At 44.4% G+C, this 62,045-nt stretch overlaps 1 protein-coding gene across 1 annotated transcript; it reads right to left on the bottom strand.

Moving 5' to 3' along the window:
* Window positions 1-12,778: 12,778 nt before the first annotated feature.
* Window positions 12,779-56,760, bottom strand: LOC120036917 (the record flags this gene model as incomplete). Its single annotated transcript, XM_038983209.1, has 5 exons — window positions 12,779-13,635; window positions 16,042-16,143; window positions 25,797-25,943; window positions 56,086-56,193; window positions 56,689-56,760. Coding segments are annotated over 5 exons (975 nt in total), but the record flags the coding sequence as incomplete, so codon positions are not given.
* Between the last annotated feature and the right edge of the window lie 5,285 nt (window positions 56,761-62,045).

Consider the following 62,045-nt stretch of genomic DNA (forward strand, 5'->3'; position numbering starts at 1 on the left):
CTCAGTGTTGTTATACTCTCTCTGTACCTCAGTGTACTATACTCTGTCTGTACCTCAGTGTTACTATACTCTCTCTCTCTGTACCTCAGTGTTACTATACTCTCTCTCTGTACCTCAGTGTTGTTATACTCTCTCTGTACCTCAGTGTTGTTATACTCTCTCTCTGTACCTCAGTGTTGCTCTACTCTCTCTGTACCTCAGTGTTGTTATACTCTCTCTGTACCTCAGTGTTGCTATACTCTCTCTGTACCTCAGTGTTGCTATTACTCTCTCTCTGTACCTCAGTGTTGCTACTCTCTCTGTACCTCAGTGTTGCTATACTCTCTCTGTACCTCAGTGTTGCTATACTCTCTCTGTACCTCAGTGTTGCTAATACTCTCTCTGTACCTCAGTGTTGTTATACTCTCTCTCTGTACCTCAGTGTTACTATACTCTCTCTGTACCTCAGTGTTACTATTCTCTCTCTGTACCTCAGTGTTGCTATACTCTCTCTCTACCTCAGTGTTACTATTCTCTCTCTGTACCTCAGTGTTGCTATACTCTCTCTTTACCTCAGTGTTACTATTCTCTCTCTGTACCTCAGTGTTACTATTCTCTCTCTGTACCTCAGTGTTGCTATACTCTCTCTCTACCTCAGTGTTACTATTCTCTCTCTCTGTACCTCAGTGTTGTTATACTCTCTCTCTTTACCTCAGTGTTGTTATACTCTCTCTCTTTACCTCAGTGTTACTATTCTCTCTCTGTACCTCAGTGTTACTATTCTCTCTCTGTACCTCAGTGTTGCTATACTCTCTCTCTACCTCAGTGTTACTATTCTCTCTCTCTGTACCTCAGTGTTGTTATACTCTCTCTTTACCTCAGTGTTGTTATACTCTCTCTCTGTACCTCAGTGTTGTTATACTCTCTCTCTGTACCTCAGTGTTGTTATACTCTCTCTGTACCTCAGTGGTGTTATACTCTCTCTCTGTACCTCAGTGTTGTTATACTCTCTCTCTGTACCTCAGTGTTGCTATTCTCTCTCTGTACCTCAGTGTTGCTATACTCTCTCTCTACCTCAGTGTTACTATTCTCTCTCTGTACCTCAGTGTTGCTATACTCTCTCTCTACCTCAGTGTTGCTCTACTCTCTCTCTGTACCTCAGTGTTGTTATACTCTCTCTGTTCCTCAGTGTTGCTATACTCTCTCTCTGTACCTCAGTGTTGCTATACTCACTCTGTACCTCAGTGTTGCTATACTCTCTCTCTGTACCTCAGTGTTGTTATTCTCTCTCTGTACCTCAGTGTTGCTATACTCTCTCTCTGTACCTCAGTGTTGTTATTCTCTCTCTGTACCTCAGTGTTGCTATACTCTCTCTCTGTACCTCAGTGTTGTTATACTCTCTCTGTACCTCAGTGTTGCTATACTCTCTCTCTGTACCTCAGTGTTGCTATACTCTCTCTCTGTACCTCAGTGTTGTTATACTCTCTCTGTACCTCAGTGTTGCTATACTCTCTCTCTGTACCTCAGTGTTGTTATTCTCTCTCTGTACCTCAGTGTTGCTATACTCTCTCTCTACCTCAGTGTTGCTCTACTCTCTCTCTGTACCTCAGTGTTGTTATACTCTCTCTGTACCTCAGTGTTGCTATACTCTCTCTCTGTACCTCAGTGTTGTTATACTCTCTCTCTGTACCTCAGTGTTACTATTCTCTCTCTGTACCTCAGTGTTGCTATACTCTCTCTCTACCTCAGTGTTGCTCTACTCTCTCTCTGTACCTCAGTGTTACTATACTCTCTCTCTGTACCTCAGTGTTGCTATACTCTCTCTCTGTACCTCAGTGTTGTTATACTCTCTCTCTGTACCTCAGTGTTGTTATACTCTCTCTCTGTACCTCAGTGTTGTTATACTCTCTCTCTGTACCTCAGTGTTGTTATACTCTCTCTCTGTACCTCAGTGTTGCTACTCTCTCTGTACCTCAGTGTTGTTATACTCTCTCTGTACCTCAGTGTTGTTATACTCTCTCTGTACCTCAGTGTTACTATACTCTCTCTGTACCTCAGTGTTACTATACTCTCTCTCTACCTCAGTGTTGTTATACTCTCTCTGTACCTCAGTGTTGTTATACTCTCTCTGTACCTCAGTGTTGTTATACTCTCTCTCTGTACCTCAGTGTTACTATACTCTCTCTGTACCTCAGTGTTGCTGTACTCTCTCTGTACCTCAGTGTTGTTATACTCTCTCTGTACCTCAGTGTTGCTATACTCTCTCTCTGTACCTCAGTGATGTTATACTCTCTCTCTGTACCTCAGTGTTGTTATACTCTCTCTGTACCTCAGTGATGTTATACTCTCTCTCTGTACCTCAGTGTTGTTATACTCTCTCTGTACCTCAGTGATGTTATACTCTCTCTCTGTACCTCAGTGTTGTTATACTCTCTCTGTACCTCAGTGTTACTATACTCTCTCTGTACCTCAGTGTTACTATACTCTCTCTCTGTACCTCAGTGTTACTATACTCTCTCTCTGTACCTCAGTGTTACTATACTCTCTCTCTGTACCTCAGTGTTACTATACTCTCTCTCTGTACCTCAGTGTTGTTATACTCTCTCTGTACCTCAGTGTTACTATACTCTCTCTGTACCTCAGTGTTACTATACTCTCTCTCTCTGTACCTCAGTGTTACTATACTCTCTCTCTGTACCTCAGTGTTGTTATACTCTCTCTGTACCTCAGTGTTACTATACTCTCTCTGTACCTCAGTGTTACTATACTCTCTCTCTCTGTACCTCAGTGTTACTATACTCTCTCTCTGTACCTCAGTGTTGTTATACTCTCTCTGTACCTCAGTGTTGTTATACTCTCTCTCTGTACCTCAGTGTTGCTATACTCTCTCTGTACCTCAGTGTTGCTCTACTCTCTCTCTGTACCGCAGTGTTGTTATACTCTCTCTGTACCTCAGTGTTGTTATACTCTCTCTCTGTACCTCAGTGTTGTTATACTCTCTCTGTACCTCAGTGATGTTATACTCTCTCTCTGTACCTCAGTGTTGCTATACTCTCTCTCTGTACCTCAGTGTTGTTATACTCTCTCTGTACCTCAGTGTTACTATACTCTCTCTGTACCTCAGTGTTGTTATACTCTCTCTCTACCTCAGTGTTGTTATACTCTCTCTCTACCTCAGTGTTGCTATACTCTCTCTCTGTACCTCAGTGTTGTTATACTCTCTCTGTACCTCAGTGTTACTATACTCTCTCTGTACCTCAGTGTTGTTATACTCTCTCTCTACCTCAGTGTTGCTATACTCTCTCTGTACCTCAGTGTTGTTATACTCTCTCTGTACCTCAGTGTTGTTATATTCTCTCTGTACTTCAGTGTTGCTATACTCTCTCTCTGTACCTCAGTGTTGTTATACTCTCTCTGTACCTCAGTGTTGTTATACTCTCTCTGTACCTCAGTGTTGCTATACTCTCTCTGTACCTCAGTGTTGTTATTCTCTCTCTGTACCTCAGTGTTGCTATACTCTCTCTCTGTACCTCAGTGTTACTATACTCTCTCTCTGTACCTCAGTGTTGCTATACTCTCTCTGTACCTCAGTGTTGTTATTCTCTCTCTGTACCTCAGTGTTGCTATACTCTCTCTCTGTACCTCAGTGTTGCTATACTCTCTCTGTACCTCAGTGTTGTTATTCTCTCTCTGTACCTCAGTGTTGCTATATTCTCTCTCTGTACCTCAGTGTTGCTATACTCTCTCTCTGTACCTCAGTGTTACTATACTCTCTCTGTACCTCAGTGTTGATGTACTCTCTCTCTACCTCAGTGTTGTTATACTCTCTCTCTGTACCTCAGTGTTGTTATACTCTCTCTGTACCTCAGTGTTGCTATACTCTCTCTGTACCTCAGTGTTGTTATTCTCTCTCTGTACCTCAGTGTTGCTATACTCTCTCTCTGTACCTCAGTGTTACTATACTCTCTCTCTACCTCAGTGTTGTTATACTCTCTCTCTGTACCTCAGTGTTACTATACTCTCTCTGTACCTCAGTGTTGTTATACTCTCTCTCTCTGTACCTCAGTGTTGTTATACTCTCTCTCTGTACCTCAGTGTTACTATACTCTCTCTCTGTACCTCAGTGTTACTATACTCTCTCTCTACCTCAGTGTTGTTATACTCTCTCTGTACCTCAGTGTTGTTATACTCTCTCTCTGTACCTCAGTGTTGTTATACTATCTCACCTCAGTGTTATACTCTCTCTCTGTACCTCAGTGTTGTTATTCTCTCTCTGTACCTCAGTGTTGCTATATTCTCTCTCTGTACCTCAGTGTTGCTATACTCTCTCTCTGTACCTCAGTGTTACTATACTCTCTCTGTACCTCAGTGTTGCTGTACTCTCTCTCTACCTCAGTGTTGTTATACTCTCTCTCTGTACCTCAGTGTTGTTATACTCTCTCTGTACCTCAGTGTTGCTATATTCTCTCTCTGTACCTCAGTGTTGTTATACTCTCTCTCTACCTCAGTGTTGCTATACTCTCTCTCTCTACCTCAGTGTTGCTATACTCTCTCTCTACCTTAGTGTTGTTATACTCTCTCTCTCTGTACCTCAGTGTTGCTATACTCTCTCTCTACCTCAGTGTTACTATACTCTCTCTCTACCTCAGTGTTGTTATACTCTCTCTGTACCTCAGTGTTGTTATACTCTCTCTGTACCTCAGTGTTGTTATACTCTCTCTCTGTACCTCAGTGTTACTATACTCTCTCTGTACCTCAGTGTTGCTGTACTCTCTCTGTACCTCAGTGTTGTTATACTCTCTCTGTACCTCAGTGTTGCTATACTCTCTCTCTGTACCTCAGTGATGTTATACTCTCTCCGTCTGTACCTCAGTGTTGTTATACTCTCTCTGTACCTCAGTGATGTTATACTCTCTCTCTGTACCTCAGTGTTGTTATACTCTCTCTGTACCTCAGTGATGTTATACTCTCTCTCTGTACCTCAGTGTTGTTATACTCTCTCTGTACCTCAGTGTTACTATACTCTCTCTGTACCTCAGTGTTACTATACTCTCTCTCTGTACCTCAGTGTTACTATACTCTCTCTCTGTACCTCAGTGTTACTATACTCTCTCTCTGTACCTCAGTGTTACTATACTCTCTCTCTGTACCTCAGTGTTGTTATACTCTCTCTGTACCTCAGTGTTACTATACTCTCTCTGTACCTCAGTGTTACTATACTCTCTCTCTCTGTACCTCAGTGTTACTATACTCTCTCTCTGTACCTCAGTGTTGTTATACTCTCTCTGTACCTCAGTGTTGTTATACTCTCTCTCTGTACCTCAGTGTTGCTCTACTCTCTCTGTACCTCAGTGTTGTTATACTCTCTCTGTACCTCAGTGTTGCTATACTCTCTCTGTACCTCAGTGTTGCTATACTCTCTCTCTGTACCTCAGTGTTGCTACTCTCTCTGTACCTCAGTGTTGCTATACTCTCTCTGTACCTCAGTGTTGCTATACTCTCTCTGTACCTCAGTGTTGCTAATACTCTCTCTGTACCTCAGTGTTGTTATACTCTCTCTGTACCTCAGTGTTACTATACTCTCTCTGTACCTCAGTGTTACTATTCTCTCTCTGTACCTCAGTGTTGCTATACTCTCTCTCTACCTCAGTGTTACTATTCTCTCTCTGTACCTCAGTGTTGCTATACTCTCTCTTTACCTCAGTGTTACTATTCTCTCTCTGTACCTCAGTGTTACTATTCTCTCTCTGTACCTCAGTGTTGCTATACTCTCTCTCTACCTCAGTGTTACTATTCTCTCTCTCTGTACCTCAGTGTTGTTATACTCTCTCTTTACCTCAGTGTTGTTATACTCTCTCTCTGTACCTCAGTGTTGTTATACTCTCTCTCTGTACCTCAGTGTTGTTATACTCTCTCTGTACCTCAGTGGTGTTATACTCTCTCTCTGTACCTCAGTGTTGTTATACTCTCTCTCTGTACCTCAGTGTTGCTATTCTCTCTCTGTACCTCAGTGTTGCTATACTCTCTCTCTACCTCAGTGTTACAATTCTCTCTCTGTACCTCAGTGTTGCTATACTCTCTCTCTACCTCAGTGTTGCTCTACTCTCTCTCTGTACCTCAGTGTTGTTATACTCTCTCTGTACCTCAGTGTTGCTATACTCTCTCTCTGTACCTCAGTGTTGCTATACTCTCTCTGTACCTCAGTGTTGCTATACTCTCTCTCTGTACCTCAGTGTTGTTATTCTCTCTCTGTACCTCAGTGTTGCTATACTCTCTCTCTGTACCTCAGTGTTGTTATTCTCTCTCTGTACCTCAGTGTTGCTATACTCTCTCTCTGTACCTCAGTGTTGTTATACTCTCTCTCTACCTCAGTGTTGCTATACTCTCTCTCTGTACCTCAGTGTTGCTATACTCTCTCTCTGTACCTCAGTGTTGTTATACTCTCTCTGTACCTCAGTGTTGCTATACTCTCTCTCTGTACCTCAGTGTTGTTATTCTCTCTCTGTACCTCAGTGTTGCTATACTCTCTCTCTACCTCAGTGTTGCTCTACTCTCTCTCTGTACCTCAGTGTTGTTATACTCTCTCTGTACCTCAGTGTTGCTATACTCTCTCTCTGTACCTCAGTGTTGTTATACTCTCTCTCTGTACCTCAGTGTTACTATTCTCTCTTTGTACCTCAGTGTTGCTATACTCTCTCTCTACCTCAGTGTTGCTCTACTCTCTCTCTGTACCTCAGTGTTATTATACTCTCTCTCTGTACCTCAGTGTTGCTATACTCTCTCTCTGTACCTCAGTGTTGTTATACTCTCTCTCTGTACCTCAGTGTTGTTATACTCTCTCTCTGTACCTCAGTGTTGTTATACTCTCTCTCTGTACCTCAGTGTTGTTATACTCTCTCTCTGTACCTCAGTGTTGCTACTCTCTCTGTACCTCAGTGTTGTTATACTCTCTCTGTACCTCAGTGTTGTTATACTCTCTCTGTACCTCAGTGTTACTATACTCTCTCTGTACCTCAGTGTTACTATACTCTCTCTCTACCTCAGTGTTGTTATACTCTCTCTGTACCTCAGTGTTGTTATACTCTCTCTGTACCTCAGTGTTGTTATACTCTCTCTCTGTACCTCAGTGTTACTATACTCTCTCTGTACCTCAGTGTTGCTGTACTCTCTCTGTACCTCAGTGTTGTTATACTCTCTCTGTACCTCAGTGTTGCTATACTCTCTCTCTGTACCTCAGTGATGTTATACTCTCTCTCTGTACCTCAGTGTTGTTATACTCTCTCTGTACCTCAGTGATGTTATACTCTCTCTCTGTACCTCAGTGTTGTTATACTCTCTCTGTACCTCAGTGATGTTATACTCTCTCTCTGTACCTCAGTGTTGTTATACTCTCTCTGTACCTCAGTGTTACTATACTCTCTCTGTACCTCAGTGTTACTATACTCTCTCTCTGTACCTCAGTGTTACTATACTCTCTCTCTGTACCTCAGTGTTACTATACTCTCTCTCTGTACCTCAGTGTTACTATACTCTCTCTCTGTACCTCAGTGTTGTTATACTCTCTCTGTACCTCAGTGTTACTATACTCTCTCTGTACATCAGTGTTACTATACTCTCTCTCTCTGTACCTCAGTGTTACTATACTCTCTCTGTACCTCAGTGTTGTTATACTCTCTCTGTACCTCAGTGTTACTATACTCTCTCTGTACCTCAGTGTTACTATACTCTCTCTCTCTGTACCTCAGTGTTACTATACTCTCTCTCTGTACCTCAGTGTTGTTATACTCTCTCTGTACCTCAGTGTTGTTATACTCTCTCTCTGTACCTCAGTGTTGCTATACTCTCTCTGTACCTCAGTGTTGCTCTACTCTCTCTCTGTACCGCAGTGTTGTTATACTCTCTCTGTACCTCAGTGTTGTTATACTCTCTCTCTGTACCTCAGTGTTGTTATACTCTCTCTGTACCTCAGTGATGTTATACTCTCTCTCTGTACCTCAGTGTTGCTATACTCTCTCTCTGTACCTCAGTGTTGTTATACTCTCTCTGTACCTCAGTGTTACTATACTCTCTCTGTACCTCAGTGTTGTTATACTCTCTCTCTACCTCAGTGTTGTTATACTCTCTCTCTACCTCAGTGTTGCTATACTCTCTCTCTGTACCTCAGTGTTGTTATACTCTCTCTGTACCTCAGTGTTACTATACTCTCTCTGTACCTCAGTGTTGTTATACTCTCTCTCTACCTCAGTGTTGCTATACTCTCTCTGTACCTCAGTGTTGTTATACTCTCTCTGTACCTCAGTGTTGTTATATTCTCTCTGTACTTCAGTGTTGCTATACTCTCTCTCTGTACCTCAGTGTTGTTATACTCTCTCTGTACCTCAGTGTTGTTATACTCTCTCTGTACCTCAGTGTTGCTATACTCTCTCTGTACCTCAGTGTTGTTATTCTCTCTCTGTACCTCAGTGTTGCTATACTCTCTCTCTGTACCTCAGTGTTACTATACTCTCTCTCTGTACCTCAGTGTTGCTATACTCTCTCTGTACCTCAGTGTTGTTATTCTCTCTCTGTACCTCAGTGTTGCTATACTCTCTCTCTGTACCTCAGTGTTGCTATACTCTCTCTGTACCTCAGTGTTGTTATTCTCTCTCTGTACCTCAGTGTTGCTATATTCTCTCTCTGTACCTCAGTGTTGCTATACTCTCTCTCTGTACCTCAGTGTTACTATACTCTCTCTGTACCTCAGTGTTGCTGTACTCTCTCTCTACCTCAGTGTTGTTATACTCTCTCTCTGTACCTCAGTGTTGTTATACTCTCTCTGTACCTCAGTGTTGCTATACTCTCTCTGTACCTCAGTGTTGTTATTCTCTCTCTGTACCTCAGTGTTGCTATACTCTCTCTCTGTACCTCAGTGTTACTATACTCTCTCTCTACCTCAGTGTTGTTATACTCTCTCTCTGTACCTCAGTGTTACTATACTCTCTCTGTACCTCAGTGTTGTTATACTCTCTCTCTCTGTACCTCAGTGTTGTTATACTCTCTCTCTGTACCTCAGTGTTACTATACTCTCTCTCTGTACCTCAGTGTTACTATACTCTCTCTCTACCTCAGTGTTGTTATACTCTCTCTGTACCTCAGTGTTGTTATACTCTCTCTCTGTACCTCAGTGTTGTTATACTCTCTCTCTGTACCTCAGTGTTGTTATTCTCTCTCTGTACCTCAGTGTTGCTATATTCTCTCTCTGTACCTCAGTGTTGCTATACTCTCTCTCTGTACCTCAGTGTTACTATACTCTCTCTGTACCTCAGTGTTGCTGTACTCTCTCTCTACCTCAGTGTTGTTATACTCTCTCTCTGTACCTCAGTGTTGTTATACTCTCTCTGTACCTCAGTGTTGCTATATTCTCTCTCTGTACCTCAGTGTTGTTATACTCTCTCTCTACCTCAGTGTTGCTATACTCTCTCTCTCTACCTCAGTGTTGCTATACTCTCTCTCTACCTTAGTGTTGTTATACTCTCTCTCTCTGTACCTCAGTGTTGCTATACTCTCTCTCTCTACCTCAGTGTTGTTATACTCTCTCTCTACCTCAGTGTTGCTATACTCTCTCTCTCTACCTCAGTGTTGCTATACTCTCTCTCTACCTCAGTGTTGCTATACTCTCTCTCTACCTTAGTGTTGTTATACTCTCTCTCTCTGTACCTCAGTGTTGCTATACTCTCTCTCTGTACCTCAGTGTTTCTATACTCTCTCTGTACCTCAATGTTACTATACTCTCTCTGTACCTCAGTGTTTTCAGCGACTGTAATTCCATCTCTCCTGTAGCTAATGGTATGTTGCTATAGGCAACATGGCTGTCGTACTGTTAATCCATCTCCCCTGTAGCTAGTGGTATGTTGCTATAGGCAACATGGCTGTCGTGCTGTTAATCCATCTCCCCTGTAGCTAGTGGTATGTTGCTATAGGCAACATGGCTGTCATACTGTTATTCCATCTCCCCTGTAGCTAGTGGTACGTTGCTATAGGCAACATGGCTGTCATACTGTTAAGCCATCTCTCCTGTAGATACAGTGAGCACCATAATTCTTTGGACAGTGACCATTTCTTTGTTATTTTGGTTCTGCACTCTAGCACTTTGAGTTTGAAAGGATACAATGACAATGAGGGTGAAGTGCAGACTGTCAGCTTTAATTTGAGGGTATTTTCATACATATCGGATGAACCGTTTAGAAATTATAGAAGCTTTTGTACATATTCCCCCCCCATTTTAAGGTACTACAAGTATTTGTTGAATTGGCTTCACAGATGTGTGTCGTTAGGCAGGTGTATTCATTTGTTTCGTTAGTGAATGCAGGAGAGCTGTTGATGAATAGTATTGATTCTAGACTTTGCTATTGCCTTTGGAGGTTGTTGTTGGGGTGTGACAACATGAGGAAGACAGCAGTGTCGATGCAAATGAAGCTGAAAATCAATCAATCAGGAACATTGCGAAAAACCCTGGGCATGCCCAAGTCAACAGTTTGGTTCGTCATTAACAAGACAAAAACAACCGGTGAACTCAATTATGTCAAAAGACCCAGTAGACTGAGGAAGACCACTGTAATGGATGACCGGGGAATACTCTCTATGGTGAAGAAAACCCCCCTGACAACAGTCCAACAGATCAAAAACACTCTCCTGAATGCAGGTGTAGATGTGTCAAAGTCTACCATACGTAGAAGACTACACCAGCAGGACGACAGAGGGTACGCTACAAGATGCAAACCACGGATAAGCCTGAAGAACAGAAAGGCGAGATTTCAGTTTGCTAAAAGAGCTCCAAGAGGTCTGGAAAAAAGTATTTTGGACAGATGAGACAAAGATGAACATGTACGGGAGTGATGGAAAGAGGAAAGTGTGGAGGAAAAAAAGGCATGCCCATGATCCAGGGCATACCACCTCATCCGTGAAAGATGGTGGAGGGGGTGTTATGGCTTGGACCTGTATGGCTGCCAGTGGAACAGGCTCACTTGTCTTCATCGATGATGTGACTGCAGACAGAAGTAGAACAATGAATTCTGAAGAAATACAGACATATTTTATCTGCTCAGATAAAACCAAATGCCTCCAAATTCATTGGACGGCACTTCATCATGCAACAAGACAATGACCCTAAACATACTGCTAGAGCAACTAAGGGGTTTTTGATGGCCAAAAAGTGGAAAATCCTTGACTGGCCGAGTCAATCACCGGATCTGAATCCAATTGAACATACATTTTACATGCTGAAGAGGAGACTGAAGGCAATAAGTCCCCGAAACAAGCAGGAACTGAAGATGGCTGCAGTACAGGCCTGGCAGAGCATCACCAGGGAAGATACCTAGCGTCTGGTGATGTTACAGGCCTGGCAGAGCATCACCAGGGAAGATACCCAGCGTCTGGTGATGTTACAGGCCTAGCAGAGCATCACCAGGGAAGATACCCAGCGTCTGGTGATGTTACAGGCCTAGCAGAGCATCACCAGGGAAGATACCCAGCGTCTGGTGATGTTACAGGCCTGGCAGAGCATCACCAGGGAAGATACCCAGCGTCTGGTGATGTTACAGGCCTGGCAGAGCATCACCAGGGAAGATACCCAGCGTCTGGTGATGTCGATGCATCGCAGACTTCAAGCAGTCATTCCATGCAATGGAGTCATTGTGACCAAATATTAACAATGATTACTTTACTCTACATCATGTTAAACTGTCCAATGTTTTTTGATGCCCGAAAAATGGGGGGGGGGGGACTATGTACAAAAGCTTCTGTCATTTCTAAACGGTTCATCTGATATGTATGAAAACACCCTCAAATTAAAGCTGACAGTCTGTTCTTCACCCTCGTCATCATGGTATCCTTTCAAACTCAAAGTGCAGAACCAAAATAACAAAAAAATTGGTCACTGTCCAATGAATGATGGTGCTCACTGTATATGTATGTTGCTATAGGCAACATGACTGTCATACTGTTCATTATCTATAAACTGTTCTTGGGAATCATTTTCTATTCTAGTATATACTTTTCTATTCTAGTATATACTTTTCTATTCTAGTATAAAATGTTCTATTCTAGTATATAATTTTCTATTCTAGTATATAATTTTCTATTCTAGTATATAATTTTCTATTCTAGTATATCATGTTCTATTCTAGTATATCATTTTCTATTCTAGTATATAATGTTCTATTCTAGTATATCATTTTCTATTCTAGTATATAATGTTCTATTCTAGTATATCATTTTCTATTCTAGTATAAAATGTTCTATTCTAGTATTATTCTAGTAATTTTCTATTTTTTGTCTCATATGGTGTGACTAGTCTAAATATACAATGGCACATTATCCCAGCAGGTTGTAGAAGCCTGTTTGTCTGGCGTATTTACTTCACACTAAAGTCGCCGTTGAATTCAAAAGGCACACGTGACCCGGACGCTAACTAAACACTGTTTTAATAAGCCCTATAGAAAACCCCCAGACTTTATAGCCTGTAAAATAACGTGTGCCTTTTTTGGTAGCCACCACTGTTGACAGTCCTATGCATAATTCACTACGTTTTCTGACACAGACATGAAGTCGGTTAACAATTCATAGAGACACGAGGGAAAAGTCTTTGTTATTATCCTGTTCCACTGAAACCCCCCAAACAATCCTGACTCCTGTCTCACATGAAAATTCTTTACTTTATTCTGTATTTCACAGGTGGCATTATCAAAGCACGTCTCTCGCTTACGCTTGTCAAAATACAGCTATAACACCCCCCCCCTCCCATCCCCCCCCCCCCCCTCGCTTCTCTGCGCTGTCCCCTATTGCTGCTCATATGACAGCTTCGGGTATAGAATATGTGATCAACAAACAGTATGAGAGGAGATATGGATATTTTTTTACAACAGAGTTTGTTCCACGGTAAGATACGTTGGTATTTAAACTACTTCCTCGCTTCATCTCCCCGTTTATTCATAAGCTGATCTGCTGTCTGTAGAATCATCAACTAGATGCTGACAAATATAGGAGATTTCTTGTAATTTATTGAAGGATATTATCTAGCAAGCTTAGCAACTTTGGTCACTTGACTTTTGTTTGACTGCTGTTACAAAGAGGCTAATAGTCTATACTCCGGCTGCGCTCTGTGGGTCCTGGACACGCTCCGTGGGTCCTGGACACGCTCCGTGGGTCCTGGACACGCTCCGTGGGTCCTGGACACGCTCCGTGGGTCCTGGACACGCTCCGTGGGTCCTGGACACGCTCCGTGGGTCCTGGACACGCTCCGTGGGTCCTGGACACGCTCCGTGTGTCCTGGACACGCTCCGTGGGTCCTGAACACGCTCCGTGGGTCCTGGACACGCTCCGTGGGTCCTGAACACGCTCCGTGGGTCCTGGACACGCTCCGTGGGTCCTGGACACGCTCCGTGGGTCCTGGACACGCTCCGTGGGTCCTGGACACGCTCCGTGGGTCCTGGACACGCTCCGTGGGTCCTGGACACGCTCCGTGGGTCCTGGACACGCTCCGTGGGTCCTGAACACGCTCCGTGGGTCCTGAACACGCTCCGTGGGTCCTGGACACGCTCCGTGGGTCCTGGACACGCTCCGTGGGTCCTGGACACGCTCCGTGGGTCCTGAACACGCTCCGTGGGTCCTGAACACGCTCTGTGTCGAGATAGCCTTACGTCTGAAATGCGCTGAATTAATTGAGGAACATACAGTGGGGCAAAAACCATAATTTGCAAATAAATTCATTAAAAATCCTACAATGTGATTTTCTGGATTTTTTTTCTCATTTTGTCTGTCATAGTTGAAGTTTACTATGATGAAAATTACAGGCCTCTCTCATATTTTTAAGTGGGTGAATTTGCACAATTGGTGGCTGACTAAATACTTTTTTGCCCCACTGTAATAACGCTCTGAATTTATGAAAAGCCTGTTTCGCAAATGACAACAATGTAACTGCCGATCAAAGATAGTTACTCTATACTCACTAAATATCAGTTTAATCTGAAGTCTTTCCATAGTGGCGCAGCCAAGCCGACTCGGGCATTAAAACCATATCATATCCACTTCTTGCCACTAGGGGGGTGCCATTTCGACATAGCACAAAATCGTACCCAATTTAAACGGCCTCGTACTCAATTCTTGCTCGTACAATATGCATATTATTCTTACTATTGGATAGAAAACACTCTCTAGTTTCTAAAACCGTTTGAATTATGTCTGTGGGTGAAACAGAACTCTTTCTGCAGCGAAATCCATGACAGGAACTGCGAAGGTCTGAAAACTAGGCTCTGCTCTCAGATCAGTTTAAAGCTCTGTATGTATCCTATGGGTCGACATGAACTGCACCCGCCTTCCCCTGGATGTCAGTAACCAATGAGAAGTGGAATGGACTTTCTACGTAGTTCTCAGAGTTTATAAAAGGCCAAGGAACGAGGGGACCTCTCTTTTCAACGCTCGCCATTACGCAAAGCAAGACCTCAGGATGGCATTTTGAAACGCTCAGTTATCGACCTTAGATATATCCGTCTGTAATTTAATTCGATATAGGTGTTAGAAACATCATAACGAAGTTATTTTAAACCGAGTTATATCAGTTTATGCGAGTATATTGCTATTTTCGGAATTTCCTTAGTATTGAGTTTGAGGATTTGGGCATGCTGTGGCCGCATAGCTACTGTTAGCTGCTACTTCCGAAGTTGAACACGACGTTTTACAACCAAGCAACAATTCTTTTGGACAAAGGACCACTTGGCCAAGATTCTGATGGAAGCTCGTCCAAAAGTAAAAGCTATTTATGATGTTATTCCGTATTTATGTGGAAAAATGTAAACGGATTTGTCCGCCATTATTGCGGCACTAGTCTGGCTGTAACGTACACTGTATGTCTAGTAACGTTAATTTTAAAAATCTAACTCAGCGGTTGCATTAATAACTAATGCATCTTTCATTTGATGTCCAACCTGTATTTTTTAGTCAAGTTTACGATTATTTATTGATTAGACTAGGTGCCTTTCCAAGATGGCGCCGGCCAGAATGCATGACCTGTTGCTTCTAATCACATTGTATAACAACGATTTGTGCTGCTAAATATGCACATTTTCGAGCAAAACCTATATGGATTGTGTAATATGATGTTACAGGACTGTCATCTGAAGAATTCTGAGAAGGTTAGTGGAAAATTATTTTATTTTGGTGGTGAATACGTTATCGCTATGTTTGGCTGGAATCAATGCTGTTGTCTGGTTTGCTATTGTGGTAAGCTAATATAACGATATATTGTGTTTTCGCTGTAAAACACTTAGAAAATCTGAAATATTGTCTTGATTCACAAGATCTGTGTCTTTCATCTGCTGCACGCTGTGTATTTTTAAGAAATGTTTTATGATGAGTAATTAGCTAATACACGATGGTCTCTGTAGTTATTCTAGTCATTTTAGTGAGAGTTGTGATGGGGGCTGCAATTGTAAACTATGATTTATACCTGAAATATGCACATTTTTCTAACAAAACCTATGCTATACAATAAATATGTTATCAGACTGTCATCTGATGAGGTTGTTTCTTGGTTAGTGGCTATTTATATCTTTATTTGGTCGAATTTGTGATAGCTACTGATGCAGTAAGAAAATGGTGGAGTTTGGGAGTGGTGTCTTTTGCTAACGTGGTTAGCTAATAGATTTACATATTTTGTCTTCCCTGTAAAACATTTTAAAAATCAGAAATGATGGCTTTATTCACAAGATCTGTATCTTTCATTTGGTGTCTTGGACTTGTGATTTCATGAACATTTTATTATATGATATCCCTGTGGCTTTAGGCTAGGCTATGCTAGTCAGCTTTTTTGATGGGGGGGATCCCGGATCCGGGTTTGTGAGGCGTTAGAGGTTAAACACCTTAAATGGGTGCTTCTGATTTTTGTGGTATTTCCTGGGACTCTCAGGATAAATGTGAATTATTAATTCACATTATTATACACTACAATACACCTCAAACTGCTCAGCTGAAACAAAAAGAGGACTGTACCAAAGATGCTTAAAAAGAAACCAAGATATTACCACCAACCTGAAACTCCTCTGCTATCTTGGGCCCGTCCAGGAAGAGTCGTGTGCTGAGGCAGTCGACGGGACCGAAGCTCCCTGTGAACTCCTTGTACTCCTCGAACACCTGAGAGAGAGCGAGAGAGCGAGAGAGAGAGAAGGACAGAGATAAAGAGAAAGAGCGTGAGAGAGAAAGGGAAAGGACAGAGAGAAAGAGAAGCGGGAATCACAGAGGACAGAGAGAGAGGACAGAGAGAAAAAATATGGGGGGACAGAGAGAAAGGGAGAAGACACAGAGAGAGGACAGAGAGAAGGACAGAGAGAAAGGGAGAAGACACAGAGAGAGGACAGAGAGAAGGACAGAGAGAAGACACAGAGAGAGGACAGAGAGAAAAGAGAGAAGGACAGAGAAAGAAGAGAGAAGAACAGTGAGAAAGAAGAGAGAAGGACAGAGAGAAAGAAGAGAGAAGGACAGAGAAAAAGAGAGAAGGACAGAGAGAAAGAAGAGAGAAGGGGAGAGGACACAGATAGAGGACAGAGAGAGGACAGAGAGAGAGAACAGAGAAAATGGGAGAGGACAGAGAGAAAGGGAGAGGACACAGAGAGAGGACACAGAGAGGGGACAGAGAGAAAGGGAGATGACACAGGGAGAGGACACAGAGAGAGGACAGAGAGAGAGGACAGAGAGAAAGGGAGATGACACAGAGAGAGGACAGAGAGAAAGGACAGAGAGAAAGGGAGATGACACAGGGAGAGGACACAGAGAGAGAGGACAGAGAGAAAGGGAGATGACAGAGAGAAAGGGAGAGGACAGAGAGAAAGGGAGAGGACACAGAGAGAGGACAGAGAGAAAGGGAGATGACACAGGGAGAAGACACAGAGAGAGGACAGAGAGAGAGGACAGAGAGAAAGGGAGATGACACAGGGAGAAGACACAGAGAGAGGACACAGAGAGAGGACAGAGATAAAGGTAGAGGACACAGGGAGAGGACACAGAGAGAGGACAGAGAGAGAGGTAGAGGAAGAAAGACATAGGATAACATGAGCATCTATTCTCACTATCATCCGTACCTGATTCAACAAATCAACAGTGTGTGTGTGTCTAATCAAATCAAATTGTATTGGTCACATACACATGGTTAGCAGATGTTAATGCGAGTGTAGCGAAATGCTTGTGCTTCTAGTTCCGACCATGCAGTAATATCTAACAAGTAATCTAACAATTCCCCAACAACTACCTAATACACACAAATGTAAAGGAATGAATAAGAATATGTACATATACATATATGAATGAGCAACGGCATAGGCAAGATGCATTAGATGGTATAGAGTACAGTATATACATATGAGATGAGTAATGTAGGGTATGTAAACATCATATAAAGTGTCATCGTTTAAAGTGGCTAGTGAAACATTTATTACATCCAATTTTTAATTATTAAAGTGGCTAGAGATTGAGTCAGTATGTTGGCAGCAGCCACTCAATGTTAGTGGTGGCTGTTTAACAGTCGGATGGCCTTGAGATAGAAGCTGTTTTTCAGTCTCTCGGTCCCAGCTTTGATGCACCTGTACTGACCTCGCCTTCTGGATGGTAGCGGGGTGAACAGGCAGTGGTTCGGGTGATTGTTGTCCTTGATGATCTTTATGGCCTTCCTGTGACATCGGGTGGTGTAGGTGTCCTGGAGGGCAGGTAGTTTGCCCCCGGTGATGCGTTGTGCAGACCTCACTATCCTCAGGAGAGCCTTGCGGTTGTGGGCGGAGCAGTTGCCGTACCAGGCGGTGATACAGCCCGACAGGATGCTCTCGATTGTGCATCTGTAAAAGTTTGAGTGTTTTCGGTAACAAGCCACATTTCTTCAGCCTACTGAGGTTGAAGAGGTGCTGTTGAGCCTTCTTCACCACACTGTCTGTGTGGGTGGACCATTTCAGTTTGTCTGTGATGTGTACGGCGAGGAACTTGAAACTTTCCACCTTCTCCACTGCTGTCCCTTCAATGTGAATAGGGGGCTGCTCCCTCTGCTGTTTCCTGAAGTCCACGATCATCTCCTTTGTTTTGTTGACATTGAGTGTGAGGTTATTTTCCTGACACCACACTCCGAGGGCCCATCACCTCCTCCCTGTAGGCCGTCTCGTCGTTGTTGGTAATCAAGCCTACCACTGTAGTGTCGTCTGCAAACTTGATGATAAAGTTGGAGGAATGCATGGCCACGCAGTCATGGGTGAACAGGGAGTACAGGAAAGGGCTGAGCACACACCCTTGTGGGGCCTCAGTGTTGAGGATCAGCGGGGTGGAGATGTTGTTTCCTACCTTCAAAACCTGGGGGGCGGCCCGTCAAAAAGTCCAGGACCCAGTTGCACAGGGAGGGGTTGAGACCCAGGGTCTCCAGCTTGATGATGAGCTTGGAGGGTACTATGGTGTTAAATACTGAGCTGTAGTCAATGAACTGCATTCTTACATAGGTATTCCTCTTGTCCAGATGGGATAGAGCTGTGTGCAGTGTGATGGCGATTGCGTCGTTTGTGGACCTATTGGGGCGGTAAGCAAATTGGAGTGGGTCCAGGGTGTCAGGTAGGGTGGAGGTGATATGGTCCTTGACTAGTCTCTCAAAGCACTTCATGATGACGGAAGTGAGTGCTACGGGGCGGTAGTCGTTTAGCTCAGTTACCTTAGCTTTCTCTGGAACAATTGTGGCCCTCTTGAAGCATGTAGGAACAGCAGACTGGGATAGGGATTGATTGAATATGTCCGTAAACACACCAGCCAGCTGGTCCGCGCATGCTCTGAGGACGCGGCTGGGAATGCCGTCTGGGCCTGCAGCCTTGCGAGGGTTAACACGTTTAAATGTTTTACTCACCTCGGCTGCAGTGAAGGAGAGCCCGCAGGTTTTGGTAGCGGGCCGTGTCAGTGGCACTGTATTGTCCTCAAAGCGAGCAAAAAAGTTATTTAGTCTGTCTGGGAGCAAGACATCCTGGTCCGCGACGGGGCTGGTTTTCTTTTTGTAATTGGTGATTGACTGTAGACCCTGCCACATACCTCTTGTGTCTGAGCTGTTGAATTGCGACTCTACTTTGTCTCTATACTGGGACTTAGCTTGTTTGATTGCTGTCTGAGGACGTGGCTAGGGATGCTGTGGTTAGGGATGCTGTCTGAGGACGTGGTTAGGGATGCTGTCTGAGGACGGGGTTAGGGATGCTGTCCGAGGACGTGGTCAGGGATGCTGTCTGAGGACGTGCTTAGGGATGCTGTCTGAGGACGGGGTTAGGGATGCTGTCTGAGGACGTGGTTAGGGATGCTGTCTGAGGACGGGGTTAGGGATGATGTGGTTAGGGATGCTGTCTGAGGACACGGTTAGGGATGCTGTCTGACGGGGTTAGGGATGCTGTCTGAGGACGTGGTTAGGGATGCTGTCTGAGGACGCGGTTGGGGATGCTGCCTGAGGACGCGGTTAGGGATGCTGTCTGACGGGGTTAGGGATGCTGTCTGAGGACGGGGTTAGGGATGCTGTCTGAGGACGTGGTTAGGGATGCTGTCTGAGGACGTGGTTAGGGATGCTGTCCGAGGGCGTGGTTAGGGATGCTGTCCGAGGACGTGGTTAGGGATGCTGTCTGAGGACGCGGTTAGGGATGCTGTCTGAGGACGCGGTTAGGGATGCTGTCTGAGGACGCGGTTAGGGATGCTGCCTGAGGACGGGGTTAGGGATGCTGTCTGAGGACGCGGTTAGGGATGCTGCCTGAGGACGCGGTTAGGGATGCTGCCTGAGGACGCGGTTAGGGATGCTGCCTGAGGACGCGGTTAGGGATGCTGTCTGAGGACGGGGTTAGGGATGCTGTCTGAGGACGGGGTTAGGGATGCTGTCTGAGGACGTGGTTAGGGATGCTGTCTGAGGACGTGGTTAGGGATGCTGTCCGAGGACGTGGTTAGGGATGCTGTCCGAGGACGCGGTTAGGGATGCTGTCTGAGGACGCGGTTAGGGATGCTGTCTGAGGACGCGGTTAGGGATGCTGTCTGATGACGCGGTTAGGGATGCTGCCTGAGGACGGGGTTAGGGATGCTGTCTGAGGACGTGGTTAGGGATGCTGCCTGAGGACGCGGTTAGGGATGCTGCCTGAGGACGCGGTTAGGGATGCTGTCTGACGGGGTTAGGGATGCTGTCTGAGGACGGGGTTAGGGATGCTGTCTGAGGACGTGGTTAGGGATGCTGTCTGAGGACGTGGTTAGGGATGCTGTCCGAGGGCGTGGTTAGGGATGCTGTCTGAGGACGTGGTTAGGGATGCTGTCTGAGGACGCGGTTAGGGATGCTGTCTGAGGACGCGGTTAGGGATGCTGTCTGAGGACGCGGTTAGGGATGCTGTCTGAGGACGCGGTTAGGGATGCTGCCTGAGGACGTGGTTAGGGATGCTGTCTGAGGACGTGGTTAGGGATGCTGGCTGAGGACGTGGTTAGGGATGCTGTCTGAGGACGTGGTTAGGGATGCTGTCTGAGGACGCGGTTAGGGATGCTGTCTGAGGACGCGGTTAGGGATGATGTCTGAGGACGCGGTTAGGGATGCTGTCTGAGGACGCGGTTAGGGATGCTGTCTGAGGACGCGGTTAGGGATGCTGTCTGAGGACGCGGTTAGGGATGCTGTCTGAAAGACGTGGTTAGGGATGCTGCCTGAGGACGTGGTTAGGGATGCTGTCTGAGGACGTGGTTAGGGATGCCGTGGTTAGGGATGCTGTCTGAGGACGTGGTTAGGGATGCTGTCTGAGGACGTGGTTAGGGATGCTGTCTGAGGACGTGGTTAGGGATGCTGTCTGAGGACGGGGTTAGGGATGCTGTCTGAGGACGTGGTTAGGGATGCTGTCCGAGGGCGTGGTTAGGGATGCTGTCTGAGGACGTGGTTAGGGATGCTGCCTGAGGACGTGGTTAGGGATGCTGTCCGAGGGCGTGGTTAGGGATGCTGTCTGAGGACGTGGTTAGGGATGCTGCCTGAGGACGTGGTTAGGGATGCTGTCTGAGGACGTGGTTAGGGATGCCGTGGTTAGGGATGCTGTCTGAGGACGTGGTTAGGGATGCTGTCTGAGGACGTGGTTAGGGATGCTGTCTGAGGACGTGGTTAGGGATGCTGTCTGAGGACGTGGTTAGGGATGCTGTCTGAGGACGTGGTTAGGGATGCTGACTGAGGACGGGGTTAGGGATGCTGCCTGAGGACGTGGTTAGGGACGCTGTCTGAGGACGTGGTTAGGGACGCTGTCTGAGGACGTGGTTAGGGATGCTGTCTGAGGACGTGGTTAGGGATGCTGTCTGAGGACGTGGTTAGGGATGCTGTCTGAGGACGTGGTTAGGGATGCTGTCTGAGGACGCGGTTAGGGATGCTGTCTGAGGACGTGGTTAGGGATGCCGTGGTTAGGGATGCTGTCTGAGGACGTGGTTAGGGATGCTGTCTGAGGACGGGGTTAGGGATGCTGTCTGAGGACGTGGTTAGGGATGCTGTCTGAGGACGTGGTTAGGGATGCTGTCTGAGGACGGGGTTAGAGATGCTGTCTGAGGACGTGGTTAGGGATGCTGTCTGGGGACGTGGTTAGGGATGCTGTCTGAGGACGGGGTTAGGGATGCTGTCTGAGGACGTGGTTAGGGATGCTGTCTGAGGACGTGGTTAGGGATGCTGTCTGAGGACGTGGTTAGGGATGCTGCCTGAGGACGTGGTTAGGGACGCTGTCTGAGGACGTGGTTAGGGATGCTGACTGAGGACGGGGTTAGGGATGCTGCCTGAGGACGTGGTTAGGGACGCTGTCTGAGGACGTGGTTAGGGACGCTGTCTGAGGACGTGGTTAGGGATGCTGTCTGAGGACATGGTTAGGGATGCTGTCTGAGGACGTGGTTAGGGATGCTGTCTGAGGACGTAGTTAGGGATGCTGCCTGAGGACGTGGTTAGGGATGCTGTCTGAGGACGTGGTTAGGGATGCTGCCTGAGGACGTGGTTAGGGATGCTGTCTGAGGACGTGGTTAGGGATGCTGTCTGAGGACGTGGTTAGGGATGCTGTCTGAGGACGTGGTTAGGGATGCCGTGGTTAGGGATGCTGTCTGAGGACGTGGTTAGGGATGCTGTCTGAGGACGTGGTTAGGGATGCTGTCTGAGGACGTGGTTAGGGATGCTGTCTGAGGACGTGGTTAGGGATGCTGACTGAGGACGGGGTTAGGGATGCTGCCTGAGGACGTGGTTAGGGACGCTGTCTGAGGACGTGGTTAGGGACGCTGTCTGAGGACGTGGTTAGGGATGCTGTCTGAGGACGTGGTTAGGGATGCTGTCTGAGGACGTGGTTAGGGATGCTGCCTGAGGACGCGGTTAGGGATGCTGCCTGAGGACGCGGTTAGGGATGCTGTCTGACGGGGTTAGGGATGCTGTCTGAGGACGGGGTTAGGGATGCTGTCTGAGGACGTGGTTAGGGATGCTGTCTGAGGACGTGGTTAGGGATGCTGTCCGAGGGCGTGGTTAGGGATGCTGTCTGAGGACGTGGTTAGGGATGCTGTCTGAGGACGCGGTTAGGGATGCTGTCTGAGGACGCGGTTAGGGATGCTGTCTGAGGACGCGGTTAGGGATGCTGTCTGAGGACGCGGTTAGGGATGCTGCCTGAGGACGTGGTTAGGGATGCTGTCTGAGGACGTGGTTAGGGATGCTGGCTGAGGACGTGGTTAGGGATGCTGTCTGAGGACGTGGTTAGGGATGCTGTCTGAGGACGCGGTTAGGGATGCTGTCTGAGGACGCGGTTAGGGATGATGTCTGAGGACGCGGTTAGGGATGCTGTCTGAGGACGCGGTTAGGGATGCTGTCTGAGGACGCGGTTAGGGATGCTGTCTGAGGACGCGGTTAGGGATGCTGTCTGAAAGACGTGGTTAGGGATGCTGCCTGAGGACGTGGTTAGGGATGCTGTCTGAGGACGTGGTTAGGGATGCCGTGGTTAGGGATGCTGTCTGAGGACGTGGTTAGGGATGCTGTCTGAGGACGTGGTTAGGGATGCTGTCTGAGGACGTGGTTAGGGATGCTGTCTGAGGACGGGGTTAGGGATGCTGTCTGAGGACGTGGTTAGGGATGCTGTCCGAGGGCGTGGTTAGGGATGCTGTCTGAGGACGTGGTTAGGGATGCTGCCTGAGGACGTGGTTAGGGATGCTGTCCGAGGGCGTGGTTAGGGATGCTGTCTGAGGACGTGGTTAGGGATGCTGCCTGAGGACGTGGTTAGGGATGCTGTCTGAGGACGTGGTTAGGGATGCCGTGGTTAGGGATGCTGTCTGAGGACGTGGTTAGGGATGCTGTCTGAGGACGTGGTTAGGGATGCTGTCTGAGGACGTGGTTAGGGATGCTGTCTGAGGACGTGGTTAGGGATGCTGTCTGAGGACGTGGTTAGGGATGCTGACTGAGGACGGGGTTAGGGATGCTGCCTGAGGACGTGGTTAGGGACGCTGTCTGAGGACGTGGTTAGGGACGCTGTCTGAGGACGTGGTTAGGGATGCTGTCTGAGGACGTGGTTAGGGATGCTGTCTGAGGACGTGGTTAGGGATGCTGTCTGAGGACGTGGTTAGGGATGCTGTCTGAGGACGCGGTTAGGGATGCTGTCTGAGGACGTGGTTAGGGATGCCGTGGTTAGGGATGCTGTCTGAGGACGTGGTTAGGGATGCTGTCTGAGGACGGGGTTAGGGATGCTGTCTGAGGACGTGGTTAGGGATGCTGTCTGAGGACGTGGTTAGGGATGCTGTCTGAGGACGGGGTTAGAGATGCTGTCTGAGGACGTGGTTAGGGATGCTGTCTGGGGACGTGGTTAGGGATGCTGTCTGAGGACGGGGTTAGGGATGCTGTCTGAGGACGTGGTTAGGGATGCTGTCTGAGGACATGGTTAGGGATGCTGTCTGAGGACGTGGTTAGGGATGCTGCCTGAGGACGTGGTTAGGGACGCTGTCTGAGGACGTGGTTAGGGATGCTGACTGAGGACGGGGTTAGGGATGCTGCCTGAGGACGTGGTTAGGGACGCTGTCTGAGGACGTGGTTAGGGACGCTGTCTGAGGACGTGGTTAGGGATGCTGTCTGAGGACATGGTTAGGGATGCTGTCTGAGGACGTGGTTAGGGATGCTGTCTGAGGACGTAGTTAGGGATGCTGCCTGAGGACGTGGTTAGGGATGCTGTCTGAGGACGTGGTTAGGGATGCTGCCTGAGGACGTGGTTAGGGATGCTGTCTGAGGACGTGGTTAGGGATGCTGTCTGAGGACGTGGTTAGGGATGCTGTCTGAGGACGTGGTTAGGGATGCCGTGGTTAGGGATGCTGTCTGAGGACGTGGTTAGGGATGCTGTCTGAGGACGTGGTTAGGGATGCTGTCTGAGGACGTGGTTAGGGATGCTGTCTGAGGACGTGGTTAGGGATGCTGACTGAGGACGGGGTTAGGGATGCTGCCTGAGGACGTGGTTAGGGACGCTGTCTGAGGACGTGGTTAGGGACGCTGTCTGAGGACGTGGTTAGGGATGCTGTCTGAGGACGTGGTTAGGGATGCTGTCTGAGGACGTGGTTAGGGATGCTGTCTGAGGGCGTGGTTAGGGATGCTGTCTGAGGGCGTGGTTAGGGATGCTGTCTGAGGACGTGGTTAGGGATGCTGTCTGAGGACGGGGTTAGGGATGCTGTCTGAGGACGTGGTTAGGGATGCTGTCTGAGGACGGGGTTAGGGATGCTGTCTGAGGACGGGGTTAGGGATGCTGTCCGAGGACGTGGTTAGGGATGCTGTCTGAGGACGCGGTTAGGGATGCTGCCTGAGGACGCGGTTAGGGATGCTGTCTGAGGACGTGGTTAGGGATGCCGTGGTTAGGGATGCTGTCTGAGGACGTGGTTAGGGATGCTGTCTGAGGACGGGGTTAGGGATGCTGTCTGAGGACGTGGTTAGGGATGCTGTCTGAGGACGTGGTTAGGGATGCTGTCTGAGGACGGGGTTAGGGATGCTGTCTGAGGACGTGGTTAGGGATGCTGTCTGAGGACGTGGTTAGGGATGCTGTCTGAGGACGGGGTTAGGGATGCTGTCTGAGGACGTGGTTAGGGATGCTGTCTGAGGACGTGGTTAGGGATGCTGTCTGAGGACGGGGTTAGGGATGCTGTCTGAGGACGTGGTTAGGGATGCTGTCTGAGGACGTGGTTAGGGATGCTGTCTGAGGACGGGGTTAGGGATGCTGTCTGAGGACGTGGTTAGGGATGCTGTCTGAGGACGTGGTTAGGGATGCTGTCTGAGGACGTGGTTAGGGATGCTGTCTGAGGACGTGGTTAGGGATGCTGTCTGAGGACGTGGTTAGGGATGCTGACTGAGGACGGGGTTAGGGATGCTGCCTGAGGACGTGGTTAGGGACGCTGTCTGAGGACGTGGTTAGGGACGCTGTCTGAGGACGTGGTTAGGGACGCTGTCTGAGGACGTGGTTAGGGATGCTGTCTGAGGACGTGGTTAGGGATGCTGTCTGAGGACGTGGTTAGGGATGCTGTCTGAGGACGTGGTTAGGGATGCTGCCTGAGGACGTGGTTAGGGATGCTGTCTGAGGACGTGGTTAGGGATGCTGCCTGAGGACGTGGTTAGGGATGCTGTCTGAGGACGTGGTTAGGGATGCTGTCTGAGGACGTGGTTAGGGATGCTGTCTTAGGACGTGGTTAGGGATGCTGTCTGAGGACGTGGTTAGGGATGCTGTCTGAGGACGTGGTTAGGGATGCTGTCTGAGGACGTGGTTAGGGATGCCGTGTGTGCGTGTGTGTGTAATATTAATATAAATATAAAATACCTTGGGATACATGGCCGCTGACATGACATCCTCCTCTGTGATGTCATCACCGTGCAGCAAACGAAGCCCGGCCTCCAGGGCATCGAAGTCCAGAGGGGGAAGGGTGGCGCCGGGACGGCCCTCGATACGGGGGAGGGATTTTAGAACCTGTGAGGGGGGAGAGGGGAGAGGAGATACAGCCATCGTAAAGACTTCGTATTGGTCATTTTACATTGCCAGAATAGTTAATTTTTTCCTCCTTTTTCGAGGACTTCATCTTCCTCGTTCTGCTGCTGTCGTCTACAATCTCAAGGACATTATGTCTCCTTTTTCTTGGTGGTGTTTTTCAAAAACGCAGAAGTGTTATAAGTTGGACATGGTTGCCGTGCCAACGTTAATTAACTGACAGTAGGCCTCCTCAATAAGAATGTGGTGTATAAAATAGAAAAAAGGAACATTCTATTGTGTTCCAGGAGTTCAAGTGTTCTAAGAAACTCCGCAGTTCCCCTGTGACGATTGGCCAATACAGGACCACCCTGGTTGATAATTGGCTAATTCAATACGTGTGTGCGCACACACACATTCCTTTATAGGAAAGGACTCGTAGTTTCGTAGTTTGGTTCTCTCTCTCTCTCTCACAGTAAAAGGAGTCAACCAGGGGTCATATGAAAGAGCGTTCCTAGAAGAGTGCATTTCTAACCAAAGCCAGTGTGCCACAACAGCAGGAGAAATTACATGGACATTCTGGAGGGCTCTCAGAGAGAGAGAGAGAGAGAGAGAGAGAGAGGTAAAGAGAGAGAGAGAGAGCCCAGAACAAAAAGACATACAAGAAAAATTACAAATCCTTGATTTAGCAGTCAAAGACTATCAGAATCCTGTGGACACCCCAATTACAGAAGAAGAATTATTGGAAAAACTATGCACTCTCCAACCCAAAAAGGCCTGTGGTGCTGATGGTATTTTAAATGAAATGATCAAATATGCAGACCACAAATTCAAATTGGCTATACTCAAACTGTAACGGTTTTCTTCCGTTGATGAAGGAGAGGACCAAAATGCAGCGCGGCTAGTGTTCAACATGTTTAATAAACAAGAGACGATAACGTGAACACTATACAAAATAACAAACGTGAAAACCGAGACAGTCCTATCTGGTGCAAAACACAAAGACAGAAGACAACCACCCACAAACCCCAAACCAAAACAAGCCACCTAAATATGATTCCCAATCAGAGACAACACAAAACACCTGCCTCTGATTGAGAACCATATTAGGCCAAACATAGAAACAGACGAACTAGACACACAACATAGAATGCCCACCCAGCTCACGTCCCGACCAACACTAAAACAAGTAAAACACACAAGAACTCTGGTCAGGACGTGACACAAACTCCTCAACATTATCCTCGATGCAGGTATTTTTCCCGATATTTGGAACCAAGGATTGATCACACACAATCTATAAAAATGGAGACAAATTTGACCCAAATAATTACAGAGGAATTTGCGTTAACAGCAACTTGGGGAAAAATCTCTGCAGTATTATAAATAGCAGTCTACATCAATCCCTTGACGAACACAACGTCCGGAGCAGAAACCAGATTGGATTTCTTAAAAATGATCGTACAACAGACCACATTTACACCCTCCACACTCTAATTGATAAACAAGTTAACCAAAACAAAGGCAAAATCTACTCGTGTTTTGTAGATTTCAAGAAAGCATTTGATTCAATTTGGCACAAAGGTATTTTTTATAAACTAATAGAAAGTGGTATTGGAGGGAAAACATATGATTTTATTAAATCAATGTACACTAAAAACAAATGTGCGGTTAAAGTTGGCAACAAGCAAACAGACTTCTTCTCTCAGGGGAGGGGAGTGAAACAGGGCAGCCCAATAAGTCCAACATTATTTAACATCTACATTAATGAATTGGCAAAAACATTAGAAGAATCAGCAGCACCTGGTATCACCCTACACAACACTGAAATCAAGTGTCTGCTGTACGCAGATGACCTGGTGCTGCTGTCTCCCACTAAAGAGGGGTTACAGCAGCACCTAGATCGTCTTCACAGGTTCTGTCAGACCTGGGCTCTGACCGTTAACCTAAAAAAAACAAATATAATGATATTCCAAAAAAGGTCCGGAAATAAGGATGACAAATATAAATTCTATTTGGACACAGTTCTATTAGAACACACCAAAAACTACACATATCTAGGACTAAATATCAGCAACACAGGTAGCTTTCACATGGCTGTGAATGAGCTGAGAGACAAAGCAAGAAGAGCATTCTATGCCATTAAAAGGAACATCAAAATTGAAATTCCAATTAGAATCTGGCTCAAAATGTTTCAATCAGTTATAGAACCAATTGCTCTATATGGCAGTGAAGTATGGGGTCCACTCTCTAATAATGCATTTACTAAATGGGACAAACATCCAATTGAAATATTGCATGCAGAGTTTTGCAAGACCATATTGCAAGTACAAAGAAAAACTCCAAATAACTCATGTAGGGCAGAATTGGGCCAATACCCCCTCCTCATAAAAAATAGAAAAAAGAGCCATCAAATTTTACAACCATCTAAAAACAAGTGACCCCAAAACATTCCATCACAAAGCTTTACAATGTCAAGAGATGAAACCAGAGAAGAGTCGCCTCAGCCAGCTGGTTCTGAGGCTCAGTTCACCAACCCAAACCAACCCCATAGAGCCTCGGGACAGCCCTCAGAAAATCTGGCCCAACCAAATCATCACAAAACAAAAAGAAAAATATATCACCTATTGGAAAGACACCACAAAAAATCAAAGTAAACTTCAATGCTATTTGGCTCTAAATAGACAGTACATGGTGGCAGACTATCTGACCACTGTGACTGATAGAAAACTGAGGAAAACATTGACTAGGTACAGACTCAGTGAGCACAGTCTGGCAATAGAGACCGGTCGTCACAGACAAACCTGGCTGCCCAGAGAGGACAGGCTGTGCTCACTCTGCTCCAGGGGAGAGGTAAAGACAGAGCTGCATTTCCTATTACACTGTGAAAAATACTCAGACCTAAGAGAATATTTTTTTCCCAAAGTTATAATTCAATACAAAGAATTTGAAACTATAAAAGATGAAGAAAAAATCAAATATTTATTGGGTGAAAAGCCCAAATGTGCAGTTTTGGCAGCCAAATATGTGTCCTCCTGCCACAACCTGAGGGACAGCCAGTGAAAAGTGCAAAGTAATGTTGATAATATTTCCCATCGTGTTTTGTTTTGTCTTTCATACCAGGTCATGTGTCTTCTCAGTCATGTTGACACTGGTCTACTACTGTTGCTTTAATGTATTGTTGTTCTGATTAATATTGTTGTTGTAGTTGTTGTTAATGGTGATCCCATGTCCACTACTACTATTATTATTGCTGTTGGTCCCACCATTTATTTATATATAAATATATATATATTTTGTATATATATACATATATATTTGATTTGTATTTTGTCAAAGTCAATTGAATTGAATTAAAATTGAATTGAGAGAGAGAGAGAGAGGTAGAGAGAGAGAGAGGTAGAGAGAGAGAGAGAGAGAGAGAGAGAGAGAGAGAGAGAGACAGAGAGAGACAGAGAGAGACAGAGAGAGACAGAGAGAGAGGACAACAGCATATACGTAAGGATGATTAGATTGATCTCCATTACCCAACGGAGACATCTAGTTTAACAATGTGTGGGATTGTGTAGAGTGTGTGTTAATGTCTGTGTGTTAATGTGTGTGTGTGTACCTATCTATCAGTTAAACATGTATATACAGACACAGATTAGTATGCTAGGAAATTAGTATGCTAGGAAATTAGTATGCTAGGAAATTAGTATGCTAGGAAATTAGTATGCTATGCAATTAGTATGCTATGCAATTAGTATGCTAGGAAATTAGTATGCTATGCAATTAGTATGCTAGGCAATTAGTATGCTAGGAAATTAGTATGCTAGGAAATTAGTATGCTAGGAAATTAGTATGCTATGCAATTAGTATGCTAGGAAATTAGTATGCTATGCAATTAGTATGCTAGGAAATTAGTATGCTAGGAAATTAGTATGCTAGGAAATTAGTATGCTATGCAATTAGTATGCTAGGAAATTAGTATGCTATGCAATTAGTATGCTAGGAAATTAGTATGCTATGCAATTAGTATGCTAGGAAATTAGTATGCTAGGAAATTAGTATGCTATGCAATTAGTATGCTAGGAAATTAGCCAGAAGAGTTAAGCGTGTGTTTGAAATAACAACATAACATATGTTAAAAACCTCTAAAAGAGTTGATCTATGGGGATCCTCACTCAGGCTTCACTGATTGTCCCTCACTGGGGTGTGTATTATAATCTGAGAACAGTTTGCTTTGATGATCTAGGGGCAATCTGGGATTAGTACATTCCCATGTTTGGACTTTTAAATGAATTATATATTCTTGAAGATATAGTTTATGAATGCCTCATGAGCTTGTGTAAAGTAGTTTTACCCAGAACCCCAAATATACATATATATATAAACATATACACAACTATACTGTATACTGTATATAACAACTATACTATGGCAAAGTAAATACAATATAGCAAGTAAAACACTGGAATGGTAGATTTGCAGTGGAAGAATGTGCAAAGTGGAAATAGAAATAACGGGGTGCAAAGGAGCAAAATAAATAAATACAGTAGGGGAAGCGGTAGTTGTTTGGGCTAAATTATAGATGGGCTATGTACAGGTGCAGTAATCTGTGAGCTGCTCTGAAAGCTGGTGCTTAAAGCAAGTGAGGGAGATAAGTGTTTCCAGCTTCAGAGATTTTTGTAGTTCGTTCCAGTCATTGGCAGCAGAGAACTGGAAGGAGAGGCGGCCAAAGGAAGAGTTGGTTTTGGGGGTGACCAGAGAGATATACCTGTTGGAGCGCGTGCTACAGGTGGGTTCTGCTATGGTGACCAGTGACCTGAGATAAGGGGAGACTTTACCTAGCAGGGTCTTGTAGATGACCGGGAGCCAGTGGGTTTGGCGACGAGTATGAAGCGAGGGCCAACCAACGAGAGTGTACAGGTCGCAATGGTGGGTAGTGTATGGGGCTTTGGTGACAAAACGGATGGCACTGTGATAGACTGCATCCAGTTTGCAGAGTAAAGTGTTGGAGGCTATTTTGTAAATGACATCTTCACTATTATTCTACAATGTAGAAAATAGTACAAATAAAGTAAAATTCATGAATAAGTAGGTGTGTAGGAGTAGGTGTGTAGGAGTAGGTGTGTAGGAGTAGGTGTGTAGGAGTAGGTGTGTAGGAGTAGGTGTGTAGGAGTAGGTGTGTAGGAGTAGGTGTGTAGGAGTAGGTGTGTAGGTGTGTAGGAGTAGGTGTGTAGGTGTGTAGGAGTAGGTGTGTAGGTGTGTAGGAGTAGGTGTGTAGGTGTGTAGGAGTAGGTGTGTAGGAGTAGGTGTGTAGGAGGTGTGTAGGAGTAGGTGTGTAGGTGTGTAGGAGTAGGTGTGTAGGTGTGTAGGAGTAGGTGTGTAGGTGTGTAGGAGTAGGTGTGTAGGTGTGTAGGAGTAGGTGTGTAGGAGTAGGTGTGTAGGAGTAGGTGTGTAGGTGTGTAGGAGTAGGTGTGTAGGTGTGTAGGAGTAGGTGTGTAGGAGTAGGTGTGTAGGAGTAGGTGTGTAGGAGTAGGTGTGTAGGAGTAGGTGTGTCCAACCTTTTGACTGGTACTGTATAGATATGTTTAAAAAATAAGTTTTCCTTTACTATGTTCCTCTAACCCTACCGCCCCTCTCCTAATTGTAGTAAACTAATGGACAACAACACTTTGGCTTCTTCTTCCAGCTTATACGAACTATATACATTTTACAGACATAGTATATTTTACATTAGTTATCTTTTTATCAGTTCCACCTTTTAGCTCCACTCAACCCTGAGGTGTGGTGTTTTCACAAAAAGTTCTAAAACTTTCGATTCTCATAGTTACTAAAGATTGTAAATTAAAGACAAATATTTTTTTTGCTAAGAGTATTACTGTCACGCCCTGAACATAGTAAGCTGTTTTTTCTCTGTGTTGGGGTTGGGGCGTGATGGTGACTTGGGTGGGTTATCTAGGTGTATTTGTATGTCTATGGTGGCCTGATATGGTTCCCAATCAGAGACAGCTGTTTATCGTTGTCTCTGATTGGGGATCATATTTAGGCAGCCATTTCCCTTTTGTGTTTGTGCGATCTTGACTATGTTTAGTTGCCTGTCTGCACTATTTTGTACAGCTTCACGTTTCATTTGGTTTGTTGTTTTTGTTCAGTGAGTTTCGGTTTATTAAAAACATGTGGAACTCTACTCACGCTGCGCCTTGGTCTCACTCATACAACGAATGTGACAATTACTATATTACTGAATGAGAGTATTACTATATTACTGAATGAGAGCATTACTATATTACTGAATGAGAGTATTACTATATTACTGAATGCGAGTATTACTATATTACTGAATGAGAGTATTACTATATTACTGAATACGAGTATTACTATATTACTGAATGAGAGTATTACTATATTACTGAATGAGAGTATTACTATATTACTGAATGAGAGCATTACTATATTACTGAATGAGAGTATTACTATATTACTGAATGAGAGTATTACTATATTACCGAATGAGAGTATTACTATATTACTGAATGAGAGTATTACTATATTACTGAATGAGAGTATTACTATATTACTGAATGAGAGTATTACTATATTACTGAATGAGAGTATTACTATATTACTGAATGAGAGTATTACTATATTACCGAATGAGAGTATTACTATATTACCGAATGAGAGTATTACTATATTACTGAATGAGAGTATTACTATATTACTGAATGAGAGTATTACTATATTACTGAATGAGAGTATTACTATATTACTGAATGAGAGTATTACTATATTACTGAATGAGAGTATTACTATATTACTGAATGAGAGTATTACTATATTACTGAATGAGAGTATTACTATATTACTGAATGAGAGCATTACTATATTACTGAATGAGAGTATTACTATATTACTGAATGAGAGTATTACTATATTACCGAATGAGAGTATTACTATATTACTGAATGAGAGTATTACTATATTACTGAATGAGAGTATTACTATATTACTGAATGAGAGTATTACTATATTACTGAATGAGAGTATTACTATATTACTGAATGAGAGTATTACTATATTACTGAATGAGAGTATTACTATATTACTGAATGAGAGTATTACTATATTACTGAATGAGAGCATTACTATATTACTGAATGAGAGTATTACTATATTACTGAATGAGAGTATTACTATATTACCGAATGAGAGTATTACTATATTACCGAATGAGAGTATTACTATATTACTGAATGAGAGTATTACTATATTACTGAATGAGAGTATTACTATATTACTGAATGAGAGTATTACTATATTACTGAATGAGAGTATTACTATATTACTGAATGGGAGCATTACTATATTACTGAATGAGAGCATTACTATATTACTGAATGCGAGCATTACTATATTACTGAATGCGAGTATTACTATATTACTGAATGCGAGTATTACTATATTTCTGAATGCGAGTATTACTATATTACTGAATGAGAGTATTACTATATTACTGAATGCGAGTATTACTATATTACCGAATGAGAGTATTACTATATTACCGAATGAGAGTATTACTATATTACTGAATGAGAGTATTACTATATTACTGAATGCGAGTATTACTATATTACTGAATGAGAGTATTACTATATTACTGAAATTGAGTATTACTATATTACCGAATGAGAGTATTACTATATTACCGAATGAGAGTATTACTATATTACCGAATGAGAGTATTAATATATTACCGAATGAGAGTATTACTATATTACCGAATGAGAGTATTACTATATTACCGAATGAGAGTATTACTATATTACTGAATGAGAGTATTACTGAATGAGAGTATTACTATATTACCGAATGAGAGTATTACTATATTACTGAATGAGAGTATTACTATATTACCGAATGAGAGTATTACTATATTACTGAATGAGAGTATTACTATATTACTGAATGAGAGTATTACTATATTACTGAATGAGAGTATTACTATATTACTGAATGAGAGTATTACTGAATGAGAGTATTACTATATTACCGAATGAGAGTATTACTATATTACTGAATGAGAGTATTACTATATTACTGAATGAGAGTATTACTATATTACTGAATGAGAGTATTACTATATTACTGAATGAGAGTATTACTATATTACTGAATGAGAGTATTACTATATTACTGAATGAGAGTATTACTATATTACTGAATGACTTTTCAGATCTGCAGAGTTATCTCCAGGTAAATGTTGTAATTCTATTCTCCCAAATATATATATATATATATATACCTATATATATATACCATATATACCTGTATATATATATACCATTCTATTGGTTGCAAGAATTTTTGTTTTAATAAAATAAATTGAAAAACTCAAAGTTTTGGATCTGGTGTCGTTTTTACGTATCAGTTCATTAAAATATCAAACCAAATATTTTGCAGTCTGTATGGCACAGCTGTCGATTTGGTGGTCCTTAAATGAAGCTGGTATACTTTATAATTCATCCCAATTTTCTTTAACCAATGTTGGTCTTTAATTCAGGGCCGACAGACAAGTTCCTTCCTTTCTCCCCCTTTCCACTTGACTCATCCATTTTTGTGGTAATTCTGTATTTAGTTGGTCGCGGCACCATAGGTGATATTCCACCTTCCTGGTTGGTTTGATCCATCCTGTCTGGTTGGTTTGTTCCATCCTGCCTGGTTGGTTTGCTCCATCCTGCCTGGTTGGTTTGTTCCATCCTGCCTGGTTGGTTTGTTCTATCCTGCCTGGTTGGTTTGATCCATCCTGACTGGTTGGTTTGCTCCATCCTGCCTGGTTGGTTTGATCCATCCTGCCTGGTTGGTTTGCTCCATCCTGCCTGGTTGGTTTGTTCTATCCTGCCTGGTTGGTTTGTTCTATCCTGCCTGGTTGGTTTGTTCTATCCTACCTGGTTGGTTTGTTTCATCCTGACTGGTTGGTTTGCTCCATCCTGACTGGTTGGTTTGTTGCATCCTGTCTGGTTGGTTTGCTCCATCTTGCCTGGTAGGTTTGCTCCATCTTGCCTGGTTGGTTTGTTCCATCCTGCCTGGTTGGTTTGTTCCATCCTGACTGGTTGGTTTGCTCCATCTTGCCTGGTTGGTTTGTTCCATCCTGCCTGGTTGGTTTGTTCCATCCTGACAGGTTGGTTTGCTCCATCCTGCCTGGTTGGTTTGTTGCATCCTGCCTGGTTGGTTTGTTGCATCCTGCCTGGTTGGCTACTCTGGTTATTTTGCTCTACATCAACCTCTGTTTGAGGAGCCCCTCGCTGCACCATAGGTGATATTCCACCCAGTACTCTGTACACCACGGTCTCTCCAACCCTGTCCCTGCAGCTACCCAGTACTCTGTACACCACGGTCTCTCCAACCCTGTTCCTGCAGCTACCCGGTACTCTGTACACCATAGTCTCCTTAACCTTGTCCCTGCAGCTACCCGGTACTCTGTACACCATAGTCTCCTTAACCTTGTCCCTGCAGCTACCCAGTACTCTGTACACCATGGTCTCTCCAGCCCTGTCCCTGCAGCTACCCAGTACTCTGTACACCACGGTCTCCTTAACCTTGTCCCTGCAGCTACCCAGTACTCTGTACTCCATGGTCTCCTTAACCCTGTCCCTGCAGCTACCCAGTACTCTGTACTCCATGGTCTCCTTAACCTTGTCCCTGCAGCTACCCAGTACTCTGTACGCCATGGTCTCCTTAACCCTGTTCCTGCAGCTACCCAGTACTCTGTACGCCATGGTCTCCTTAACCCTGTTCCTGCAGCTACCCAGTACTCTGTACACCATGGTCTCCTTAACCTTGTCCCTGCAGCTACCCAGTACTCTGTACGCCATGGTCTCCTTAACCCTGTTCCTGCAGCTACCCGGTACTCTGTACTCCATGGTCTCCTTAACCTTGTCCCTGCAGCTACCCGGTACTCTGTACACCATGGTCTCTCCAACCCTGTCCCTGCAGCTACCCAGTACTCTGTACACCATGGTCTCTCCAGCCCTGTCCCTGCAGCTACCCGGTACTCTGTACGCCATGGTCTCCTTAACCCTGTTCCTGCAGCTACCCAGTACTCTGTACTCCATGGTCTCTCCAACCCTGTTCCTGCAGCTACCCAGTACTCTGTACTCCATGGTCTCTCCAACCCTGTTCCTGCAGCTACCCAGTACTCTGTACTCCATGGTCTCTCCAACCCTGTTCCTGCAGCTACCCAGTACTCTGTACTCCATGGTCTCTCCAACCCTGTTCCTGCAGCTACCCCAGTACTCTGTACTCCATGGTCTCTCCTTAACCCTGTTCCTGCAGCTACCCAGTACTCTGTACTCCATGGTCTCTCCAACCCTGTTCTTGCAGCTACCCAGTACTCTGTACACCATGGTCTCTCCAACCCTGTTCCTGCAGCTACCCAGTACTCTGTACTCCATGGTCTCTCCAACCCTGTTCCTGCAGCTACCCAGTACTCTGTACACCACGGTCTCTCCAGCCCTGTTCCTGCAGCTACCCAGTACTCTGTACTCCATGGTCTCCTTAACCCTGTTCCTGCAGCTACCCGGTACTCTGTACTCCATGGTCTCTCCAACCCTGTTCCTGCAGCTACCCAGTACTCTGTACTCCATGGTCTCTCCAACCCTGTTCCTACAGCTACCCAGTACTCTGTACACCATGGTCTCTCCAACCCTGTTCCTGCAGCTACCCAGTACTCTGTACACCATGGTCTCTCCAACCCTGTCCCTGCAGCTACCCGGTACTCTGTACACCACGATCTCTCCAACCTTGTCCCTGCAGCTACCCGGTACTCTGTACACCACGGTCTCTCCAACCCTGTTCCTGCAGCTACCCAGTACTCTGTACACCATGGTCTCTCCAACCCTGTTCCTGCAGCTACCCAGTACTCTGTACACCACGGTCTCTCCAACCCTGTTCCTGCAGCTACCCAGTACTCTGTACTCCATGGTCTCTCCAACCCTGTTCCTGCAGCTACCCAGTACTCTGTACACCACGGTCTCTCCAACCCTGTTCCTGCAGCTACCCAGTACTCTGTACACCACGGTCTCTCCAACCCTGTTCCTGCAGCTACCCAGTACTCTGTACTCCATGGTGTCTCCAACCCTGTTCCTGCAGCTACCCAGTACTCTGTACACCACGGTCTCTCCAACCCTGTTCCTGCAGCTACCCAGTACTCTGTACTCCATGGTCTCTCCAACCCTGTTCCTGCAGCTACCCAGTACTCTGTACTCCATGGTCTCCAACCCTGTTCCTGTAGCTACCCAGTACTCTGTACTCCATGGTCTCTTCAACCCTGTTCCTGTAGCTACCCGCTTCTTCATTTGGGAAATCAAGTGAAATCTTTTCGGGTAACATCGATAGTAACATGTTTTCACAACAAAACATGTTTAATTAAAGTGTTGACAGCCCCTCTCTGTGTTCTGGAGAAAGGAATGAAGGAGAGAGAGGAGGAGATGGAAACACACGGTAGTGAGATATTCTGTAGTTAAAGGAATGAAGGAGAGAGAGAAGGAGACGGAAACACACAGTAGTGAGATATTCTGTAGTTAAAGGAATGAAGGAGAGAGAGGAGAAGATGGAAACACACGGTAGTGAGATATTCTGTAGTTAAAGGAATGAAGGAGAGAGAGAAGGAGACGGAAACACACGGTAGTGAGATATTCTGTAGTTAAAGGAATGAAGGAGAGAGAGGAGGAGATGGAAACACACAGTACTGAGATATTCTGTAGTTAAAGGAAATGAGTCAGCCTATTAATGAACTCTGTAAGCCTCCACAATCAATGAACCTACAACATGGCCTAGGGCTCTACGTTGTCTCCCAGACTCATGGATAGAAAGTTCGCAGCATCAGGTAACTAGTCCATCCAGTGTGCATAATAACACCATCAGCACTTAAAGGCTAGACCAATTATGTACCAAAGACCTCTTGAATCAGTTTTGTTTTATATTTTTCAGCCATGCGTAATATGCCGTAGGCTATGTATTGTATAATGGCACAATCATTATTTTAATGATAAGAATTTGTTCTTAACTGACTTGCCTAGTTAAATAAAGGTTACATTTTTATTTTATTTTTATAGAACATATTTAAATGCATAAGCTCTAATATGCATATGGTTGTTTTGTATTAATCATCACCTTAGAAAGCGCTGTCCATTTCATTGTATTAGATTTTGAAACATCGTCCACTACGACCATGTTTTACACATCAGTTTCAACCTGCTGTTGACCTTCTTACTTCACACTGATCATCACAGTGAGTTTTAATAGTTTTAATAGTTTTAATAGCACATACTGGGAGGTGAAGGGTAAACGCAGGATACTGTTTCAATGATAAGTGTTTCGTGGTGATTTTCGATTGTATTGATGTCAGAGCGGTTAGAAAGACAATAGAGCCCTGATGATAGTTAGAGCCCTGAGTACCAGGCCATTAGGACCTGATGGTCGTTAGAGCCCTGAGTACCAGGCCATTAGGACCCGATGGTCATTAGAGCCCTGAGTACCAGGCCATTAGGACCTGATGGTAGTTAGAGCCCTGAGTACCAGGCCATTAGGACCTGATGATAGTTAGAGCCCTGAGTACCAGGCCATTAGGACCTGATGGTTGTTAGAGCCCTGAGTACCAGGCCATTAGGACCTGATGGTAGTTAGATCCCTGAGTACCAGGCCATTAGCACCTGATGGTAGTTAGAGAGCCCTGAGTACCAGGCCATTAGGACCTGATGATAGTTAGAGCCCTGAGTACCAGGCCATTCAAACCTGATGGAAGTTAGAGCCCTGAGTTCCAGGCCATTCAAACCTGATGGAAGTTAGAGCCCTGAGTACCAGGCCATTCGAACCTGATGGAAGTTAGAGCCCTGAGTACCAGGCCATTAGCACCTGATGGTAGTTAGAGAGCCCTGAGTACCAGGCCATTCGAACCTGATGGTCGTTAGAGCCCTGAGTACCAGGCCATTCAAACCTGATGGTCGTTAGAGCCCTGAGTACCAGGCCATTAGGACCTGATGGTCGTTAGAGCCCTGAGTACCAGGCCATTAGGACCTGATGGTCGTTAGAGCCCTGAGTACCAGGCCATTAGGACCTGATGGAAGTTAGAGCCCTGAGTACCGGGCCATTAGAACCTGATGGTCGTTAGAGCCCTGAGTACCAGGCCATTAGGACCTGATGGTAGTTAGAGCCCTGAGTAACAGGCCATTAGGACCTGATGGTAGTTAGAGCCCTGAGTACCAGGCCATTAGGACCTGATGGTCGTTAGAGCCCTGAGTACCAGGCCATTAGGACCTGATGGTCGTTAGAGCCCTGAGTACCAGGTCATTAGGACCTGATGGTCGTTAGAGCCCTGAGTACCAGGCCATTAGGACCTGATGGTCGTTAGTTTATTATCTATGCATAGTCACATTACCCCTACCTACAGTATATGTACAAATTACCTCGACTAACCTGTACCCCCGCAAATTGACCTGGTACCGGTACCGCCTGTATATAGCCTCCACACTGACTCGGTACCGGTACCCCCTCTATATAGCCTCCACACTGACTCTGTACCGGTAACCCCTGTATATAGCCTCCACACTGACTCTGTACCGGTACCCCCTGTATATAGCCTCCACACTGACTCTGTACCGGTACCCCCTGTATATAGCCTCTACACTGACTCTGTACCGGTACCCCCTGTATATAGCCTCCACACTGACTCTGTACCGGTACCCCCCTGTATATAGCCTCCACACTGACTCTGTACCGGTAACCCCTGTATATAGCCTCCACACTGACTCTGTACCGGTACCCCCTGTATATAGCCTCCATACTGACTCTGTACCGGTACCCCCTGTATATAGCCTCCATACTGACTCTGTACCGGTACCCCCTGTATATAGCCTCCACACTGACTCTGTACCGGTACCCCCTGTATATAGCCTCCACACTGACTCTGTACCGGTACCCCCTGTATATAGCCTCCACACTGACTCTGTACCGGTACCCCCTGTATATAGCCTCCACATTGACTCGTTACCGTAACAACCTGTATATAGCCTCCACATTGACTCGTTACCGTAACAACCTGTATATAGCCTCCACATTGACTCTGTACCGTAACAACCTGTATATAGCCTCCACATTGACTCTGTACCGTAACACCCTGTATATAGCCTCCACAATGACTCTGTACCGGTACCCCCTGTATATAGCCTCCACATTGACTCTGTACCGTAACACCCTGTATATAGCCTTCACAATGACTCTGTACCGGTACCCCCTGTATATAGCCTCCACATTGACTCTGTACCGGTACCCCCTGTATATAGCCTCCACATTGACTCTGTACCGGTACCCCCTGTATATAGCCTCCACATTGACTCTGTACCGTAACACCCTGTATATAGCCTCCACATTGACTCTGTACCGTAACACCCTGTATATAGCCTCCACATTGACTCTGTACCGGTACCCCCTGCATATAGCCTCCACATTGACTCGGTACCGTAACACCCTGTATATAGCCTCCACAATGACTCGGTACCGTAACACCCTGTATATAGCCTCCACATTGACTTTATACTGGTACCACCTGTATAAAGCCTCGTTACTGTTATGTTATTGTGTTACTTTTTAAAATTATTATTTACTTTAGTTTATTTGGTAAATATTTTCTTAGGGACAGGGTCTATTTTCCTGAATTTTCCGATATAAGATACTTGTATGTTCATGAATCTTTAATATTACAATTATTTATTTGAATTGCGCGCCCTCCAATTTCACCAGATGTTGTTGACTGGTGTCCCGCTAGCGAGAGATAGCCTCAGTAGAGCTCTAAGTTAGTTAAGGATATAAATCTATGTGTCTCTGAAGTCACAGTACATTATGTTCCCAATACAAACACCTCCAGTTCCCCTACTGTGCCCCCCTAGTAATGGTGTTTGTGTCTGTGTGTGTCTGACTTTGAGGGGACGCCACAGCAAAGTTTGTTATTTTTCTTCTGTGACTGGAGGCTACTGCTTCTCTCAGGAGGGAGGGAGGGAGGGAGGGAGGGAGGGAGAGAGGGAGAGAGGGAGAGAGGGAGAGAGGGAGAGAGGGAGAGAGGGAGAGAGGGAGAGAGGGAGAGAGAGAGAGAGAGAGAGAGAGAGATCCACCACATTTAAAGGGACATCTGGGATTGCTGCGTATTTTTTAGTAAGTGAAGTGTGACCACGTTGCTGTTATTTGAATCCCAGATTGTCCCTTTAACCATCAATATTCCCCAAATCTTCTCAACATGGTTGATTTAACACTCCTGGAGGTCTGCTTTCTCCCCACCTCTTTTTCTCTTGGGAGGTACTGACACAAGTGGGCAATGTGTGTGTGTAATGTTTGAGTGTGTGTGTGTCTATGTGTAATGTTTGAGTGTGTGTGTGTGTAATATTTGAGTGTGTGTGTGTGTAATGTTTGAGTGTGTGTCTATGTGTAATGTTTGAGTGTGTGTGTGTGTGTGTAATGTTTGAGTGTGTGTGTGTAGGTGTGTAATGTTTGAGTGTGTGTGTGTCTGTGTGTAATGTTTGAGTGTGTGTGTGTGTGTAGGTGTGTAATGTTTGAGTGTGTGTGTGTAGGTGTGTAATGTTTGAGTGTGTGTGTGTGTAATGTTTGAGTGTGTGTGTGTGTGTAATGTTTGAGTGTGTGTGTGTAGGTGTGTAATGTTTGAGTGTGTGTGTGTCTGTGTGTAATGTTTGAGTGTGTGTGTGTAGGTGTGTAATGTTTGAGTGTGTGTGTGTGTAATGTTTGAGTGTGTGTGTGTGTCTGTGTGTAATGTTTGAGTGTGTGTGTGTGTGTCTGTGTGTAATGTTTGAGTGTGTGTGTGTGTAATGTTTGAGTGTGTCTATGTGTAATGTTTGAGTGTGTGTGTGTGTGTGTGTGTAATGTTTGAGTGTGTGTGTGTCTATGTGTAATGTTTGAGTGTTTGTGTGTGTAATGTTTGAGTGTGTGTGTGTGTGTGTGTGTGTGTGTAATGTTTGAGTGTGTGTGTGTGTCTGTGTAATGTTTGAGTGTGTCTATGTGTAATGTTTGAGTGTGTGTGTGTGTGTGTGTGTGTGTAATGTTTGAGTGTGTGTGTGTCTATGTGTAATGTTTGAGTGTGTGTGTGTAATGTTTGAGTGTGTCTATGTGTAATGTTTGAGTGTGTGTGTGTAATGTTTGAGTGTGTCTATGTGTAATGTTTGAGTGTGTGTCTATGTGTAATGTTTGAGTGTGTGTGTGTAGGTGTCTAATGTTTGAGTGTGTGTGTGTCTGTGTGTAATGTTTGAGTGTGTGTGTGTAGGTGTGTAATGTTTGAGTGTGTGTGTGTGTAATGTTTGAGTGTGTGTGTGTGTCTGTGTGTAATGTTTGAGTGTGTGTGTGTGTCTGTGTGTAATGTTTGAGTGTGTGTGTGTGTAATGTTTGAGTGTGTCTATGTGTAATGTTTGAGTGTGTGTGTGTGTGTGTGTGTGTAATGTTTGAGTGTGTGTGTGTCTATGTGTAATGTTTGAGTGTGTGTGTGTGTAATGTTTGAGTGTGTGTGTGTGTGTGTGTGTAATGTTTGAGTGTGTGTGTGTGTCTGTGTAATGTTTGAGTGTGTCTATGTGTAATGTTTGAGTGTGTGTGTGTGTGTGTGTGTGTGTGTGTAATGTTTGAGTGTGTGTGTGTCTATGTGTAATGTTTGAGTGTGTGTGTGTAATGTTTGAGTGTGTGTGTCTATGTGTAATGTTTGAGTGTGTGTCTATGTGTAATGTTTGAGTGTGTGTGTGTGTGTGTGTGTGTGTAATGTTTGAGTGTGTGTGTGTAGGTGTGTAATGTTTGAGTGTGTGTGTGTCTGTGTGTAATGTTTGAGTGTGTGTGTGTAGGTGTGTAATGTTTGAGTGTGTGTGTGTCTGTGTGTAATGTTTGAGTGTGTGTGTGTAGGTGTGTAATGTTTGAGTGTGTGTGTGTCTGTGTGTAATGTTTGAGTGTGTGTGTGTTTGTGTGTAATGTTTGAGTGTGTATGTGTGTAATGTTTGAGTGTCTGTGTGTAATGTTTGAGTGTGTGTGTGTCTGTGTGTAATGTTTGAGTGTGTGTGTGTAGGTGTGTAATGTTTGAGTGTGTCTGTGTGTAATGTTTGAGTGTGTGTGTGTAGGTGTGTAATGTTTGAGTGTGTGTGTGTCTGTGTGTAATGTTTGAGTGTGTGTGTGTGTGTAATGTTTGAGTGTGTGTGTGTGTCTGTGTGTAATATTTGAGTGTGTGTGTGTCTGTGTGTAATGTTTGAGTGTGTGTGTGTAGGTGTGTAATGTTTGAGTGTGTCTATGTGTAATGTTTGAGTGTGTGTGTGTAATGTTTGAGTGTGTCTATGTGTAATGTTTGAGTGTGTGTCTATGTGTAATGTTTGAGTGTGTGTGTGTGTAATGTTTGTGTGTGTGTGTGTCTATGTGTAATGTTTGAGTGTGTGTGTGTGTAATGTTTGAGTGTGTGTGTGTGTGTGTGTGTAATGTTTGAGTGTGTGTGTCTATGTGTAATGTTTGAGTGTGTGTGTGTGTGTGTAATGTTTGAGTGTGTGTGTTGCGTATTAGTTGTTTTCTTCCAGGAACTAATTCTGCTGATGGCGGAAAGATGGTGTAATACGGGTGGTACTGTAATACGGGTGGTACTGTAATAAATATGATACTGTAATAAGGGTGGTACTGTAATAAGGGTGGTACTGTAATAAGGGTGATACTGTAATAAGGGTGATACTGTAATAAGGGTGGTACTGTAATAAATATGATACTGTAATAAGGGTGGTACTGTAATAAATATGGTACTGTAATAAGGGTGGTACTGTAATAAATATGGTACTGTAATAAGGGTGGTACTGTAATAAATATGGTACTGTAATAAGTGTGGTACTGTAATAAATATGGTACTGTAATAAGGGTGGTACTGTAATAAATATGGTACTGAAATAAGGGTGGTACTGTAATAAATATGATACTGTAATAAGGGTGGTACTGTAATAAATATGATACTGTAATAAGGGTGGTACTGTAATAAATATGATACTGTAATAAGGGTGGTACTGTAATAAATATGATACTGTAATAAGGGTGGTACTGTAATAAATATGATACTGTAATAAGGGTGGTACTGTTATAAATATGCTACTGTATTAAGGGTGGTACTGTAATAAATATGATACTGTAATAAGGGTGGTACTGTAATAAATATGATACTGTAATAAGGGTGGTACTGTAATAAATATGATACTGTAATAAGGGTGGTACTGTAATAAATATGATACTGTAATAAGGGTGGTACTGTAATAAATATGATACTGTAATAAGGGTGGTACTGTTATAAATATGCTACTGTATTAAGGGTGGTACTGTTATAAATATGCTACTGTATTAAGGGTGGTACTGTAATAAATATGATACTGTAATAAGGGTGGTACTGTAATAAATATGATACTGTATTAAGGGTGGTACTGTTATAAATATGCTACTGTATTAAGGGTGGTAGTGTTCTGTATCCAATTTTCAAAGAAAATAGATTAAAAGCGAAACGAGTAGCTCTCGTCGTTGATAAACTATATATTGATAACCAGTTGTTCAGAGACACAAAGACTACTCCATGGTTATTTTAAAAATTACAAAGTTCTCATAGACGAGGGAAATAAACACAATTCAAGCCCGGTTACTGATTGTAACAATACAATAAAAAATATAGCTTTCTATAAACTTCTATAAATCTTCACATATAACTAATTGAACACACAAGCACTAATTCAACATAGTGAAGATAAAAACTAAGTAAACAGAAGGCACAGTATGTGTGGATGGTATGGTTTGTGTTAATTTTTTATTTTATTTGTTATGTTTGGAAAGTTGAGTGAGTGAGTAATGAAATGGTTGCATATCCCAGAGCCAATGTATTGCTGTGAGCCGGGTATGAGAGGGCTTTCAATGTTGTTCAGATGATGGATATACTTTTATAATGAATTATACGTCTTATTTATTTATTGTCCTATCATGGAGAACTACATTTTTTATTTATTTTTTTATAAATTATATCTAATTATTTATTATCCTATTTTAATGGTACGGTCCATGGCACTATACCCTAGACACCCACCTGAATGACCCAGATACTAAGGAGAAGTCCCTAACTGTTTTATGTGCCCGCTGTAAGCGGTCTGTATGCAGCTAAAATGAGGTCAGAGACCAAGAGCAGCACTGCCCCCTCAAGATTCTGAGCCTGCTTGGCAGGGTTGGTCCTGCAAAGCCAAAGCCCCATAAAGGGAGAGCATAATATACAAGGAAATTCTCAAAGCTGCTAATGAGAACCTTGACGACCTTGTACCTAGCCGGTGGGGATTCCGGTGGGGTGCCCCCACCCAGGCAGTGGCAGTGCTGGCAACACTAGCTGCAGTAACCCATGGGGAGGGGGTCACACTCGGACATTCAGAGAGGGGGTATATTATTGTGGCCCTGGCGGCACAAAATCAAAGTCGGACTGCATGGAGATGCGTGGGGACATGGTCATGACGGGTGGCCGTATTGTGGGTGTTTCAGGAATAAGGTGTACATTTGACCTCCATTATCTAGGATATGACAATGGTAAATAAATCTCTCAATTTTTGCTAATTTTTTTGCGGTCTTGCAGGCCTTCTCATGCAGCTGCAACTGCATTTGTAAATCATGACCCATCTTGAGTTGGGCTCTGGGATGGTGCAATTGTTGAGAAAGTGAGCTTATGGTTGTGTGGGGGTAAGGGCTGAGTGTGTGTGGGTGTATGTGTGTATCCCACAACTGTTGCGAAGGAAGAAGTAAAAGATGTTAGGGACAATAGAGGATGATCCACAGATATATATAATACAAATCGAGGTGAGGGCAATGGAAATGCATATGGTAATTGATCTTCTTCAATTCGGTAAATGGCACTGTATGCTCTTTTCAAAGAATGGATCCCAGTCGGTTCAGGGCTATGGGATACAGGGGGTCGAGGGTGGTCTACCGGGCATTGGGATGACAAGCCATCTCGAGATGAGGCCTTTTAGCGGGTGGAATAGTAGGGACCAATTGGAGGTTTACTTAGTAGAAATGCAAATATCATGGTACAACTATATAGACACTCAATCATTATGTTACTTTTTAATAGTACGTTTACAAAAATATATTCTGATTAAAAGAATGAAAGGTGTGTCTCATTATGGTAAGTGGTGAAATAAGTATAGCCAGTTACAATTGTAATGGCTTAGCAGATAATAAGAAAAGACGATCAGTATTTACCTGGCTAAAAGAGAAGGATTATAATATCTATTGTTTACAGGAAACCCATTCAACAGTTTTAGATGAAGTTTTGTGGAAAAAGAACTGGGGGGGCAAAATATATTTCTCCCATGGGCAAAGAAATTCAAAAGGGGTGATGGTTTTAATTAACAATAATTTTGATCCAAATGTGCAAATTGTCCAAACAGATCCTCAAGGTAGATGGATTATTTTAAATATGTTATTGGACAATAAACAAATATGGCTTGTTAACCTATACGGTCCGAATAATGATGATCCAAGCTTCTTTGAAAATATATATAAGAATTTATCAACTCTACAAGCAACACTAGACTCTATTATTATAGTGGGAGATTTTAATACGGTCTTAAATACCTCTATAGACCGGAAAGGAAATCACACTACAAACTATCACCCTCAGGCACTTAAGGAAATCATGAATGTCATGGATATATTGGAATTAGTGGATATATGGAGACTTAAATACCCTGATTTAGTGAGATATACATGGCGGAGGCTGAATCAAGCTAGTCGTATTGACTACTTTCTTATACCATTCTCTCTGGCACCAAAAGTTAAAAAAGTGTTGATAGGGGACAGAATGCGGTCGGATCATCACATAATTGGCATATATATTTCTCTTACAGAATTTCCACGTGGGCGAGGATATTGGAAATTTAATCAAAGTCTACTAGATGATAAATTGTTTAGAACTAGGACAGAAGATTTTATAACTGACTTTTTCAGACATAACATAGGTACAGCAGATCCCCTTATTGTATGGGACACTTTTAAGTGTGCCTTTAGAGGCCATGCAATTCAGTACTCATCTATAAAACAAAGGGAATTTAGATCAAAAGAGTCCATATTAACAAAGGAAATTGAAGGACTAACAGTACAGTTAGATAGCAATAAAAACGGTACCATAGAGGCACAGAATAAGTTAGAGGAAAAACAAAAAGAAATGGAGGAACTTATTCAAGAAAGATCCAGTGTAATATATTATAAAAATAAAGCGAACTGGATGGAATATGGGGAAAAATGCACCAAATTCTTTTTCAATCTTCAATATAGAAATGCTACCAAAAAAAATGTATTAAAACTTGTTACAAATGATGGAGTCACGCATGATTCACCAAATGATATTTTGAAAGAGGAAGTAAAGTACTTTAAGAATATGTTTTCGTTTCAGGCTCCTCCATCTCCACTAACTGAAACTAATTGTATGGATTTTTTTCCTATTAATAATGTAAAATTAACATCTGTACAGAAAGACTCATGTGAAGGCCAAATTACAGAGGAGGAACTGCTTGATGCAATTGGGGCCTTTAAGGATGGGAAAACTCCAGGGCTGGATGGCATACCAGTGGAAGTATACAAAACTTTTTTTGATATACTCAAAGGACCATTATTAGCTTGTTTTAACCACTCCTATATAAATGGTAGATTATCAGACACGCAACAAGAAGGTCTGATATCGTTATTACTGAAACAGGACCCAAGTGGTATATATAAAGATCCAGTCCAATTAAAAAATTGGAGACCTCTTACACTTCAGTGTTGTGATGCAAAAATCCTAGCAAAATGCTTGGCGCATAGAATAAAAAAAGTTTTGTCAGATATTATTCATCCTAATCAGACAGGTTTTTTACATGGACGATACATTGGAGATAATATAAGGCAAGTACTGGAAACAATAGAACACTATGAAATATCGGGGACACCAGGTCTGGTTTTCATAGCTGATTTTGAAAAGGCTTTTGATAAAGTACGACTGGAGTTTATATATAAATGCCTAGAATATTTCAATTTTGGGGAATCTCTTATAAAATGGGTTAAAATTATGTATAGTAACCCTAGGTGTAAAATAGTAAATAATGGCTACATCTCAGAAAGTTTTAAACTATCTAGAGGAGTAAAACAAGGTTGTCCACTATCGGCATATCTATTTATTATTGCCATCGAAATGTTAGCTGTTAAAATTAGATCAAACATTAATATTAATGGATTAGAAATCCGTGGCTTAAAAACTAAGGTGTCATTGTACGCTGATGATTCATGTTTTCTTTTAAAACCACAACTAGAGTCTCTCCACGGCCTCATAGAGGATCTAGATACCTTTGCTATCCTCTCTGGATTAAAACCAAATTATGATAAATGTACCATATTACGTATTGGATCACTAAAAAATACACATTTTATATTGCCATGTAGTTTACCAATTAAATGGTCTGACGGAGATGTGGACATACTCGGTATAAAAATCCCAAAAGAAAGAAATGATCTCACTCCAATAAATTTTTATAGAAAGTTAGCAAAAATAGATAAGATCTTGCTACCATGGAAAGGAAAATACTTGTCTATTTGTGGAAAAATCACCCTGATTAACTCTTTAGTCATATCACAGTTTACCTATTTGCTTATGGTTTTGCCTACACCTAGTGACCTGCTTTTTAAATTATATGAACAAAAAATATTCCATTTTATTTGGAACGGCAAGCCAGATAAAATTAAAAGGGCCTATTTATATAACGAATATGAATTCGGAGGGCAGAAATTATTAAATATTAAAGCATTAGACCTCTCACTAAAGGCATCAGTCATACAAAAGTTATACTTAAATCCAAACTGGTTCTCTAGTAAATTGGTACGAATGTCTCATCCTATGTTCAAGAAGGGCCTTTTTCCCTTTATTCAGATTACACCTGCTCACTTTCGGTTGTTTGAAAAGGAAATAATCTCCAAAATATCCTTATTTTTTAAACAAGCCTTAGAAAGTTGGTTGCAATTTCAGTTTAATCCACCTGAAAGGACGGAACAAATAGTACAACAAATATTGTGGTTAAATTCAAATATAGTAATTGATAAAAAAACTGTATTTATCGAAGAAATGTTTAAAAAAGGTATAATTTTTGTGAATGATATCATAAATAGGACTGGTGGAGTTATGTCACACATGCAGCTAACACAGACATATGGAAATGTCTGCTCTACCCAAAATTACAACCAATTAATTGCAGCATTACCACAAAAATGGAAGAGGCAAGTAGAAGGGGAAAAAAGTAAGGAACTTGTATGTCGGCCCTGTATTAAAGAACATAAATGGTTAAAGAAAAGTGTGATAAATAAAAACATATACCAATTTCATTTAAGGACCAAAAAACTGACAGCTGTGCCATATAAATTGCAAAATAGTTGGGAAGAGATTTTCGATGTACCCATTCCATGGCACATGGTTTATGAATTGATACGCAAAACAACGCCGGATTCAAAACTTCGAATTTTTCAATTTAAATTACTGTACAAAATTCTTGCAACTAATAGAATGTTATATATATGGGGTATACAATCTTCCCAGCTCTGCAGATTCTGTTGTGAGGAGGCAGAGTCATTAGATCATTTATATTTTGGTATTGTCCATATGTAGCTCGTTTTTGGTCACAGGTCCAGGAATGGCTGAAGAATTGCAACATTTGCCTAGAACTAACGCTACAGATAGCAATACTGGGGGATTTGAAAAGCCATAGTCAATCAATCAATAATATAATAATTATTTTAGCAAAAATGTTTATTTTTAATTTACAATCTGTAGAAGCTATGAGAATAGGAAGGTTCAAATCTTTTGTGAAGCATCACAGCACAGTTGAAAAATATATGGCAAATAAAAATCCGAAATGGATGATGTTGGAAGATAGATGGGAAGGGTTGAGTGGAACTGAAGGGTGGGACTAATAACAAGATAAACAATGTAGGGCATACGGGATCTGTGAAATGTGTATAGGTGCGGAGCTTTTGTGAAATAGCACAGTTACAAGTGGAAATAAAATTGGATGGACAACAGAAATAGAGGAAGGACTAAGAACAAACAAGAGAGAACTATTATAAAGTAGTCTGTGTCTGTAAAATAGGTATAAGATGTATAAATTGAAGGTAAAAGCAGAAGTGTTTATTAGTTTACTCCAATTGGGGGAGCGGTGGTAGGGTTGCGGGGAATAATAATAAAGGTATATTCTTTAAAAAAGTATGTATGTCTATATAGGTATGTGTATGTATATATGTATATATGTATGCATGCGTGTATGGATATATATATTTACCCAAAAAAATATGGGGGATTGGAAATGATGCAGACAATTACATTGGAAGCAACATTCTTTCCGCAATATTAAGCTGATCCACCCCAAAAAAAAAAAAAAAAAAAAAAAAAAAAAAAAGGTGGTAGTGTAATAAATATGATACTGTAATACGGGTGGTACTGTAATAAATACGATACTGTAATAAGGGTGATACTGTAATACGGGTGGTACTCTAATAAGGGTGATGCTGTAATAAGGGTGATACTGTAACAATGGTGATACTGTAATATGGGTGATACTGTGATATGGGTGATACTGTAATAAGGGTGATACTGTAATAAGGGTGATACTGTAATACAGGTGGTACTGTAATAAGGGTGATACTGTAATACGGGTGATACTGTAATACGGGTGATCCTGTAATACAGGTGATACTGTAATAAGGGTGATACTGTAATACGGGTGTTACTGTAATAAGGGTGATACTGTAATACGGGTGATACTGTAACAATGGTGATACTGTAATACGGGTGATACTGTAATAAATACGGGTGATACTGTAATAAGGGTGATACTGTGATACGGGTGATACTGTAATAAGGGTGATACTGTAATAAAGGTGATACTGTAATACCGGTGGTACTGTAATAATGGTGATACTGTAATAAGGGTGATACTGTAATAAGGGTGATACTGCAATAATGGTGATACTGTAATACTGGTGATACTGTAATACGGGTGATACTGTAATACGGGTGGTACTGTAATAAGGGTGATACTGTAATAAGGGTGATACTGTAACAATGGTGATACTGTAATATGGGTGATACTGTAATAAATACGGGTGATAGTGTAATAAATATGATACTGTAATAAGGGTCATACTGTAATAACGGTGATACTGTAGTACGGTGATACTGTAATAAGGGTGATACTGTAATATGGGTGATACTGTAATAAGGGTGATACTGTAATAACGGTGATACTGTAATAAGGGTGATACTGTAATATGGGTGATACTTTAATAAGGGTGATACTGTAATAATGGTGGTACTGTAATATGGGTGATACTGTAATAAGGGTGATACTGTAATAATGGTGGTACTGTAATAAGGGTGATACTGTAATAAGGGTGATACTGTAATATGGGTGATACTGTAATAAGGGTGGTACTGTAATAATGGTGATACTGTAATAACGGTGAATCTGTAATAAGGGTGGTACTGTAATAAGGGTGATACTGTGATAATGCACTGACTGTAAGGTGCTTCGGAAAATAGTTTTTGCTCAAATGTGAAATGTGTGAGTGTCTCCCTGTGTGAGTGTCTCCCTGTGTGAGTGTCTCCCTGTGTGAGTGACTCCCTGTGTGAGTGTCTCCCTGTGTGAGTGTCTCCCTGTGTGAGTGACTCCCTGTGTGAGTGACTCCCTGTGTGAGTGTCTCCCTGTGTGAGTGACTCCCTGTGTGAGTGTCTCCCTGTGTGAGTGACTCACAGTGACTCCCTGTGTGAGTGTCTCCCTGTGTGAGTGACTCCCTGTGTGAGTTTCTCCCTGTGTGAGTGTCTCCCTGTGTGAGTGACTCCCTGTGTGAGTGACTCCCTGTGTGAGTGTCTCCCTGTATGAGTGACTCCCTGTGTGAGTGTCTCCCTGTGTGAGTGTCTCCCTGTGTGAGTGACTCTCTGTGTGAGTTTCTCCCTGTGTGAGTGACTCCCTGTGTGAGTGTCTCCCTGTGTGAGTGTCTCCCTGTGTGAGTGACTCCCTGTGTGAGTGTCTCCCTGTGTGAGTGTCTCCCTGTGTGAGTGTCTCCCTGTGTGAGTGTCTCACAGTGACTCCCTGTGTGAGTGACTCACAGTGACTCCCTGTGTGAGTGTCTCCCTGTGTGAGTGACTCCCTGTGTGAGTGACTCCCTGTGTGAGTGTCTCCCTGTGTGAGTGTCTCCCTGTATGAGTGTCTCCCTGTGTGAGTGACTCCCTGTGTGAGTGACTCCCTGTGTGAGTGTCTCCCTCTGTGAGTGTCTCCCTGTGTGAGTGACTCCCTGTGTGAGTGTCTCCCTGTGTGAGTGTCTCCCTGTGTGAGTGACTCACAGTGACTCCCTGTGTGAGTGTCTCCCTGTGTGAGTGTCTCCCTGTGTGGTTGTCTCCCTGTGTGAGTGTCTCCCTGTGTGAGTGTCTCCCTGTGTGAGTGTCTCCCTGTGTGAGTGTCTCCCTGTGTGAGTGACTCCCTGTGTGAGTGTCTCCCTGTGTGAGTGTCTCCCTGTGTGAGTGTCTCCCTGTGTGAGTGTCTCCCTGTGTGAGTGTCTCCCTATGTGAGTGTCTCCCTGTGTGAGTGACTCCCTGTGTGAGTGTCTCCCTGTGTGAGTGTCTCCCTGTGTGAGTGTCTCCCTGTGTGAGTGTCTCCCTGTGTGAGTGACTCCCTGTGTGAGTGACTCCCTGTGTGAGTGTCTCCCTGTGTGAGTGACTCCCTGTGTGAGTGTCTCCCTGTGTGAGTGACTCACAGTGACTCCCTGTGTGAGTGTCTCCCTGTGTGAGTGACTCCCTGTGTGAGTTTCTCCCTGTGTGAGTGTCTCCCTGTGTGAGTGACTCCCTGTGTGAGTGACTCCCTGTGTGAGTGTCTCCCTGTATGAGTGACTCCCTGTGTGAGTGTCTCCCTGTGTGAGTGTCTCCCTGTGTGAGTGACTCTCTGTGTGAGTTTCTCCCTGTGTGAGTGACTCCCTGTGTGAGTGTCTCCCTGTGTGAGTGTCTCCCTGTGTGAGTGACTCCCTGTGTGAGTGTCTCCCTGTGTGAGTGTCTCCCTGTGTGAGTGTCTCCCTGTGTGAGTGTCTCACAGTGACTCCCTGTGTGAGTGACTCACAGTGACTCCCTGTGTGAGTGTCTCCCTGTGTGAGTGACTCCCTGTGTGAGTGACTCCCTGTGTGAGTGTCTCCCTGTGTGAGTGTCTCCCTGTATGAGTGTCTCCCTGTGTGAGTGACTCCCTGTGTGAGTGACTCCCTGTGTGAGTGTCTCCCTCTGTGAGTGTCTCCCTGTGTGAGTGACTCCCTGTGTGAGTGTCTCCCTGTGTGAGTGTCTCCCTGTGTGAGTGACTCACAGTGACTCCCTGTGTGAGTGTCTCCCTGTGTGAGTGTCTCCCTGTGTGGTTGTCTCCCTGTGTGAGTGTCTCCCTGTGTGAGTGTCTCCCTGTGTGAGTGTCTCCCTGTGTGAGTGTCTCCCTGTGTGAGTGACTCCCTGTGTGAGTGTCTCCCTGTGTGAGTGTCTCCCTGTGTGAGTGTCTCCCTGTGTGAGTGTCTCCCTGTGTGAGTGTCTCCCTGTGTGAGTGACTCCCTGTGTGAGTGTCTCCCTGTGTGAGTGTCTCCCTGTGTGAGTGTCTCCCTGTATGAGTGTCTCCCTGTGTGAGTGTCTCCCTGTGTGAGTGTCTCCCTGTGTGAGTGTCTCCCCGTGTGAGTGTCTCCCCGTGTGAGTGTCTCCCTGTGTGAGTGTCTCCCTGTGTGAGTGTCTCCCTGTGTGAGTGTCTCCCTGTGTGAGTGACTCCCTGTGTGAGTGTCTCCCCGTGTGAGTGTCTCCCTGTGTGAGTGACTCCCTGTGTGAGTGTCTCCCTGTGTGAGTGTCTCCCTGTGTGAGTGTCTCCCTGTGTGAGTGTCTCCCTGTGTGAGTGTCTCCCTGTGTGAGTGACTCCCTGTGTGAGTGTCTCCCTGTGTGAGTGACTCCCTGTGTGAGTGTCTCCCTGTGTGAGTGTCTCCCTGTGTGAGTGTCTCCCTGTGTGAGTGTCTCCCTGTATGAGTGTCTCCCTGTGTGAGTGACTCCCTGTGTGAGTGCCTCCCTGTGTGAGTGTCTCCCTGTGTGAGTGTCTCCCTGTGTGAGTGTCTCCCTGTGTGAGTGTCTCCCTGTGTCTCCCTGTGTGAGTGTCTCCCTGTGTGAGTGTCTCCCTGTGTGAGTGTCTCCCTGTGTGAGTGTCTCCCTGTGTGAGTGACTCCCTGTTTGAGTGTCTCCCTGTGTGAGTGTCTCCCTGTGTGAGTGTCTCCCTGTGTGAGTGTCTCCCTGTGTGAGTGACTCCCTGTGTGAGTGTCTCCCTGTGTGAGTGACTCCCTGTGTGAGTGTCTCCCTGTGTGAGTGTCTCCCTGTGTGAGTGTCTCCCTGTGTGAGTGACTCCCTGTGTGAGTGTCTCCCTGTGTGAGTGTCTCCCTGTGTGAGTGTCTCCCTGTGTGAGTGTCTCCCTGTGTGAGTGTCTCCCTGTGTGAGTGTCTCCCTGTGTGAGTGACTCCCTGTGTGAGTGACTCCCTGTGTGAGTGACTCCCTGTGTGAGTGTCTCCCTGTGTGAGTGTCTCCCTGTGTGAGTGTCTCCCTGTGTGAGTGTCTCCCTGTGTGAGTGTCTCCCTGTGTCTCCCTGTGTGAGTGTCTCCCTGTGTGAGTGTCTCCCTGTGTGAGTGTCTCCCTGTGTGAGTGTCTCCCTGTGTGAGTGTCTCCCTGTGTGAGTGTCTCCCTGTGTGAGTGACTCCCTGTGTGAGTGTCTCCCTGTGTGAGTGTCTCCCTGTGTGAGTGTCTCCCTGTGTGAGTGTCTCCCTGTGTGAGTGTCTCCCTGTGACTCCCTGTGTGAGTGTCTCCCTGTGTGAGTGTCTCCCTGTGTGAGTGTCTCCCTGTGTGAGTGTCTCCCTGTGTCTCCCTGTGTGAGTGTCTCCCTGTGTGAGTGTCTCCCTGTGTGAGTGTCTCCCTGTGTGAGTGTCTCCCTGTGTGAGTGACTCCCTGTGTGAGTGTCTCCCTGTGTGAGTGTCTCCCTGTGTGAGTGTCTCCCTGTGTGAGTGTCTCCCTGTGTGAGTGTCTCCCTGTGTGAGTGACTCCCTGTGTGAGTGTCTCCCTGTGTGAGTGTCTCCCTGTGTGAGTGTCTCCCTGTGTGAGTGTCTCCCTGTGTCTCCCTGTGTGAGTGTCTCCCTGTGTGAGTGTCTCCCTGTGTGAGTGTCTCCCTGTGTGAGTGTCTCGCTGTGTGAGTGTCTCCCTGTGTGAGTGTCTCCCTGTGTGAGTGTCTCCCTGTGTGAGTGTCTCCCTGTGTGAGTGTCTCCCTGTGTCTCCCTGTGTGAGTGTCTCCCTGTGTGAGTGTCTCCCTGTGTGAGTGTCTCCCTGTGTGAGTGTCTCCCTGTGTCTCCCTGTGTGAGTGTCTCGCTGTGTGAGTGTCTCGCTGTGTGAGTGACTCCCTGTATGAGTGTCTCCCTGTGTCTCCCTGTGTGAGTGTCTCGCTGTGTGAGTGTCTCGCTGTGTGAGTGTCTCCCTGTGTGAGTGTCTCCCTGTGTGAGTGTCTCCCTGTGTCTCCCTGTGTGAGTGTCTCCCTGTGTGAGTGTCTCCCTGTGTGAGTGTCTCGCTGTGTGAGTGTCTCCCTGTGTGAGTGTCTCCCTGTGTGAGTGTCTCCCTGTGTGAGTGTCTCCCTGTGTCTCCCTGTGTGAGTGTCTCCCTGTGTGAGTGTCTCCCTGTGTGAGTGTCTCCCTGTGTGAGTGTCTCCCTGTGTCTCCCTGTGTGAGTGTCTCGCTGTGTGAGTGTCTCGCTGTGTGAGTGTCTCCCTGTGTCTCCCTGTGTGAGTGTCTCCCTGTGTGAGTGTCTCCCTGTGTGAGTGTCTCCCTGTGTGAGTGTCTCGCTGTGTGAGTGACTCCCTGTGTGAGTGTCTCCCTGTGTGAGTGTCTCCCTGTGTGAGTGTCTCCCTGTGTGAGTGTCTCCCTGTGTCTCCCTGTGTGAGTGACTCCCTGTGTGAGTGTCTCCCTGTGTGAGTGTCTCCCTGTGTGAGTGTCTCCCTGTGTGAGTGTCTCCCTGTGTGAGTTTGTGTGTTACCTTGGTCCTGAATGGTTCGGGGAAGCCTCCATGCGGTATCCCAATGTGTCCTTGTAGAAACTCCACCACGGACAGAGGGAAGGACAGCTCATCAGCTCTTTCCTCCACCTGAAGAACAAACACAACCACAATCACAACCACAACCACAATCACAACCACAACCACAATCACAACCACAACCACAATCACAATCACAACCACAACCACAACCACAATAACAACCACAATCACAACCACAATAACAACCACAATCACAACCACAATCACAATCACAATCACAATAACAACCACAATAACAACCACAATCACAATCACAACCACAATAACAACCACAATCACAATCACAATCACAACCACAATCACAACCACAATCACAATCACAATCACAACCACAACCACAATCACAATCACAACCACAATCACAACCACAATCACAACCACAATCACAATCACAACCACAATCACAACCACAATCACAATCACAACCACAATCACAATCACAACCACAATCACAATCACAACCTTGTGGTTGACCTGGTAGAATGGTCCCGGCAACAATAAATAGACAGAAATATAATAGGGAATATATAGACATGTACATACCTCCTCTCTCGTCAGGTTGTTCTGGACCATGAACTGAGCCAGGTCGCCTACAATCTTAGAGCTGGGAGTCACCTAGAGAGAGGGATGGAGGGGGGAGAGATGGAGGGGGAGAGAGAGGGGGAGAGAGAGAGAGATGGAGAGGGGAGAGGAAGGGGGGAGAGAGAGAGAGAGATGGATGGGGGAGAAAGAGAGATGGAGGGGGGAGAGAGAGATGGAGGGGGAAAGGAAGGAGGGAGAGAGAGAGAGATAGAGGAGGGGAGAGAGAGAGATGGAGGGGGGAGAGATAGAGGAAGGGGAGAGAGAGAGCCAGAGGGGGAGAGAGAGATGGAGAGAGGAGAGAGAGATGGAGGGAGGACAGAGAGAGAGATGGAGGGGGAGAGAGAGATGGAGGGGGGAGAGATGGAGGGGGGAGAGAGAGCGACGGAGGGGTGAGAGAGAGAGAGATGGACGGGGAGGGAAAGAGAGACGGAGGGGGGAGAGAGAGAGAGAGAGAGACGGAGGGGGGAGAGAGAGAGAGATGGAGGGGGAGAGAGAGAGAGAGCGAGGGAGGGGGGAGAGAGAGAGATGGAGGGGGAGAGAGAGAGAGATGGAGGGGGAGAGAGAGAGAGAGATGGAGGGGGGAGAGAGAGCGATGGAGGGGGGAGAGAGAGAGATGGAGGGGGAGAGAGAGAGAGATGGAGGGGGAGAGAGAGCGATGGAGGGGGGAGAGAGAGAGATGGAGGGGGAGAGAGAGAGATGGAGGGGGAGAGAGAGCGATGGAGGGAGAGAGAGAGAGAGAGGGAGAGAGAGGGAAAAAGAGAGAGAGGAACAGAGTTAATACAATACTTATGCACTTAAAAACGTGTTAATAAAACAATGCACACACACACACACACACACACACACACACACACACACACACACCCACACACACACACACACACACACACACACACACACACACACACACACACACACACACACACACACACTGATGGGGCCCTCAGTGTTAATGATGGGGACCTCAGTGTTAATGATGGGGACCTCAGTGTTAATGATGGGGACCTCAGTGTTAATGATGGGGACCTCAGTGTTAATGATGGGGCCCTCAGTGTTAATGATGGGGACCTCAGTGTTAATGATGGGGACCTCAGTGTTAATGATGGGGACCTCAGTGTTAATGATGGGGACCTCAGTGTTAATGATGGGGACCTCAGTGTTAATGATGGGGACCTCAGTGTTAATGATGGGGACCTCATTGTTAAGAATGGGGACCTCAGTGTTAATGATTGGACCTCAGAGTTAATGATGGGGCCCTCAGTGTTAAGAATGAGGACCTCAGTGTTAATGATGGGGACCTCAGTGTTAATGATGGGGCCCTCAGTGTTAAGAATGGGGACCTCTAGTGATCCCTAGGGATCTGGGTAATAGAGGAAGCTAAGCTCCTGGGAGGAGGCTCTTGGTACCTTGTGTGTGTGTGTGTGTGTGTGTGTGTGTGTGTGTGTGTGTGTGTGTGTGTGTGTGTGTGTGTGTGTGTGTGTGTGTGTGTGTGTGTGTGTGTGTGTCTTATCAGTTCCCTATAATCCCTTCATCCTATAGTTAAAACTGTAACCACAGAACTATACTATATAATTACTGTTGTAAAGACTGCTATACCTTCTCTCTTCCTCATTCACCATCTTCTCTTCCCTCTCTCTCCTCACATCTCTCTCTCCCTCTCTTTCTCTCCATCTCTCTCTACCTCTCTCTCCTCACATCTCTCTCTCCCTCTCTTTCTCTCTACTCTCTCTACCTCTCTCTTCCCTCTCTCTCTCCCTTCCCTCTCTCTCCTCACATCTCTCTCTCCCTTCTCTCTCTCTCCCTCTCTTTCTCTCCATCTCTCTCTCCCTCTCTTTCTCTCCATCTCTCTCTCCCTCTCTTTCTCTCCATCTCTCTCTCCCTTCTCTCTCTCTCTACTCTCTCTACCTCTCTCTTCCCTCTTTCTCTCCTCACATCTCTCTCCCTCTCTTTCTCTCCATCTCTCTCCCTTCTCTCTCTCTACCCCTCCCTCCCTCCCTCCCTCCCTCCCTCCCTCCCTCCCTCCCTCCCTCCCTCCCTCCCTCCCTCCCTCCCTCCCTCCCTCCCTCCCTTATTCTCTCCACCATCTCTCTTTCTCTCCATCCGTCTCTGTTATTTCACAGTAATCACAGCTGTCCCCCAGTCCCTTTCTCTGTTTCTCTTTCCTCTTTCCCTCATTCTCTCTCTCTGTCTCCTCATTTCCACTGTGCCCTCCAGTCTAAACCATAGTGACTTATTGGACCCTAAACACCTCTTAACAGCTCTCTCCCTCTCTTTCCCTCTCTCCCTGTCTCCCTCGCTCCCTGTCTTCCTCTCTCACTCCCTCCCTCCCTCAATTCAATTTCAATTTAAGGGCTTTATTGGTATGGGAAACATATGTTAACATTGCCCAAGCAAGTGAGGTAGATAATATACAAAAGTGAAATAAACAATACAAATTAACAGTAAACATTAAACTCACAGAAGTTCCAAAAGAATAAAGACATTTCAACTGTCATATTATGTATATATATACAGTGTTGTAACGATGTGCAAATAGTTAAAGTACAAAAGGGAAAAATAAATAAACATCAATATGGATTGTATTTACAATGGTGTTTGTACAGTCTTTAGAAATTGTTCAATATTTTTAAAACATTTTTATGAAGAAGTAGTAGTATTCTTTCTATGTGTCACTCAGGTGGACTCTAGTCTTTTGGTGAATGAGAGCGCGCTCCGTGTTGTTTTTCTCCGGTATTGGAAACAGTTTATTCCGTCTTAAATTTGATTGATTATTTACATTTTAGGGTACCTGAGGTTGGATTAGGAACGTTGTTTGAAATGTTTGGACCAAGTTTACAGGTAACTTATTAGATACTTTGTAGTCATGTTGGGTGAGTTGGAACCGGTGTATTTCTGAATCAAACGAGCCAAATAAACTGATATTTTTTCTTCGTATTGTTTGTTTAATGTTTTCCAATTTCTATGGATTCTTCAACTACATTGAGCTGATTTCTGACATGCTGTTCCTTCTTTTCCGTAGTGTATTTCTGTATTGTTTTAGTGATTCACCATAGTGAAGGCGTAGACTCAGGTTTTCTGGGTCTCTATGTCTTTGGTTGGATAGGTTTCTCAATTTCATTCTTAGGGTTTTTTCATTCATCATCAAACCATTTCTCTCTCTCTCTCAATTCAATTCAATTCAATTCAAGGGGCTTTATTGGCATGGGAAACATGTGTTAACATTGCCAAAGCAAGTGAGGTAGCAATACACAAAAGTGAAACAAACAATACAAATTAACAGTAAACATTACACATACAGAAGTTTCAAAACAATAAAGACATTACAAATGTCATATTATATATATATACAGTGTTGTAGCAATGTACGAATGGTTAAAGCACACAGGTTAAAATAAATAGGCATAAATATGGGTTGTATTTACAATGCTGTTTGTTCTTCACTGGTTGCCCTTTTCTTGTGACAACAGGTCACAAATCTTGCTGCTGTGATGGCACACTGTGGAATTTCACCCAGTAGATATGGGAGTTTATCAAAATTGGATTTGTTTTCGAATTCTTTGTGGATCTGTGTAATCTGAGGGAAATATGTGTCTCTAATATGGTCATACATTGGGCAGGAGGTTAGAAAGTGCAGCTCAGTTTCCACCTCATTTTGTGGACAGTGTGCACATAGCCTGTCTTCTCTTGAGAGCCATGTCTGCCTACGGCGGCCTTTCTCAATAGCAAGGCTATGCTCACTGAGTCTGTACATAGTCAAAGCTTTCCTTAGGTTTGGGTCAGTCACAGTGGTCAGGTATTCTGCCACTGTGTACTCTCTGTTTAGGGCCAAATAGCATTCTAGTTTGCTCTGTTTTTTTGTTAATTCTTTCCAATGTGTCAAGTAATTATCTTTTTGTTTTCTCATGATTTGGTTGGGTCTAATTGTGCTGTTGTCCTGGGGCTCTGTGGGGTGTGTTTGTGTTTGTGAACAGAGCCCTAGGACCAGCTTGCTTAGGGGACTCTTCTCCAGGTTCATCTCTCTGTAGGTGATGGCTTTGTTATGGAAGGTTTGGGAATCGCTTCCTTTTAGGTGGTTGTAGAATTTAACGGCTCTTTTCTGGATTTTGATAATTAGTGGGTATCGGCCTAATTCTGCTCTGCATGCATTATTTGGTGTTCTACGTTGTACACGGAGGATATTTTTGCAGAATTCTGCATGCAGAGTCTCAATTTGGTGTTTGCCCCATTTTGTGAAATCTTGGTTGGTGAGCGGACCCCAGACCTCACAACCATAAAGGGCAATGGGCTCTATGACAGATTCAAGTATTTTTAGCCAGATCCTAATTGGTATGTTGAAATTTATGTTCCTTTTGATGGCATAGAATGCCCTTCTTGCCTTGTCTCTCAGATCGTTCACAGCTTTGTGGAAGTTACCTGTGGCGCTGATGTTTAGGCCGAGGTATGTATAGTTTTTTGTGTGCTCTAGGGCAACGGTGTCTAGATGGAATTTGTGGTCCTGGCGACTGGACCTTTTTTGGAACACCATTATTTTGGTCTTACTGAGATTTACTGTCAGGGCCCAGGTCTGACAGAATCTGTGCAGAAGATCTAGGTGCTGCTGTAGGCCCTCCTTGGTTGGTGACAGAAGCACCAGATCATCAGCAAACAGTAGACATTTGACTTCAGATTCTAGTAGGGTGAGACCGGGTGCTGCAGACTGTTCTAGTGCCCGCGCCAATTCGTTGATATATATGTTGAAGAGGGTGGGGCTTAAGCTGCATCCCTGTCTCACCCCACGACCCTGTGTGAAGAAATGTGTGTGTTTTTTGCCAATTTTAACCGCACACTTGTTGTTTGTGTACATGGATTTTATAATGTCGTATGTTTTACCCCCAACACCACTTTCCATCAATTTGTATAGCAGACCCTCATGCCAAATTGAGTCGAAGGCTTTTTTGAAATCAACAAAGCATGAGAAGACTTTGCCTTTGTTTTGGTTTGTTTGGTTGTCAATTAGGGTGTGTAGGGTGAATACATGGTCTGTTGTACGGTAATTTGGTAAAAAGCCAATTTGACATTTGCTCAGTACATTGTGTTCATTGAGGAAATGTACGAGTCTGCTGTTAATGATAATGCAGAGTATTTTACCAAGGTTACTGTTGACGCATATTCCACGGTAGTTATTGGGGTCAAATTTGTCTCCACTTTTGTGGATTGGGGTGATCAGTCCTTGGTTCCAAATATTGGGGAAGATGCCAGAGCTAAGGACGATGTTAAAGAGTTTTAGTATAGCCAATTGGAATTTGTTGTCTGTATATTTGATCATTTCATTAAGGATA

The sequence above is a fragment of the Salvelinus namaycush genome, unplaced genomic scaffold, assembly GCF_016432855.1.
Source record: "Salvelinus namaycush isolate Seneca unplaced genomic scaffold, SaNama_1.0 Scaffold1517, whole genome shotgun sequence".
Taxonomy (NCBI): domain Eukaryota; kingdom Metazoa; phylum Chordata; class Actinopteri; order Salmoniformes; family Salmonidae; genus Salvelinus; species Salvelinus namaycush.